Source organism: Lottia gigantea (genome assembly GCF_000327385.1).
Source record: "Lottia gigantea unplaced genomic scaffold LOTGIsca_59, whole genome shotgun sequence".
In the NCBI taxonomy this organism is placed as follows: Eukaryota; Metazoa; Mollusca; class Gastropoda; family Lottiidae; genus Lottia; species Lottia gigantea.
In genome coordinates, this window is record NW_008710013.1 from 303,312 (window position 1) to 375,400 (window position 72,089).

Below are 72,089 nucleotides of genomic sequence, written 5' to 3' on the forward strand. Positions count from 1 at the left end.
TGTATCGTCTGTATAATTCTTATATTGGGTTCCTGGGTATGTAGTTCCTCGGTATATTGATTCACTATCAGATTCCCTATTTAACATAGATCAATGTTTCATCATCGACCACTATGAAACATTAATGAGATATATATTAATTTTAAAAAAATGGAATTCAAATGTTCTATTTCAACTCACTGTGAGAAGTATAAATATGGAACAAAAACTGCTCGTGATATTTCTGATCGATTAAGTTATGAAACATCTATTTATAGCATCAAGATTCCAATTTGTTGGTGTGTACAAAAACAACTTTCCAAATACAACCATCATTTCTGATAGCTTTTTAGCCTGTGGTGCATATTGTTACAGCGACCGTTTCTGCACATACTTAGGGTTTTCAACGCAAACCGGTGAATGTAATCTCTATCACGGCGATAGTGATGATGCATCCGCACCAGCAATTATTGAAGATACGTTTTTATTCAAAGGTAACTTACCAACTTCTGGTAATTTTGGCTGGGATATTTGTTGCTGAAAGATACTGTCTTTCCTCGTTTGATTGATTAGCATAAGTTATAACAATTCTAATTAGCTAATTTAACTAATTTAAAAAAGATTTTTTTCGGATCAAAGATGACAAATGTAGTACCCTGCATATCTCTATTTAATCAGATTGTTACACATCAGAAACCTTGCATGTTGCCATTGCAAACATCTTCCTAAAGTCAAGTTAAAAGTAAAGGGATAGATTAGTGTTGGCTATACTAATTTGCACGAGTTGTTCTACTTTCGTGTGAAGGATGAATAATTTAATTCCCTTTCAATAACCATGTATATCAACTTTCAGCTAGTTGTGTAGACATTGCAGACCCAGACAATGGAATGATTGTCAATGGAACAGGAAGCGGTAACAGTAATGGTTCTGTTATAACATATACCTGTAATAATCTGTATAAAATACCACCTCATTTAAGTTCAACAATCACCTGTTCCGATCATTTCTGGTCACATCCATTAATGTGCATCCCAGGTATGTCTGTAGATATGTTAATTATTTTACTATTCTGGTCGCCAGCTATAAGTATGCACCAGTATATCGTTTGCCAAGTGATGAATGGACAGCAAATCATTTGAATTATTATAGTTATTCCTTTTCATAGTTCCTTGACCTATCTTACGACGACGTAGTAAATGTATTTTATTTGTAGACACGCCACCATGTCCAGATGGATGGGGTCAGTATTCATCAAGCTGTTATTGCTATAACAGTGATCTTCTTACTTGGAAGGACGCCAAGGCAAACTGTGAGAACTCCTATGGTTTTCTGGTAGAAATTGAAGATGAAGATGAAAACGAATATTTATCTAAACTGCTCGACTTTGACTATACTAATATGGCATGGACTGGGGGAATGGATAAGGGCCTGGTAAGAATTATAATCAGGAGTAATCATTTATCATTGTAGTAATTTTAAACTTTCGAGTTTGATATAACTTCTTTTTCGTCTCACTGCCGCGTATATGCGGCTCAACTTCAATTCTTTTCTCTGGTTCTACTCTTTTCTCTGGTTTTAAGAAATTCTGTAATTCTGATCTTAATGACATGATTCATGACGCTACCAAAGTAGTGATTGCTTGAAAGTTAATTGATGACATCAGTTATCCGTATCCAAGCCGAAACTTCTAGTAGGATCCTTTTAAACCTAAGAGTAATGGTAAGTAATGGTCAGTCCTACTTGTTGTACAAAATGTTGAATAAAAATGTTGAATGGATATTTTTTGTTGTTATAGGAAGGCTGGTATAGATGGAATAGATTTTATTATACTGAGATAAACTATACAAATTGGTTCTCAGGACAATTTTACAATAAGACTCTATCAGCTGAACCTAGTGGTGATGGTATCAATCAAACTGCTATAGATTGTATAGCACTCAGGAGGAAGTTCAAGGAATACGATGTTGGTGAACATTATTTTAGCGATGAAGACTGTGGGAATCTTCTACCATCAGTATGTGAAATAAAAGGTTTGAAGGTTTTAATATACATAGAAATGTCATAGAAATGTCCGCTTGAGATTGAACTCATCGGAAATTTCATTGCTAAAGTTTTCGTTAGATTTCCTAGTATAATATAACATGTACTATATAATGTAGCGCATTATCCACAGCATTGCTGACATATTTTATTTTTCCTGATATTTTTTTACTTTATGAAATATATTTGTCTCTACAGTTTTTAGTGTTGGATCAACTGGATGTACACCATATGGACAAGTCTCTTGTAATGGACTGGCCGAATGTATAGATGATTTATGTCAATGTACACCACCAGATCTTTATGCTAAAGTTGGTAGTAATGAAAAATTGAGTACATACTGTAAAAAGAGTAAGTGCTTTTTCCGATAGTTTAAATCGTATATCAAACATTGATATTGAGTATATCAGTATTGTGTCAAGTTGATAAATAATTGATATGTTCTTTTAATCACTACTTTTTAGTTCTACCGATTGGTTCTTATGGGTGTTTAGACAGAGATGATCTATGTTTAAATATATCTGTATGTTCTAATAGCAGATGCACCTGTCCTAATGGTTACTTTCAAAATGGTCAGGATAATAGCCGAGCTACAACTTGTGATGTTGGTAAGTAAAGGTACATCTGATTGGATGCGGTAACTTATACAAAGCGATAGACAACGATTTGACAAACTTTATTACAAAATGATGTTTTTGCGTAGCCCCCAGCATCTGACAATTGTTATTTGATTTGTAACAAAACAAAAGTATGTTTTTAAGGTTTATCTTTTATTAATCATTGTAGATTTGTTAATTGAAATAAGCATACTTTTTGCATGCCATTTTAGAGGAAGTGACGTGTCACGACCAATGGAGAGGTTTGGGTAATAAATGCTACAAGTTGTTTGATAATCAGATAGTTCCGGATTTAACACCTGACCAATGGTGTGTTATTCAGAAAGGTGTATTGGCCAGTGTTACCTCACAGGAACTTAATGATTTCTTCCAAGACATGAGGTAGTTAATGAAAAATAATGATTATGTATAAAATACATACATACATAAAACATTACCCTGTGTCAGTTAAAACCTGACGAATCAATTGAGTAAAGAGTGATACTTTACCCACATTCTTAATTAAAATACAAAAGAGAAACGCGTAACCAAATATTTAGTAAATTGCATGTCCAGAATAACTGAAGATATCAGTAATTTTTTTCAGTGACCGTACTGAGGTATGGTTGGGTCTTCACGGTTATTATGAGACATTAGTGTGGTCAGACGGTCAGTCCTTAGAGGCCACTAATTATAGCAATTGGAAGGCATCAGAAGATTTCTCGGCCATAGATGATGCATTGTTAGCAATGACTATTAATGGTGAATGGAGATTAGGAAAGTACAGTACTACAGGAATAACACAATACTATATCTGTGAACAATGGAAAGGTAAATTTACAACTTTGTATTCATTTTCAATGTCATTTACTTGATTTCATGAACATTTAAGGTGCAATGCTGAAAAGGTAATATTTGGTTTACGATATCAGCATACGCTGGAAGCGAACGTTAACCAAAGGTGATATTTGGCTGAAATGGAGATATAAAAACAGCTGGAGAAACCGACTGTTGTTGACTGGTTCTTTGTCCCTTGCATTTTGCACCAAACTTTCTTCGTTTAGCAGACCCGTACCCAGCCAAGTACTCTTATAAGAGAATTCTTTCTCGCCTTGAAAATTTTGAGAATTAAACGCCCGGAAACACGATTCCCTGACATTTCCTCGGTTTCCTGTCATTCCCTTACGAATTTGAGGCTCAGGTTTATTTGTCTCATAACAAAGTCTACCCTTGACCTAGAATTTACAATAGATTGTTCCAGTTTCATTTTAATCAAATTCAAAACTTTACAGGATGCGGAATACCACCATCAATCGCAAATGAAACTCGAGAGAACACAAATCAAAAGGTTTGGGATATTGGCACTGAATTCAGATATAAATGTGCAGAAAACTATGGTATTATGGGTGCAAGTACTGGAGTTATACGTTGTTTGAAAACTGAAAATGGTGGGGAATGGGAAGCACCGCCTTCATGTGCAGGTACAGAAATAAAATCAGCTTTAAATCGTAGAACGACGATGTTGAAAGCATAAAACTACCCATAATCGCACTTAAACTGTCTTTTACCCTAAATTTTCTCTCCCATGTCAATAAATTTTAAACACACTAGTTATACCCCTGTCAGTGTCTCGCTTTACATTAATGTTTATGTTTATGATTTTTTTTTTTAATCTGTGTTATTTCCGTTGATGTTGCTGATAGTTACTATTATTAAAAGTTGGTAAATAATCTAAATGTAGAGTCTTTGGCATTTATATCTGTTTTTCAGATTTAATTACAACCACATTCATAAGTGGTGCCTCTGACTTTGGTTTAGATATACATCCACAAATTGCAACTACTAATGTTAATAATTGTGCTTGGAACTGTCTATACACAGATTGCGTTGTCTTCAAATTCCAAACAGGATCTGGAATGTGTTTGCTATATTCAGATATATCGACTACTCAACTCCATGGCTACACCTCTATTTATCCTGTATCCACTACAGATTTTGTTTACACGAGAAACAGTAAGACTTTTTCAATTAATTAGAATTATTCAGAATCAGAATGTCATCTGGTTTTTGTGATATAATTTCAAACTTCCATTCGTTGAGTTGTACATGTATTTCGTAAAACGTATTTTGTCTGTAGCAAAAATTTAATTATTGTATCTTTCAGAATGTTGGCCAATACCATATGTACAGTATGCCTCACATCGTTATATCATGCAGGGGAATGAAGATTCGGTAGAATACACTTGTAGTTTAGATAGAGTCATACTACCACCACACAAATCTTTAATTCACTGTTTAGATAATGGACATTGGGAAGAACCTCCTGTTTGCACAAGTAGGTTTAATTCTTTAATCATTATCGAATTGCAGTTTGAGAGTCAAAATCAAATCAAACTGTATATTTTCATGAGAACTTTTCCAAATCTAGTTATATTAGGCAACGCTCGGTGGTTGGTCTAGAAATAGCTATTCATTGTATCTTATTTTACAAAATGTTTTTATTATTATTATTATTTAGATTTAAATAGATACGATTATTTATTTCAAGTGAGGGAATTCTCTCCAATTTTATTTGACCACTGAGACTGATAATTGGTATCAAAGCCCTTTTGTTTCTACTTCTCCCACTTTCCATTCTACTTCTCATTCACGTTCCTATCCACTCACTTTTTTGTCTTTTTCTAGCGTCTTCCCATCAACTGCTAACTCTTCATCATTACTTACTGTCCACCTCCCTTCTTCTCTTCCTATTCCTGCCCTTTTCCTGCCTTTTTCTCATCTCTCCCTCTCTTCTTCAGTCTGGCCTTCTTCTTCGTATCTCTGAACCTCTTTCGGACTGCCTCTTCCGGTCGAAAATTTGTAATAATGTTTCATGAAATTGATTCACTTCTTTTATGATAATTTAGGGAGATTTGAAGGAAATTCGAACATAAAGTCTCAAGATAGCAGAAAGAGGATTGTTGATGTGAATGCTATTTCCACTTGTCATCAATTATGTCTGAAAGAAACCACCTTTCGGTGTGTGGCAATATTATACATAAAAGGACATTGTTTTCTCTATGATGAGCGGAGTAATGATTTGCCAATAAACAGACTGACAGTAGAGATAAAGTATGGAGAGTATATGGAGTTACATGGTAAGATTTCTACTGCTAGTTTCTGATATAACTGATTTATACTGTATGTGTATTAAGTTATAAGATACTAGAAAGGAATAATAATATATGTATTTTTAAAAATTATATCTTGAATTTTATAGAGAGTGAATTAGATCGGTTCACCACTATTTACAATAGAGGATTAAATGGTGGTAGCTATTCTACAATGAATGGTGTCTCGGTAGAACAGTGTGCTCAAGATTGTCTCAATGATCGTACAGCAGACTGCGGCGCTTTTTCATTTAAAAATCCAGATACATGTTATTTGTATGATTCTACTCATTCTCAAACGACACCAGAATATAATATTTCTACCAACCTGTATCTACGAAATCCAGGTGAATATTACTATTCCATTAAGCTCTTCAGCTTAGAGGATCTTGTCGTGAAAATACTATGATTTATTAGCAACATTTGTATTAATTGGAATGTAGCAATATGCCGACAAATAACTGTCAAGTCATGTCTGCTATTGCAGTATTTTTAATTGGTCATCAAACAAGCGTAAAAATGGTAGTTTTCGAGAATGGTATCATATTACAATGTTCAAAATAGCCTATGTAATATATAAATCCGGAACATTTGCGCCAACGCATACAAAAGTTCATGTAACTAAACACGAAAGAAATTCAATTTGAGGCGTTTTGAGGTCTAATCAAATCACCAACTCATATTACTTTAATTGGGCACAAGCCCTTGATTTGATATGATATTTTTTTCAGAATGTCCTACACCAATCACCGATGAAGGCTGCAACTACACCTTTGTTTATAGAAGATATGAAAACAAAATCAGCCATGGAGATGTAATCGAATACACCTGCCTTGAACTTGAGCAGGACATTATTGGCTCACCAAACGCTACTTGTCAGCCTTCTGGACGATGGACGAGGCGCCCAATTTGTCGAAGTAAGCAATTCATATTTGAATGTATGTAGAGCACGTATGCATATACGATTGTACAATTCTAAAATAAAATAGATATAAAAGATGTTTAATGATCAATTTTAGAAAAGATCAACTTATGGATTGTGGATTGTTAAAAGCTTTCTACTGTGACTCATGCAACTTGGTTTCAAATACGAACGTTGAATTGTTGTAGGTGCATGTCCGGCTGGTTGGTATATGGAGAAAGGATTCTGTTATAAAGTGTTTACAACTACTAAAACCTTTTGGCAAGCTGTTGATTTATGCGTAAGTGAAAATAGCGCTTTATTAAGCCTGTTTAACCAAACCGAGATTGACTTTTTGAACAAAGTATGGTGAGTATATCTTTGAAACTTCTTGTCTGTTTGATTTAGTAGCACTTTCTGTTCAATTTAGTAGCACTTTTCTGTTTGATTTAGTAGCACTTTCTATTCGATTTAGTGACATTAGAAGTACTAATGAAAGCATCATTGGTTTTCAATTGATCAAGTTATTTTTCAGATAAAATTAATTACGTATAATACTAGCATTGTCAGTGGCATACGTTATTTAGCAAAATGTTATGTTAAGTTTTCAATTGAACTTGTTTGAATACAATTACCAACGTAAAGCAACTTAAAATCATTTTTACATAGGGACATTGAACGATTTCCACCTGAATTATGGATGGGTCTATACAGTAACCTTGGAGAATGGAAATGGATAGAACAACATGTTGGTAAACTAGAAGCTTTAGAACTAAATATAAATGCATCCACAGATTTGACTGGTGTTACAGTTGAGTTAAATACAGGAGTTTATAATAAAAGATCAGTTGGGCTAACATACGGTTATATTTGTAGAAAGGCTATACCTGGTAATTACTTCCTCTTGATATTATTATTTGTTTGTAAATCAGGTCACTGATGTCAAATATAAAGGTATATTTCTTAACAAAAGTACATTCTGCCAGATCGCATTGTTCTATCAATGTATAGTAGACTGTATCGTGGAATTCACATCAAATGAAAGTCCTGTAAGTTATACAAAGTTGACTTATTTTGTGGTAATATGAAACCTTAACCTTGAAATCATTAAAGTAATATTAAAATAGATTATCATAAAAGATGCATTCTGTAAGACAAGGTTTGTTACTTTCTTAAATATGGGATAGAGTAAAGTTGAAAGATAGTAGTGTATCATAATTTTCATTTAAGCGGTGGCGTGTCCAAGCGGTTGGAAAGAATTGAACAACAGGTGCTATAAATATGAAACACTTCAACTGACGTATGATCAAGCTCAATATCACTGTGCTGGTTATGGTTATTTAGCAAGCCCCCACTCTTCTCTGGATCTAGAAAAATTCAAATATATCAGGTTTGAAAATGATCGACATTTATTACACTCTTACAGCGATTTGAAATAGGTAGAGGCACAGGGGTGTTCTGGCTAAAATTGCGTCAGTGCTGGTCTATAATATTTTTAGGATTTTATTGTTTGTTTGCGACTTTTTTCGATTAGGTTTCAGTTAAAAGAAAGAAGGAAAAAATTGAAATATTACAGCTGATTCCATCGTATGAGGCATTTCGAGTTATGGCTGTATATCGTAATCCAGTGAAATGGGGACATAAGAAATAAGAATTCCATAGTTTGCTAACTCCCAGGGGAATTTACAAAATTACGAAAAACAATTTGAACCGAGGATTAATCACTGATATTGTGCAATTTCAGCGACTTCAGTGATGTTGATCTGTACCTTGGTATAAAAAGAAAAGCTAATAAAGATTGGGTTCATTCTGATGGTAGTAAATCAGACTTCCTGTATTATATTGGTACTGTGGATAATTCCAGTATAGATATGGGCGTAGAACAATGCCTAGTATTGAACAGCAACAATACCAAACCTGTTATTGATAACTGTACACAGCCTCGACCATTTATCTGTCAAACTCAAATAGGTATGTCTAAAGAGAGTCCAAAAACTTTTCACTTTCATGCTATGCAGAAGTTTGGTGTTTGTTATTATGCCACTTGGTGCACTTTTTTAGAAATTAAAGTACCATTATGTACCATTCTTTTGTTTTGAATTATCAATGCTATGTGACGGGGACAATCCTACTGTGCTGACATTACATGTTATATAAAATCAGGTTTACAATTTTAGATATGAAATATGAGATAACATCGTTTTATGTTATAGGTAGCTCATATTGATGGTATACATGTGAGGCAAATGGCACACGTACACATCAACTATAATTCCTGTGGATATTTCTGACCCTTTTGTCAGAATTTAATTTGTATGAATTTTTTTCTTAGGTAATGTTGGTGAACCTATAGACTACAGCGGTGTGCCCTGTACAACCCACGAGTTTTGTCAAATTGGTCATCCAGCTTATAGATGTGAAGGTTATATAGATGACGGAAAGGTTTATCCTCCGACTTGTAGACATAAAGGTAACTCGTCACTCTAAAAATCATAAAAATATTATTATGTATGCGAGTCCGTAAAAGTATTTCTTTTTATATCCTTAGTATTATTTCTTATTTCTATAGATTAGCCTATGTTTAATGAAATATTTATTGTGCGGCAATGAATAAAACTTTAGTATGAGAATTTTTCAACATTGCACTTCAGTTACTTCTGTTGCACTTTCTTAAACACTGACGAACCTAAGAAAGCATCAGTTTTGTGTCATCCAAACTGACCTATGGTTTTTTCCTGACTAATACGATCTATATTCATGAAAGACGTTTTACTTCCAGATTGTCCATCTCCTTGGCTATTCAGAAAGGGGAGATGTCATAAATTTAGTCCCAGAGAAATGTCGTATACAGCTGCAACAGCATATTGTACTAAGCTTGATGGTCGTATCATGGCAACAGATTCCCTACAGACACACTATAACTGGTTGGACCTTGCTTTTCAGTATGTATTTTGAAATTATGATAATGGAGATAAAATTATGTAGGAATCAAAAGACTATGATTTCGCATAATGAACAGCGCTTCTATTATTATGTAAGATCTTCTCAATTACGCTGTTTTATGAAACTTACTTGATGTTGTTAGTGGATGTTTCTGATGACGCTTTTGTAGTTTCGTATTTATTCATTTTATGACAAATGCTATTTTTCAGGCATTACGGACTTGATGAATCATTATTTTATGGGTATGACAACCTCACATCTTTATCTGCGGAATATCGATCTACAGACATCAGTATCAAAATCCCGCCACCTGTATGGAAATATTCTTCAATACCTACTCAGAGTTGTACCCTTCTTAATAAAAACATTTTCTGTCTGGGTGTTTGGATTTCTATCTCATGTTCTACTGTTTCACATTTTATTTGTGAAAAATCCATTCAGGATAATGAATTCGGTATGTTCTTACGATTATTCGTCACTACTTATGATAGACCTTATTTAGACACCGTCTTATATTAGTCTAGGTTTTGTAATTACGAATAAGTTATAATATATCGATTATGCTGTAAGGCAATCTTCAATGCTCCAAAAGTAAATTATATATGAGATTCGTTGATCTCGCAACATTATAAAAATAATTCAATTCCTAGTATATTTTATAAAGACGCACAAATTTCATTAGATTCTGATTAACTGATGATTAAAAGTACTTGTTTGTTACAGATTTGAATTATAGAGGGTGTTTTGTGACCATTTTGCCGGCCTGGATGCCCTGGCCAACCGTACCGGATGTTCGAGAACAAAAGATAACAGATACTTTAATGACAATAGAAGTCTGTCGAGATTATTGCTTCCAGAAAGAATTTAAATTTGCTGGATTAGAGGTAAAGTAATATTACATACAATATTGTAATATGCTTCACAATTTTGACTTGAAAATTGAACGAAATGAAATGAAGATTTACTTACCCCATTTCTGCACCGTATGACCAATTAGAAAAGTGAAACAAAAAGTTTTTGAAGACAGTAGCGAACGATTAACACAACTGTAGAGCCCACCTTATATTAATGTAATAAAATCAGAATTTAAAAATTGTCTGAATTATATTATTGGTAGTGCTTTGGAATGATTTGTACTATTTCGAATTGAACACATTAATTACAATAATGTAATTACAATATATAAAGATTATAATTCTAGGGTGGTAAAATATGTACATGTGGTAATACACTGGGTCATTATGGTCGTGATTTAGAATCTGCATGTGGTACAAATTGTTTAGGCAATAGTACTCAAATTTGTGGTGGAAGTGATAGCATGTCTGTTTATGTCACACAAGGTAAACTGGACTTAAAGAGATTATAACAATCTTTTTCAGATATGGGCATTTTTAAATGGATTGTAAAGGGTTTTGTAGTTTTTTTTATGTGTATCAAGTATGCTTAATTGAGTATCACTTCACTATCACAAAATGGCATTCGAGCCAAAAGCAATTTTTGAAATAGAATTACAGCACCCACAGTGGTCAAAAGTTAGCAGAATTTCTGTTTAACTTTTCTTTAATTTTTGATCTTCCATTTATTAACAGAATATCCATGTACACCATCTATGCCCAGAAATCCAAAAGATCCCAGATATTGTTACAGTTTTGGATCCTATTTGACTGAACAGCATAAGGCACAACATCAGTGTACTCTGCAAGGAGGAGATTTAGCTGTCATTGACGATAAAGAATTACAGCGGTTTATCTATCAGCAGTTTCTACTCGGAATACCATATAAGTAAGAATGATTTTAATAGTATATATCGATAGTAAATAACCAAATACCGGTAAGAGTATTTTGAACCAAACTGATATCAGAAGTGTGATTTGTATTTGTCTTTAAACCATGTTTACTTTCAGGACTTCATTTAAGGCAGTACATATTGGCTACTGGTCTGAATACGTAGAAGATCAAGTCTCACTGTACTCTACAACTGATAAACAAGAGATGCCATGGAGTAACTTTTTAACAGATTTTCGCCTTGTAAGTTGTTATGCATTTTTATACGCCCACATTATAATGTGGACGTCACCCATGTCCGTCGGTCCGTCTGTCCACAATTGGCTTGTGAACGCGATAGAGACTACAGTTTTCATCGGATTCGAATGAACGGTTTTTGAGTTATTGCCCTTGACTTAACCAATTTCTAATGATGATATCTTGGACGAGTTCGAATTTGGCTATCTTTCGATGAAGGTTTTTGAGTTATTGCCATTTGTTTGTCAACACAATAGAGAGTACAGTTTTCATCCGATTTAAATGAAATTTGGTATGATCATTTATAATGATGAAATCTTAGTGAAGATTGAATTTGACAATTTCTCGATAAACGGAATTTGAGTTATTGCCCTTGACTTAGTAAAAACGCATCAAAATTTGTTGGTAACAATTTAAGTCAGAATTTTAAAATAATGTGTGTTTGTTTAAATCAACAATATCTTGCACAGTTTAGAATTTTGGTATGATTTGACACAGATAGGTGACTGCCCTTGATATACTGAAAATGTACATATTGGCTATTGGCCTGAAAATGTATCAGGAAAGTGCTAGGCAACCACTTGTTAATAAAATCCGTACACTTCGAGTAACCAGTTCTGCTAACATTGGTAATCTTGTAACTTCATTCAGAATTGGCATGAGGTTCATTCTTAAATTTGTTACAATGGGTAGAACAGAGTTGATGGTCGTTTATTCTGACTTTTATGTCTATAAAACTGTACGCTTTGTTGAGAAACTTTTGTTTTACAGAATTCTAAGGACAAGGTGCATGATTGTGTCCGGTCTGGTCAAGATGGTTTTGGGGCCTGGTTACATAAATGTAAAGAAAATGCTTTCTATGTTTGTGAATATTTTGATAAACCAGTATTTGAGGGAAGCAAAGGTAATTCATTTCTTATATTCGATAAGGATGTTGGCCCAGATCTTACTAGCTGAGGTTATTTGGCGGTGGGTTCGTTTTGCCGCATCGCCCAACTTGCCGCATCGTGCCCACCTGCACAAAAACGACATGTAAAACGAAACTAAAGGTTTCTGATAAAATCCGGAATGGCCATTTTTTACATGAAACGAAATATTTTAATCTGTTATTATGTATAATTTGGACCTGTTAGGGAAATCGAAACTATAGTTTTATGGTAAATCTGGAATAAAATAAATACCAAGTGCAAACGATCAGAATCATAATACAAAATGCATAAATCCATAAAACGAAACAAGACAAGTGCAATAAATAATTTGGTAATAACTTGCAAGAGATATGTCCCTCTACTGCGTGCCAATAACGTCACCCTCGTGCTAGAAAAAATGGCAACTGAAATGTCTGAAAGTGAAAATCTTCTGAAGAGTAAATCAGAATTATCAAGCGAGGAAAAGTTTAAAATTCTCGTATTCGATGTGCTCTATAATTCGGCAGTGGCTAAACCCCCACTGGTTCCAGATAAGTCCTAGAATGTCCTGGTGGACAAGTTAGAAGCTGGGGTTGATTGGCTCCACACTACTAACTACAAAAATCGACGAACCTTCGATTGTGTAGAAAAAAGAAAAATTAGATAGTGGACCACAGCCATATACGCCCACCACGGCATGCGGATTGTAAATATTCAAGATTTTGGGGCAAGGGCAATAACTCTGCTTCTAACGGTCGAAAATAGCTCAAATTCGAACTTGATCTTCGTTTTATGAATATGTATACACATACCGAATTTCATTTGATTCCATCAAAAAATCTAGTTTTTAGAGTGTTTACGAGCAAATGTTGACTGACGGACGGACGGAGATGTGGGCGTATAAAAATCGATGCCGAACACCATATTAAAATATTTCGTTTCATGTGAAACAAATGGCCATTCCGGATTTTATCAGAAACCTTTAGTTTCGTTTTACAAGTCGTTTTTGTGCAGTTGGGCACGATGCGGCAAGTTGGGCAATGTGGCAAAACGAACCCATCGGTTATTTGGTAATCTGTAACATTGCTTGCCTTTACCATTAAGTAAGGAAAACCTAACTATTGCGTGATTCAATAAATATGGTTAATTAATTTACAGATCAAATTTTTAAATTGAATATTGGAACCAAGAAATCAGAACTGATTGAAAGTGGATTAATTAGAAACCAAGTGAATGAAGTATTTATTGTTGAAGAGAAGATTTACACCGATACTCTAGATTTTGGATGCATCAATAATAGAAACCGCTGCCCAGATGGTTTTACCTTGATGATGATGATTCAAATTAATAATTTTAGCAGTGGATACGTTGGCTTCCTGGCCACAGGCGATTGCTATTCCATCGATACATCTTCAGAAGCTGGATTGTGTATATTTCATGACGGCACTTTGGACAGTATAACAGTGGTCTATACCTACAATGATACTACCAAGGTTGCGAATGTGGACATCCCTAGAAAATCTACATATCACCAGCTTACTTTAGTTTTTGATAACCTGGACACCTTTTTGTATTTTGATGGTGTTTTTATAAACACGTTAACTAATAACTCAATGTTCATACCAATGACTAACTACAACATGCAGTATCGTGGTGTGCTAATTGGTGATTGGTTCAATGATAATCATTTTCAAGCTACTCCCCGAGCTACTGTTGCTGATATCATTTTTAAACCTAATGTAATGACATCGATGGAGCTACAGAATACATATGGTAGGTGAATAATCTATTACAAACTTGGATGCTAGATTATTAATAAGCATTTGTTTTGATTACATATACCCACACTTGTGGTGATGTCTTCATGACTACGAGTAAAATCCATTTTATATTGAAATCTGTTTTATCAATATAATAAATAATTTAATTGATGAATGACCAATTTTCGTTTTAAAATCTATTCTGAAATTTAATTTGATTATTTTACTATAGGTACCTTCGAGTTTGATGTCGCTGATAATGAAGAAGTGTGGATAAACAATGCCTTCAAACCAGTTGTTGGGTATAATATAAGAGTAAATCCTGGTGCGGTAAAACAAGGATTGGCATTTACAGATAGAAGCAGTATCACTTTCCTCAATGATTATAATAGAACCTGTCTGCATAACCTCACTTCGTGTTCTAATGCAACAATCTGGATGTTTTGGGTTCAACTTGAAGAAGGATTTTCCCACGATTACACGTTACTACAGAGCGGTGAAATTGACAATGGGATAAGTCTCTTGGTGAAGATTACCAATTCTTCGATTCTGGAAGCAAAAGTAAGAAAAGATGATGGAGAATTCATATTAAATCACCCATTAGATTTGCTGGATTGGACCCACGTTACTATTTACGCCAGTATATCAAATGTTCAGCTGTATGTGGACCATATTCCAGACATAACCTTAACAACTCCTAATGGTGATACAACTGGTTTTTCAGCATCAGATACAAAATATAGTCCACAGATACAGCTTGGTGAAGGTAAAGTAAATGTTTTGCGTCTTATTGAGAAATTTAGTTACAATTCTATGGTCAGCCGTGTATTGGTCTTTAAAGATGGGTATCCTCATTTTTTAGTGTCAAATTGTGAAAACTGTTTGATTAATTGCTGTTTCTGATGAATTATCATGTATTCTTAATCATATCATTACGTGGACATTTATGATTGGTTTAACGCTTAATTATATGCAATAATAAAGGAATGATATGATTAAGAATACAATGTAGTATTTTTCCAAGTCATTAGAACACATAAATGAAAATAAGGGACCCCATGCTTCAGTCAAAATGAAATTGAAATTTTAAGACATGGGACCACGATTCAGCGGATTGATGCGTCAGTGTGAGTGTGTATGGGTACATCGAAACTTATCGTATAACAACATACGTGTATTCCCAAATTGTAGGTAAATGTCCAATAGGTTGGCTGTTATACAATGCCTCATGTTATATGGTGAACACAACTTCAGCTGAAGTACACACACATCGTAAAGCTGCTCATGATGTAGGTGGTGAATTAGTTACTATTGATAGTTGGTTAGAGTATAATTGGTTGTCAAACTGGTTAAATACATCGTATAGAAATGATGCCGAGTAAGTTCTAAGTCTTAGCTTGATTATTTTCTCAAATGCTTCATAATTTCACTGTCGTCTTATCAGCAGAATAACAGCATATGCTTGGTGAATATAGTGTGCATATTTAGTGTCTGATCATTGCATGCATAAAAAAAAAACTGAAAGCACAATTATTAGTTCAAATTATAAATTGTTCACTGGTATATTTCAGGAATTTTCAAATGTCTGTTGATAAAACAATGTTGACTCACAATTTTAGGATGTTTTGGATTGGAGCTTATGATCGAAACAATGAAAAGCCAGCAGAATGGACTGACGGAACTGGGTTACTACATGTCTTTACACCAATTATTCCAAAAAATGCAAACTACGCAGCGTTCTTGTGTGATGAAAGTAACTGTTTTGTTAGTGGGATAGCAGTTAACGAAACAGCTGCTATATATGAACTTAATCTCAATCAAAAAGGTAGTTGTTTATTTCCCTTTGATTTCTGAAAAAAGCCCCCTAATGGTAATTCTATTTGGTGGGTTCTCTCACAGAACAACCATTGGTGGAAGTTGGAATTAGATATCCTTAAGTTTAAAGAAAGAAAGTCATCTATCAAAAGGTCCAAAGTTTAAGCTCATTTGGTTATGTCTTTATTTTGATACCAATTTAAATTGCAGTATTGCCACTGAACTTTAAGTGTCCAAAAGATATGCATCATTTCCAAGGCTCTTGTTACTACTTTTATTTGTCAACTGCTGCGTTCAATAGACAAACTGCCATGGAAAAATGCACAGAAAGGTTTGGTAAACTGGTAGACATTGATTCTCGAGAGGAATATGATTTTGTCAGCAAATTAATAAGAGGGTACGTCAACTTTTCTATAATACTATTTTACACCTTTTACATCGGTTACATGGGGAAAACGTTATTTATCATGATTTTCCTCAGTGGATACGTGCATATTCTGTATACATTCATTGTTTACTCCTTTGAAAACATTACCGATAAACACGAATCATTTCAGATTAACCGATCCAGCACCAACCCATATAGGACTTAGTAAACACGAGTTGATGAATGGTTCTCTTGAATATGTAAACAATGACTTGGTACCGGCTACATTCACAGCGTTCCAGGACACTACACTATATCACGATAAGAACTGTGTGGCATTATCTTGTCAGGATACAAGTTGTACTTATCTCAAAGAATCCTGTATCAGCGTACATGATAAAGCCCTCTGTGAGGTTACTGTCAGTAGGTTCCAATTGATTTTCTCTGGAAATCCACTTTACACTTCTTGAATGCTTGTTGAAACTTTGGTATTTGGTTTATGACTATTTTCTATGATTTTCCCCCTGAAAATGCAATCATTTTGTCCTAAACAACAAAATTCTTTAATCCTGAAGTCAGTTGAAATACACCAAAACAAGACACTACCCAAACATATACTATTTTTATGTGAAAAGAAATGGTTAAATCTCTGCACTTCGATTTAAAAAGAACTCCGACCCTGTAGTTTTGTACTTCATTCATTTATTAATCTACATATCTAGGTAATAACTGTGGCGCAGGCTATAGACTATGGAAAGATAAATGTGTGGGCGTTGTCCATGGTCCAGATGGGGATTTAGACCGTACAATATGTGGTGTATCTGGTACCAGACCTCTTCAATTTGAAAGTTTTCAAGATGTAGATGAGATTATCAACCTGTTTGCAGATGAGATAGACAGTAAGAACTGTTTTAATTTGTCGTTATTTAAGAACTGCGCTGATATACAAGTAGATCATAACCATTGTCACAGAAAGAAAAAATTAAAAATGAACGAAATTTTACATCGGCTAGGGTGCAGTGATGGAAATTGTGCCAAATCAGCAGCATTGGCTTTGTCTTTTTCGATTTTCAACAGTGAAGAAACCTTTTACGTGCACAGCCGATTCGGTTAAGTTACCGTTTCGACTATTAGGATTTGTAACCATTTTGGTTTGTTACCGTTTTAACTGATACCAGCCTGAAGCACACGAGGTTTCCTTTTAGTGTCCCAACCAAATGATATAAAGCATCGTGTTAACATTACATATATATTTTTTTTAAGTTTTTAATAACGGCATACTTCGTTATTTAACAGAAACTCAAACTTCTATGAGATGTAAATATTGACTACTTTTAATAAATATGTTCATATCTTTAAAATTCTGTAGAAAATGCTAAATGTTTAACTGACGCTCATAAAGCAGGAAACACATATGTTTGGAAGTCAACAAATACAATCACGTTCTTCGATCAAATGTCTGTAACTGGAATTGGAAGTGAAATTTGTTTACATTATAATGGTTTAAGGAAAGTTTCAAGTATTGATCACAATTGTGTTGTGTGTGAATACGGTAGGTGTTTTATGGTTCTCTTCAATACCAATTGACTTTTTGTATCGGGGGTGGTGGTCATTTCGTTGCATAGGACTATGCTTGTTTAGAGAAGATATAAGTAAAAATAAAGCTGTATGAAATTAATACTTTATATATAAAAATAAACTGAGATAAACATTTCTCATTGTTTTACTGAATTACGAAGGAATTCTCTGTGAGTTTCAAATGAAAGTTTCATATTTTTTTTTAATAATCGTAGCATGATTGTACTTTAATTCTATTTTTAGACCATGATGTAAAAGTTAATGTTGATGATGTTAGATTTAGTGCTGAAAACCTTATGGATTCAGACATCTTCAATCTTGGATATGATTTTGGTAAGTCAGTCTTAATGAAGATTAAAAAGAAAATGGAATCAAAAGCTTCAAAATTTAAATATTATTTTCAAGGTCTCTCACTATAAAAGTTTATAAATTTGTATATTGATTTTTATCGATCTTGTCAATTTTTATGTTTATATGTTAACCAGAGCATTTTTACTTTTCAGATACTATTGCAAAATGTCATCTTCCAATGGATACGATCGCACGTTTTTCTTTAATTGGTGAATGTACACTACGCTCCAATCATAGACAAATATCAACGTTGGTAGTTTCAGTTGCATTCGGTCTCAAGCCAATTAAAGTAGTAAATTACAGACGCAGACGAGATGTCGTTTCTTTTGGTAGAGGAATTAATCAACCTACAAACACACTTCAGTTCAGTTGTGTTCATAATACATTGAAATGTTATCACGGTTTGACGATATCCTTTTGGTTAGCAGTTACAAACAATACTAATATCACTATTCTGGATACCACATTAAATGGTAGAAATGGTATTACTATTACTTACAATCAACGGTAAGCAATTTTTAAAAGTAAACATGGTCGTAAATGAGGAATTTGGGACCACCTTGGGTGAACACACACTAGTTCTGGCCTAAATAATACAATATGATGTCGGAATCCATATACTAAACATCAAAATTTTGAACAATTCCTTTTTATTATTTTTTTCATTTCTTTTGTCGAATTCGGCATGAGCCCCATTCGCCTGTACGTAGAAATAGAATTAAATCATTAAACACTTCACTACCCATGAATCAGTGTTTTGAAACAACAATCCTATGTCTTAGTTGCCAACTGAATGCATAACGTAATGATCATGGTTAGTATGATCCTTTCAATTATTTCACGTTCGAAGCATATTTTTGCAGAAAAATAATGGTAGAGGTGTATGAACCTAACCATGTTTGGAGAACATGGTACTGGTATAGCTTAGTTGATTGGAGCTATGTTACTATGACATGGTATGAACCAGTAGGATTAAAGCTTTACATCAATACTAAACTGGTAGCATCATCAGAGTATCACGAACCAATCTTACCTTATCTCCACTATGTTCCAACATCTGAGAGATTCGTCCTCTTGTATTCAGAAGCAGATTCCGTTAGCTATATGACCGATTTATATGTAGATGAAGCTGTGTGGCCTGAAACCAAAATACGAAAACACTTTGGTGAGTGCAATCTAGGGGGGCAATTTAGCAAAGCACCTTGACAGACGATTAAACGTCGAGAACGGACTTTCATGGAGTATTTTAGATTCGAGATTATTTTTGTTAAAACACATGTTACATTTTTATTGCCGTTTTAGTTTAAACGTAGTCGGGTATGTTTTATGGCAAAACGTTGAACAAATACGTCCAAGTTAATTTTCTGGTTACGCTTCCTGTGGAAGGCAAGAAGAACAAGATTGCGCTGGCGAAGCTGAGTCATAGATCGTCGTTGTGGTGAGTCAACGCGAGTAAGAGTTGAAAAGCTGCTTGCACACACAGCGGTACTAGAACTGAATGTGGCAACGCTTGCAGCCAGTGCATATTATTTAAGGAAATCCAATTTCTGCTCGTATAGACTTTGAAGAACAAAATTGGAGTCCTGCTTTTCTGTATCACCTACAGCATGCTTCCAATCTGTGTAGCCTTCAGTGATGAATTTTTATGCACCCGCAGATGTATTGTGAAACACTTGACATGGAAATCAAAAAGGGGCGTCGCTTGACACTGAATACTCCAGCCATGAAATCGATCATACCAGCTGTTACTAAAATGGCGACCAGACTTCGCTGGAAATTTTATTCTCGGTTGCTTTGGACGTCTTCTTTTCCAATGTCACCTGGTACTCCTGTCGTTTCAGAGCATCTTGGTACTGCATCCGTTGTGTTTCCCGCTGTGGTTTTGATACCATTGTCAGTCGTAGTAGTGTCGGAACCATCAAGCAATTTGTCTTTTTTGATCAAATATGTATCCATTTTTCCTACGCTTGGTTGTTTGATTCATATGAATACAATTTAGGATAATATATGTCTATTAGTTAGTATTTATAATCAACCAATCAAATCTTTTGAATTTTGAGACGGGACAGATTACAATCCAGTATCAGACCAATAATTTTGTTACCAATGACGCTTTACTGCATACTTTTTATGATTTTGAACGAACTCAATTGTATCAAATTATCTATTCTTATGTAATTAAATTTAAAAAGCTATGATGTCTGGTTTCATCCTCAGCTAAGTATAAACATAAAGATATTTAAAAACAGTTCTTAAGTAGGTCTACAGATAGGAATACTTAGTATTTTGTTGGACCATTTCGCATAACGCAGCCCTGAAAGCCATAACCTTATTTTTCGTTACGTATAATCAAAATATAGCAGCTGACTGGTGCACTTACTCCACCATAAAATGCCTTACCAGAATGACCACTGTTTGCTATTCACTCAGACCCAGTTACCTCCCGCTCCTATTGACTCAGGAAAGAGAAAGGTTGTATTTTAAAAAAGTGACCGGTACATTTTTCTAGGGGGGGCAAGATTTGATTTAGGGGGGGCAAAGCCCCCCCCCCCCCCCCCCCCCCCCCCTTGGCTACGGGCCCGAGCTTAAGCCTGTAGGATCGCGATGATGGAAACTGAAACTGTGCCAACTAAAAATTAACAGCTACATAATTAGTATTGTAAAAAGGGAAAATACGCTCTGCTTAGGATTAAAACGATGCCACTCTTTGTTTTGTAGTTTCGTCCAAAGATGATGCACCTGTCCACATGATAACATTTGATGGTGAATGGAGTGAAGGAGATGTTGACATAAATGAACCTTTGCCAGATGCCTCAACAATACAGTGGCACAATCCTTTCTTTAAAAACGTATTGTATGTAAATAACACTAACTCATCACCAGTCTCTACGCAAAAACTTCTCCTGAGTGATTTTACACAATCAGGTAAATCATACTCCGTCACAATTGTTTTTTTTCTTTTACACAGGTACAGGTACATTTTGAGATTGGAGAACGGATTTTTATGACAAGATCACAATCAAATCCATGATCAAAAATCGAGATACTGTGGATACTTGGTTTTGTGGATGCTTCATGATTTAGTAGACCGTAAAACTCCATTCATTTCATTTCATTTCCTATGGTTTCAGATTTATGCAAAGAAGACTATACCTTGTCGTTGTGGATCAAATCAATGAATTTTGAAATTGACCAGATTATTGTCGAGTCGTGGACGAGCGGACCGGATGATATAAAATTTCTGTCATGGGGATTATATTCAAATCATGATGACTTTTCATTTGAGACTTTTATAAAGAAAGTGAAAATTGTGGTGAAGTTTAATTTAAACTATAAACAATGGTCTCATATAGTGGTTCATGTAAAACCAATACAGAACGACGTTTCACTACATGTTGATGGGCAAGAGGTACAAGGCAGCATTCAAAAGAACTATGTGTCATCTCATGTCTTAAAGAAGGTTCCGTATTCCTATCTGGAGATCGGGCGAAAGGGCGAATTCTATATAGATGATATTCAGTTTAGATATGGTATTAAAAATCCAAATGAAATGTATGGTAAGTCTTGTCTGCTTGGGTGTTAGGTTGAAAGTCTTGTACATTATATTCATTTTCAGTTAAATTCTTTATAATTCGCCATTGCGATCATGAATAATTAGTCGATTTTGTTGAAGTGTATTTATTTACATTAAATTCATATTTGATTTAGATTTATAATGGATTAGTATCTTCATGAGTTAGGGATACTTTCATGATTGGATTTTTGTTTGCAGATTTAAGATCTTGTAAAGATTACTTACAAATTCACAGAGGTTATTATGGAGTTCAGAATAAACTGATAAATGATGGAGCTGGAAATTTTAAAACATATACCTGTAACTTTGATACCTTGAAACCAGGTAATTGCTGTTTAGATAGAAAGATTTACCAAAACTAGTAGACTAGTACATATATTCAAGGCCCAAATGAAAATGGTGAACTGTGACCTTTAAAATTCTATTTAGCTTTGTGAACTTTTGAATCATATGCAATACATGCCGAGATATCTTATTTTCTTGATTGATTTCAGGATTAGATGGAATAGAATTTGACATGGAACCAGATATGTTTCCTAAACTCAATGGAATTGTCCTACAATCGACGTTACAGGTAACTTATGTTGATAGTATGGACGGTAGAGCTGTAAAATTACCGCATACAGGAATCACACTGCAGCAGCTGCCCACTGGATGTTTATCTGATTTCAAGAAGTGTAGATATGGATATTCAGTAGCCATGTGGCTATACCTGACCCAACCTTCTGCCAACCCACTTACACTGCATCAAATAACTAATGGACAATCTAAGTCAATTCAGGTGACGTGTAACTTTGATTTATCATGTGAAGCAATTGTAAGATATGGATATATCAAATGGGTTACCTCATTTAGTCTACCTGTCAAGAGATGGACGCATTTGTCTGTGACATGGAATAGGTATCAAGGAATCAAGCTATATGTTAATGCCGTTAATGTTGAGAAGTTTGGTATCACCAGCGTTAAAACTGTTGAGGACACTGAAGTTGTGGGAACCTCGACTGTGGTAGAGTTTGGAACAAGTGACATAGCAGCTAATGATTGGTGGATGGATGATATGGTACTAGTTGATCATGATTTATCAGAGGATAAAGTAAAGATGGTTTTTGGTAAGTACCGATATGATGTTTCCAAAATGCGATCCCACATATTACCATTTCTACCTATATGTGTAAAAAAAGGAATGCTTGGCAGCTATGTCCAGAATCTGAAAATTAAATGCAATTATTATTGTGTATAAACGACGTATGCCCGGCTGATAAAATTGTCTGTGAAATGTATCTTATAAATAGTTGATATATTTTTAGGTCAGTCCTCTGTATGCAAGGATGATTGGAAGTACAGTGATGAAAGTGGTCTCTGTTATAAAAGCTTCCCTCAGTTAGTACAATTTGGTGATGCAAAAGAAGTCTGTTCTGCTGAAGGTGCCTCTCTGCTTACTGAGGCAAGTCAAAAACTTCATGATTGGATTCAAGACAATATCACAAGAGCGGGTAAGTAGACTGAAATTGAAAAGGAAAGGCATAGCAATGTATCATTTATATACGCTGTATCATAATATCGAAACTCCTCTTGCGTTGCAGATAAAATCAACAGTAAGATATGGATAGGTGTGAAACAGTTTCAGTCCGATGGAAGGTACTACTGGTTGGATGGTACATTGGAGAACTATACCAGTATTGTAACATTACCGTCTAGTGGATTACCACATTGTGGTAGTTTTATTCCACCTAACTCGATTTTGACGGCTTCTCCATGTTCGGATCTAGCATCAGTGATTTGTCAATTAAAACCGTTCAGTAAGTTTTGTTGAGTAGTTTTACGCCACATATACTCCAAAATAGTGATCTGTAATCAAATTAAGTAAGCCATCCAAGTTTGATTTTGTATGCAATAACAAACAATCGTAAGCGTAACAAAGACAAAAATCATTTTAAAATGGTTCTTTCTATTACTGGTTACTCTACTATTTTCATTCAATTAATAATGATTCAAATTGTGCATCGTGTAAATTAATGAAATGAAATAACAGTTTAATTATGAATTTGAAATGATTTCATGTAAGATTTGATAAGTTATTTCAATTCACAAATATTTAGGTAGTTGATGGTTTGATCTATTTCAGATACACCATTGAAAGAGTTGTCAGCTGTAGCTAGTACACAATACCATAATTACACTACGATACAATCAACGATAGTATCTCCAGTGCCTGGCCTTATTGAAAAAGCTCTAAAATTTCCTAACAATCTAACTAACTACTTCATAGCTTATGAATGTTTCAATGATTTAGAACTATGTCATAACGGGTTTTCATTTATGGCCTGGTTGAGTCTCAAACCGGAAGGGTCTGCTGAAGAGACGATCATTTCGACTCAGGTGAACGACAGCGCACCAGGATTTACCTTAAGTGGTAGTACGGTTGATGGTGAATATGTGCTTCGTCTAACTGTCAAATTGTGTAATCGAGGGCATAATATAGACTTCTTTATCACAACTTTTGAATGGACGCATCTATATGTATCAATATATAAAGAAGAATTTAAGATATATCTCAATGGGCGTTTTTACCGTCATTCCAATATAACTATAACCAACCCCAGTGATTACTGTTTGGGTTTTGGAGAAGTAGCACCGATATCTCTGGGTAAAAGACCCGATGGTTCAAATCCAATGAATGGGATGATTGATGAAATCCACCTGTTTGAGCATAAGATGTTGAAGGAAGATATACTTTTAACTACAGGTCAGATACAAGATTTTTTAATTGACATTATGTACTAGTCGTACAGTTCCTTCCCTATATTTCACAATTACTTACGAAAACTATTATGGTTTAAACATATTATGTTCTTGGTTTTAAAATGGTAACAGTTATTTTTTTTATATTTTTCAGTAAACACTAATCTTCCCGTACGATTTGATCAGCGTTTTGAGAATCTTCAGTCATTCAGTCAAGCTGTTGATGCTGTAATAACTAAGGGTCATTTTGGCCATGCTGTGTACTTCAGTGGCTCTGCTGTATCTCATGTGGAACAAGAGGGGCAATTGGTTCTAGATTGTTTAGGATCGTTAGAGGTTTGCAGTAATGGTTTCACTACTGCTCTGTGGATTAAACTCGATGCAGACAAATCTGGCATAACCTTCGATGTGATGTCTATTATTAATGAGGAACAGGGTATCAGAATCTATCATGAAGCCGGACAAGGCTATAAAGTTGATATAAGAAATACAACTTTTGAATATCTGTTACCGTTTGACCTAGTACCACACATGTGGTCTTATGTTTTAGTAACGTGGCGAGACAATCATCCATATCTGTATGTAAATGGAATGTCGAAAGACACCATGACTATACAGCAACTTTCAAGTATAGACCATTCTACTATTGTCATTAGATTTGGACATAAACATGGTGGACTGCCCGGTGAAGAAGGATTTAAAGGTGCAGTTGATGATTTTACTTTCATGAGGTACTCTGTGACAGATGAAAGAGCATGGGACATGTACTGTAAGTATTACTATGCTACAACTCTTGAAGTACTTACACTGTATTGTTGATTTTTATACGCCCACGAGAAATGGGGGGGCGGGGGGGGGGGGGGGTATATTACCGTCACCCTTGTTCGCCCGTCCGTCCGTCCACAATTGCTCGTAAACACTCTAGAAGGCACAATTCTTGATGGATTTTGACAAAACTTGGCATGAGTGTTGTTATCACCCAAGGATAAACCCAATTGAAAATCAGACAAATCGGAAAATATTTAGTATGAGTTATGGCCCCTGTTCTTGAAAATGCGTTCAATTTTTATCTTGTTAACACTCTAGAAGGCACAATTCTTGGCAGATTTTGACGCAATTTAGTGTTTGTGTTAACACCAAGGATGAATCCTATCAAAAATAAAATAAATCGAAAAATGTTTCAGAGGAGTTATTGACCTCGTTCTTGAAAACACTTTCAAATTTTAGCCCTTAAACACTTAAAAGTCATGATGATTTTGACAAAACCTGGTTTTATTATTCAGTACTGTTCTGAAGGTTGAATATTTGCTATCTTGAGTTTTCATGAGCTAAAAAAATGAACACGTTTTTAAGAACAAGGGCAATAACTCATACTCAATATTATTCAGTATCGCCCCGAAGCGGTAAAAAGAAGTGTATTACTGAAGATTGAATATTTCATACTAGTAATTGTTACTGTACTGCCAATGTTTTTTTTTATTCAAAGTAAAAGCTGTCAGTGGGCGTATATAACCTTGCCTCGCAAGCTATCTTTAATTTTAATAGGAGATTGATAAGTATTCTGATGATATATCTCATAAGATACTACAAAATATTCCTTTTGTCTTTTAGGGAAGGTGCTGTTTGTAGAAAATCCTATCAAATGGGATTTTGAAACTGTGAATCCTGTGTACCTAGGAACACCCGGAATTGATGTTACCTGTACTGGTTTGTTTGGTAGTTGTATTCGAATAGATCATGGAAATAAATGGTTGAATCTTTCATCTGACTTCAGTGATAATTTCTGTTATCTGAGTGCCGATTCTTGTGTTCACGGCTTTACTATTAGTTTTATGTTTAAATTTGAAGAAGAGCGTGATTCGGATCAGACAATCTTTACCACAGGAGGAGATAATCCAGAAGGTCTTGGAGTGTATCTCAAGTTCGCTCCAAAGAATGAAAGTCTAGGATTCCGGAGATATTTTAACGCTGGGTTAAGAATGAGGAATGTTGAATATTCAGGATGGTTTAACATGGAATATAATGTCTGGGAGTCTATAGTGCTTACCTGGTATCCTAAATTCGGGTTCCGAGTATTTATTGGTGGTCTGTTGGTAGTAGAAGATAAAAATGGCACCGACAGAACCGCACCTTTAACAACATTAAAACAAGACTTGCTGATAGGAAAGCCTTCTGGTGGAGTAAATGACCAAGAAGGTGTATTTGAATTAGATGAGTTCAATATGTGGGATAAGGCATTAGAGAACAATATTCAGTCGGTTGAAGGTAATAGCGATTCATATCATCTTTCAGTTTAAGTTTTCCTTGCATCTTGGTTTTAGATTGATTATGACAGTTCATGATGGTAAAGGTACTATATTCTAATATTTTCTACTCCTTTATAGTTGAAGAATGGTTTCATTTTGTGCTAAAAACTGCAACATCAACAACATCAACCCATTTACCATTGATGTACCAAGAGGAATGTACAGATCGATGTAAAGAGGATTCCACCCACACTTGTGAAAGTTTTACATATTGTCCTCTACCAGTTAAAGGAGACTGTTATTTAAACCAACCGACAGATGTCAATATGTTAAACTCGACCAAAGACTGTGATACGTATGAAAAGCTTTCATTTGAACATAGAGGTAAAAACATATATTGCGAATCCATATACTGATCCCATTCTTATAATAGTTATTTTTATTGTTGTATAATGACAAATTAAAATCGTAATCTGATAGATTTATTACTCCATGTGGTTTTCCAAGTATAGAGGTCTATTTTATTATTTTGCTTTTGTTGCAGATTATGCCATTCCTGGTTGCTATGAGGCAGAATTTGTTCAATCAGGCATGTTGTCCAAGCTTTCAATTGAATGCCGACGTCAGTGTTATCCACATTTTAAATATTCTGGTATCAAAAATGGCTCTATCTGTTTATGTGGCCAGGACATTTCCTCTACGGCCAGTCTACCTGCTACGAACTGTAACATATCATGTAAACACCCAGAGGAGATGTGTGGAGGAAGCGACGCGATGTCAGTCTTCAGAACAACATTTGTGGAAGATTATGTGACCCCAAAAAACTCTCTCCTTGAATTTAACGTTACTCTGACTCCAGGCGAAGATCTTATTATTGGAGAAACTCTCATCCTTAATTACACAGTGAACAATGATACTTCTGCTGGGTATAAAATCGAAACATCATTTAACCTTTACCCGATCTTCACCAATGAACATTCCACATCTCTACATCTAAACCAGTCAGGAAGCGTTGATATCGTAGTGACGGCCATGAATGAAATCGGTCAAATAGAAAGTTATCACCAAGTTATGGTATCCGGTTATATTGAGGCTGTTCACTTCCCTACCAAGCTGTTAGGTTTTCCGGACCAAAATATAGATATCAATGTGACGATTGTTGGTGGGACACATGCCGAATGTTTCATGGACTTTGGTGATGGACAAAATCAAAGTATGTCCCAGTTCGAATCCAATGAGATGGTTATATTCACACACACTTACACTGATGATGCAATTTTCCCGCTCTTGGTTTCTTGTGAAAATAAAGTATCAGGGGCACAAAACTCTAGTGCTATTATAATACAAGAGGAGATAACTGGTTTAACATTATTTTGTAATAACGTATATCACTATCCGAACGACATTTCGATATCCTGGAATATTAGCTCTGGTTCTGTAGTATCATATAGCTTGTATATTGGAGGTCAAGAGGTTGCTAACATGTCCACATCTGCATGGGCTCTTATACCATTGTCTTCATACATTCGAACCGGAGAACACCAAGTTGAACTACATGCAAAGAATCTGGTATCGCAAATGATTATTAAAAGAAGTGTTAATATCGAAATTCCAATTACATATATCACTCTGACAACAGATGACCCCTATTTTGCAGTAGGAGAAAATGTTGAATTTAAAATCTACGTCCATGAAGGTTCAACAATAAATTTTACAATAAACTATATGGAGGGAACAGAGACACAAACTAGTGTGGCCGAAAATTGTTCCGATAAAAATTATTATTTTAACCATACATATAACACAATTGGCACTTATAACGTATCGGCTGTTGCATCCAATTTTATCAGTTTTGTAGAGAATTACACACAGGTCATTGTTCAAGATCCTGTACCTGATGTAACTGTAACAGTTCATAATATCACAGGGCCAGAAATATCGTTACAGGTTATTTTGAATATTCCTTTGACGAGCATCTTTCCCACTGATCCCACGTGTACCATTGATTTTGATGATGGTAATCCACCAGTTTCCTTCGAATGGCCTGAAAATCAGATGCAGAGTTACACGTACACTTACAACTATAAAACGGATGGGTTGTTTGAAGTTAATGTAACTGTATGGAACCTGGTTAGTAGTTTTAGCAAAACATATACAGTAATGGTTGGACAAGCTATTCACAATCTTCATGTAAACACTGATAGTACAAATGGTGTAATAGCAACTGATAACATTCTTACTGTCAATGCTGATGTTAATCTGGGATCATATATCACATATGTTTATGACTTTGGCGATGGGACCATTATCACACACGACTACTACCTTGCTTCTCCTAATGCCTTGGATATGTGTTCACATACTTACCATATTCCAGGAACATACCCGATAACTGTCCATGCTTGGAATTCCTTCACTAACATAACGGAGACTCTCATGATTGAGGTACAACAAGGTGTTGGGAAAATTGGAGTTTATTTCAAATCCCCAGTGAGGGTCAATAAAACTGCTGAGTTTATACTAGTCTTTGACAAACCACCAAGCAAAGCTTGCTCGGTATGGAGTTTTGGTGATGGATCACGACTGCTAGTCGGTGATGCAGAATGTCCAAATAATCCTGGTCATATTGGAATTGATTTCCAACCGGCAGATGGTGCTATCATCACAGTGAACCATGTTTATGCATCGAAAGCAGATTATAATCTGGACGTTATTACCAGTAACGATATTTCCTCTGACACTGCTTATTATTCTATATCAGTCAAACGCTTTAAGTGCATTCAACCAGACGTCTCAATTCTTGGATTTCCAAATGATATCAATCAAAGACTCAACATAGAAAAGCCACAAAAAATTGTTATTTTAGCAAATGTCATAACAGATTGTGATCCTCCTATAGGGGTTGTGTACATATGGACTATAGAAAAGATCGATCTTATAAGTAATACCGAAAATATAGAGGTAGATCCACCTGAAAGTGATTTTCCGTCTATGATACTTCCCGAGAACTACCTCAATTATGGTGTATACAAAGTGTCATTGACCGTTGCTTATATAAGTACATCAAATCTGAATAGTGCGAATCATTCTGTTTACTTTGAAATTGTACCAACAGACCTGGTGGTTAAGATAGAGGGTGATGACTATATTACAGCATCTCACAACAGTATTCTTCGTCTTGATGCTAGCAATTCTTATGATCCCGATTACGGACCAGGTGATATCCACTTTAAATGGTATTGTCGACTTTCTGCCGAAAATTTTAGTATTTCTAAATCGAAGCGGCCAAGTGATATAGTTGATACCAGTAGTCCAGGCTGTTTCGGTAATGGTGTCGGATTGATTGACGGTGCTGATAATTCAGTCATTTCGTTCCCAGCAAAAGCTTTTGCTCCGGACCAAGAGTATGTGTTTATGGTAGCTATATCTAAAGGCATTCGACTGACGTTCACACAACAGACTGTAAAAATAACAGATAAGGCATCGCATCATATTATTATGAGGTATATGTATTCTTGTTTTTATCATTATAGATAGTTGATAATACAGAGTAATTCGTTTATGTACGTCAAATGCCATCAAAAAAAGAAAACAGTAGTGTGTGGTTCATACACTAGGTTTTTAGCTTCAATAAACCTTGGAGCATAAGATGATAACTGATACAAATGTATAATAATGCCTTAAAAAGGTAACGTTTTAATCTTCAAATTACTTTGTAGCTGTGAGGATAATTGTGGTACAAAAACATCTAGAGATTTACCAGTCAGATTTAGAAGTAATTGTTTATCTTGTACCAATGAAGAGAAATTCCTGTTGTCATATTCCTGGCAGTTATTCTTGGTTCAACCGGACGGGTCTACATTGGAGCAATTGGATTTTGAAAACCACACAACCACCGGTAGGTTTAGATTTTAATTTCCGTTGACCAATAATTTTGATGTGTCCTAACTCTTCGAATGGCGATCTAAAAATATTTTACTTTTATGACAAAGCTAAGTAGATTCATTCATATTTCTAGATGTTGATAGTGCAAATTTAATGATAAAAAGTCATTACCTGATGCAAGGACAAAGTTACAGGTGAGATGTTTTCAATATTTTTTATGAACCTTTAACGCACTGTTTCAGCGCAAGCTCTATGCTTTATGCAATCGTTAGTATTATATGGGATATCTTGTAATATTGATCACATACAGGAGCAATTGAGTGTTAAAATGACAAAATACACTGAAGACATTTGTGCTTACAGATTGCGACTATCAGCTGGAAGAAACAGTATCACAGAAAGAAGCATAACAATCAATTATCCACCCTATAATGGAAACTGTATCAGTAATATCTTTGCAGGTAAATGCTTCAAAATTGCCAATCCATGCAGTATATCCCCTTACTATAGATAAATCAGGTATGACTGAAATCTAGGACTTTCTTTGTGACAGTGGTTGACGACAATATCTAATCTATAAAACATTAGTTTAGTTAAAGTACGAAGTTTGTACTTACGATCGGACTAAAAGTCGGTCTAATATGATATTTTTGTGATTTACAGGCGTTGGTTTTAGTTCAGGATTCAGTATAAGCTGCAGTGGTTGGCTGGACGAAGACGATAGACCACAAAGGAATCCAAAAATAGATAGCAACGGGAACAGCCTATTGACATATAAACTGTTATATCATGTTCTGGGATCCTATTCGGAACCTCATATTTTCTGTACAGTAATAGGAGGTAATATCTCTACACCACAATTTACGCTAAGACCAGGTCGACCAGAACATGGGTATCTTATTAATGTGTTGATATACATAGAAGATAAATACCAATCACATCAGGATTTTGTAGTTCAACTTAAGGTAAAGTATAAAACTGTTCTAATAAAATACAGACAAGTGTAAGGTACTGAATAAATCAATGAACGTCGTAATGGTATTAACATTTTAACATAAAAAAAATTGGAACAATAAAATTTAGATATATATTCCGTTTAAAAGCCTTCATTTGAATTGATATTATGCAAAACTTTTACATCACTTTAGTAAATACATCGCACACAGAAGTTTTTTAGTGGTTTATTTTTATTTACAGATTGTTCCCGATAAGAAGGATATTTTGGGGTTATATGTCGATAATGAATACCAGGATTTTGAAGCTAAGAAAGATATGACGGCGATATTATTGATGAATATGGGAATCACAGAAATGATTCATGAAGAGGTAACGCCTGTTATAGTAGTAAGTCAAGATATGACGTCTGTATTTAAAACGACCTTGTCTTGTAGTAATACATGTACCAAACAATTATTCTTCCAGAATCAGTAACACTGCCACAGTACATCATAGTGCGATTTTATTATGGTTCATGATAATTGCTTGAAATTCAATGTAATAATTAGTAATTTAATTAAATTGATATATATTTATGGCGCTGTTATGTAAATTGCATCAATGTTCCTTTAAACTTATGCTCTCTGCTTTTAAGGAAAAAGATCCAAACTCCACAAGAGACATCCCAAATGTAAGTAGGAATTCCCTTTTCAATAAGAAATCAAGTGGTCAGTTGCTACTGACAGCGACGCAGGCCAAATTAATGATAAAGTATCGAAGAATTCTGAAAAGGTCATATTATTGTAAAATTTATCGTCAATGCTTCAGTTGTTCGTTTGATCCGTTTGTTACAGGCTAAAGAACAGATCATACAACAAATATCAAACCATATTCACTTGGTACAAACACCAGAACAGATCGAATTATTAACAGATTTATTGTTACATATATCAGATGAACTTGGATCATTGACATATCATACACAGGTATGTATGCTTCTCAGTTTTGTCAGTTTTTTCGTTTTCTAAAGATGGGAATATTTTTTACCATACCCATGCTAATTATACACTTAATATCGCTGTATAACAATGCTCAGGGTAATTTTATCTTTTCCAGAAAATGTTAGAGAAAATATATTCGAACATCATACCAAAACTTGATCAAATATTTAATAATTCAAAAGACACGGCGCAGATTAACACAGTTGGTAAAGGTAAGACACTTAGATGCTGGCCTAGTGCTGCCCAATGTACTAGTAAAGTAGGCAAGTAACACATGTCTGTAATAATTGAGTGTTCAGTATGATACGATGTTATTTGTCTCGGGTTGGTCCACTCTTGAATTCAGTATTTGTGTTTAAAATGTTCTTATTTTTTCTTTGGTTTTGATATTATTAGTAAATTTATAATTTTGTATTGAGTATCGATTACATTGTATCTATCATCTATTTTCTTAGGAATAACAAAGGGCTATTTACAGCTACTAACAGCACAAAAATTACATACATCTTGCTTTACTGATTGTAACCAACAGAAGTACCTGGTAAGCTCATTTGACTATCATAGCAGGAATAGGGTAAGGTGACTTTATAGTTGAATTCAACCCACCTAATTTTTATTGTGCGGAAAATAAATATGTGTGTGAAATCATTCCCTTAACGTATTAATTGCGACATGATTTCACATTCAACGTCTGAGTATCTAATTACCCAATGGTTTTTGGTCTTGTTGTTACAGTCAGAGAAGATCCTAGCTGGGTATAAAGATCGTTATAAATTAATCTCTATGATACAATCTGGTAGTGTACCAGGAGAGGTCTCCCCAGCAATTCATATAGGAGATTACATCAACTATATAGTATCTAGACATGATGCTAATACCATTCCTGGTGCTAGACTTTTTATTGATGATAAACATCTAGCAACTATACCGTCTTCAGTCAATAACTATATAGATCTATCACAGTACTCTAATCTGGATATAGAGGTAATTAATGATTTTCCATTTTAACGTCAGCTTCAAGTATTGGACACATTCTTCTCATAAATTATGCATAGTAAATGGATAAATTATGAATTTAGATATCCTTAAATTAGATTCCCACGTTTAGTCATCGTTTATAACATGTAAGACTAATAATAACGGATTTCAAGTGGCAATTTAACATTCTTATGTAGTATGATATAGCCAAATTTCAGCTCTGTTGGGTGAAAACATATACAGTGGACTGTATATACCCCTTTAGTATCAAAGGTGTCACAAAGATATATGTTATTTTTACAGGTGGTTGAAGGAGTTCACTTGTTTTCTACAAAGAACGATGAACAAATCACTAGTCGCACTACCAGTCTGGTTATATATGGTGATGGTCAGGTATTGGACGTATTCGGTCTTTTAGAACCAGTTACAGTCAAATTAATCTTGGACCCAAAAGTCAGAGATACCGTTACATTAACAGAATTGTCAACAAATAACACTGAATCTTTGAAATATATTAAAGTTCAGCTTGGTGAACCGGAAATGGTAACCAATGTTGAGTTTATTCCTTCCTATGAATTTGGATTATTTGATTACTATATTAGTATTGACGGTCAACCAACGGAGACTAATCATGAACTGAAAGGAACTATAGGACCCAAATCGTGGATTCTTCGTTTAAATGTTAATATGTTTGATAATGGATTTGGCATTGATACCTACAAATACGGTGGTGTTATTGCTTATATTGGTATCAAACCTAGATTCAGTAAGTATATAAATCTTTGTTTCTCCTTTGCCCAATCGTACAATTTTAATTTGCCTATCGCATTGATTCGCTTATTTCGATTCTGATCGATATGATTCAGCTCACCATCTGTAAATTACTTCATTCGTTTTACTTTGTAGACACCAGTCAACATTCTTCTGATATTGATGTTAGAATTTATTCTGTCGGTTGTTATTACTGGAATATAAAGCATAATATTTGGTCCAAGAAGGGTGTACAGGTATGTAAAACGAACAGACATCACAGTGTGTTAAGCGTTATCAGATGAAGACTCATGGACAAAGATTTAGATTGTCTGATTGCTAATTTCCTGCTATTTTTCTAATGACATTTTTATTTTCTAGCAGCTTTGGCATCGCTGATCGTAGAGCAGAATCAATTTTCTTCTATTATAGCCTACATACTTCATCATTACCTTTTTTTCTAGCATAGTGACGGGACTAATGTAGATAGTGTGGAATGTCTTACCAATCATTTAACAGATTTTGGTGCCAGTTTCTTTGTACCACCAAATACTATTAACTTTTCTACAGTATTTGATAAATTTAAAGATATTGGTGATAATGCTGCTGTTTTAAGTGTGGTTATTACATTGATTGTCCTATATTTCATTATTGTCCTTGTTGTAAGAAGAGCTGATCGAAAGGATTTGATGAAGGTAAGATGTGGTTTTATCAATTCCATCACTATTACTTTATTGAACAACTTGCGAATTTTGGTTGGGCAATAAAGTTTCTTTAATTCCAACCAATACCTAAAAAAAACAAGATAAAACGATTGGTTTTCTGATGATTTTTGAATTCTATTTTTCAAGTGGAGTGTTGAGCCATTAAGTGATAATATAGATACAGATATTTACCATTACCAAGTGACAGTCTACACTGGTATCAGACGTAATGCTGGAACCAATTCCAATATTTTCATAGTTTTAGCAGGTTTTGACGATGAATCAGAGATAAGAGCTTTAAAAGATGTCAAGAACAGGGTAAGGTCATGTAAAAAATGAAAAAGAAATAGTTTTTTTTAATTGATAAGATAGTCATTGATGCTTTCAAAAACTCTATCGGAGTGAAACGGCTCTTGCTGAAAAGTTTAAGCTTCAAGGGATAGAAAGAATTTTAGTCGTTCAAACATATCAAAGGGGTGTATCTAATCATTCGAGTAGAATGAGATAAGGATTGGATGCAGACATGTGAACTCTTTATTTAACCTTATTTAGGAATTCTCAACCGGAAGTGTAAGTAGCTACCTAATGAGTGTTCCTAGATCACTTGGAGACTTGACCTATTTGAGAATATGGCATGACAGTACAGGAAAATCAAAGATGGTCGACTGGTTTTTAAATCTGGTTGTAGTGAAAGATATTCAAAATGGAGCAAGGTAAACTTGTACTTCGCAACCTCTATGATTATTAATACCTTCTTGATCATAAGATAAAATAGGACCCTGAATGTCATGCAAACGATAATGATCGTTGCAACTTTAGGGGAACAGCATTAATCAAAAGAAGGCAAGAATTTTCAGAAAATTTACCTGATGGGATAAAGTTATTTTTTAAGACTCTCAATTTGACATGGATTTCACAGATTGGACGAATAGTTTTAGAATTACGTGCAAACACGATGAAAACTACATAAAAGTGATCCTTGTTTTCATTTCAGCTACGTATTCCTCTGTGATAGATGGTTGTCGTTGACAAAAGATGATGGAAAGACTGAAAGATTTTTACCAGTTGCTTCTAAAGAAGATCTGCAAAACTTTGCCCATTTATTCTTCTTCAAAAGTCGCAAGGATATAACCGACGGTCACTTGTGGTTTTCGGTGGTAGCTAGACCAACCAGAAGTCCCTTTACAAGAGTTCAGCGTCTATCTTGTTGTTTGTCATTGTTATTCACTACTATGATAGCTAATGCTATGTGGTACCAAACCACAGACGGCCTTGATTACTCTCAGAATGCCAGTGTTGGACCATTTACATTCTCTGCTCAAGAACTCCTCATCAGTTTGTTCGGAAGCTTTATAGTAGTGCCTGTCAATATCCTAATTGTAACTCTGTTCAGAAAATCAGCACCCGCTAAAGAAAAGGAAGTTTCTTTGAAGATCCATCCCAAAGTCACAGTAAAAGATACTCTGGGCAAAGAAGATACCATTATATCAAACGCTAACGATAATCCGTTTGAAAGCTTAACCAATACAAAGAAGAGGTTTCAACTACCACACTGGTGTGTCTATGTAGCATGGTTTCTAGTATTGTTATCGGTGTTTGTTAGTGGATCCTTTACTGTACTGTATAGCCAGGAATGGGGTGCTGAACGATCAGGAATGTGGTTATCTGCATTTTTCTTGTCTTTTCTGGAATCCATCATCATTGTTCAACCTCTCAAGGTAAGGATTTGAAAACATATTTATGTAAAATCAGGTGATTTCCCATACAAGCTGTATTGGTAGGTTAAAAACATTATTGATTATGTATTAATGTTACTAAGTTATTTCTCTTTACCAGGTAATTACAGTAGCTATTGTGGTAGCTGTGATATTCAGATCTACCAGTGAATATGAGGATGATAAAGAAAGTGAACTGGAAGTTTATGATATTGTTAAGACTGGTAAACAGGGCACAATTGGTCCAGAAACTCCTGCTTATCCTAGTAAGATTTTTTATTAACATTAATTTGTCCTGTTTCCAGCAAACTTATTAACAGTCGTTAATATGTGCAAGAAAACAAAACTGTATATTGAAATTTGGATTTTATAACCCTCAAAATTGTTTTAAGATTGTGCGTCAATAATTCATGTGAGCTCATGTGAGTTACTTAATCTTTGTTTGTAATTTCAAGCTCATCGTAAACCATATACAGATAGAAATGTAGATGTTGAAAATCTGGAAAAAGTGAGGGAATATAGGAAGAAACAAAGTAGATTATTTGGCGTCTTTCAAGAGGTCGGTTTAATTTATATACAAGTGTCCACCATATGTCCAGGGATATAATGATATTTTTCATTTCCAAAAATAAAGCCTACTTCTTTTCAATTCAGAGACACACAAATTAATTTGCCACACATGAGGAGTAGTAAAATTGTGGGAATTAATATTGCATTCTTAAGGTTCTGCTCGACACTAATGTTTAAAAATGTTCAAGAGAAATCAGGCTATGTCGCTATATTGTATTTCAATATCATTTCAGATAATAGTATACAGTTTCTATGTTATCACCATTGCTATATTATGTTATGAAAGTAAAGATACCACAGGCTATGGTGAAGTTAATGGTATCCGAGACCTGTTCATAGAAGACCTGGATGCACCGAATGTTATTAAAGGTCATCGTGGATTGGAGGGGGTAAGAGAAAGCCATGTACATCTTGCTTTACTAAGTGGATTTTATCCAAGGAAAACACTTTCAGCATGCAAAATGAACGTTTGACAGATTTTTGCTATATTATCGTTCACAATAACAGTTTTTTTTGCCTTGTTGGTGGTTTGATTAAATTCCTTTCAGATATCAAGTTATGAGAATTTCTGGGAATGGTGTGATGAGAGGTTATTGCCCAATCTATACAGGAGAAATTACTATAATAAAGACGAAGTATCACCGAATCAGAAACTGTTACTTTCTGATGGAATACATTTTAGAGTTGGATTGCCCCAACTTAGACAAGCAAGAGTTAAAACAGGTACGCTATGCTTACTGGAGTCAGTTCTGAAACAGCTATCAAATCGGAAACCTCTTATCCATGTGAAATGGTAATGGTTGTCAATGTTAAATAATGTCGTTTGTCACAGCTCTTGAGTCTTACATAACCATTCGCGTGCATTATTATGTTGATGCTATCTCTTAGTTCTCTTCATTATTTGTTTATATCGAGCGATTGATTTATTGTAAAATGCTATTCTATTCTATTCAGATACATGTGACGTGAATGCACATCTTATACGAACTGTCAGCGACTGCTTAGATGACTATGAACTATCAACATACGATGATGTAAATTATGAAGTTGGGTGGAAAGATACATTCAAAAACACAACACTGGACAAAAAACCTTGGCAATATAAAGGAACATTGGAAGTCAATGGGTTCCCGATAGCTGGAGACCGAGCTACGTATGGAGGAGGTGGCTATACGGCTGTATTGGAGGATAACTTGGCGGAATCAGAGGACATTATTTTATATTTGAAATCTCAGAGATGGTTAGACAGACAAACCCGAGCAGTATTTGTGGAAGTCAATCTGTACAACCCAAGTGTAAATATGTTTACTGTAGTCAACATGATGTTAGAATTCCCACCAACTGGAAGTGTTTCAACAAAAGCATTCATCACACCAATAAGATTGTACCGCTATGTTGGTCCTTCGGCTATCTTTATAATATTACTGGATTTAGTATTTGTGGCGTTCACATTGTTTTATCTGATACAGCAATGTAAACTAATGAAGAAGATTGGTATGACATATTTCCAAGAATTCTGGAATTGTATTGAGTTCATGAATACTATATCTGCTATATTGTGTTGTGCTTTCTATGGCGTTCACTATCTGTTTACTGAAATGACACTCTCAGATTTCTATGATAATGCAGGTATGTTATTATTTATTAATTGTTTTTAATCTTGAGAAAAAACTTCAGATAAACACATTTAACCATTATGGATTGAATAAACGGAGGTGGTGAATCCATAAAAATCAAGACTGTTCCTAAACAGATTCTTAGAGTTTGAATTCAGTAATTAGACGAAGGTGGCTGTGCAATTAATACTCTGTTTCCACTCTGAATAAAATAATTGAACCATAAACTTTGTTTCATTGATTCTGGTGGCCGATGATGTACTAACATTAGCAGTATAACAATTACCAGTAAGACCTGTTGAATGATAGATCATGAATGATTAAACAAACTTCATATTTTCTTTTCAGCTCAGTTCGTTAACTTCCAGAGAATTGTATTGTGGGATGAAATATTCTGTTTTACTCAAGCCTTCTTGTTATTTTTCTCAATGTTGAAATTGCTACGACTAGTGAGATTCAATTCTAAAGTTACTCAGTTAGCGGGAACATTACGTAGATCTGTATGGCCAGTGTTCAACTTCTGTATAGTATTCACCATTATATTTGTTGCATTTGCTATATCTGGCTATATAGTATTTGGCTCCCAGAATGCTGAGTATTCTACACCCCTTACGACGATGCAAACACTGTTTTCAATGCTACTGATGAAAGTGAATATCGATCCACTTATTGCCACGGATCAGTTTATTGGTCCATTATATGTATTTATTTATATATTGATGGTTGTATTTATACTAATCAACATGTTTATGAGCATACTAAATGATACCTTCACGGCTGTGCGATGTGATAAAGCCTGTCTACCAGATGACCCGGCAATGGTGAATTTTATGATAAATGAATTCAAGAGATTAATTGGAGCTTCTGATACTTATGACTGTAAGTTCAAATTCTTATTGAATTTTACCATAGGTTCGATCACTATCACAGTAAATCCAAGAAATCAAATGCAAGGCGAGGAGCTCGGGTCCGTCTGCTTTCAAAGGACGGTACCATAACCTCGTTAATGTATATGATATTTATTGTGTTTTTGTACTCACCTTTAATTATTATGTTCAAAGTAATCATTCAGTAATCAAGAAGGGTTGGTCGAACTTAGGAGAACAAAAGAATGATGTAAATCTTTTAGATGCCTAATTAGCTATTGTTCTTTTACAGATAATAGATCAAAAGAAAATCAGAAGAAAACTGGTAGTAGAGAGGAATTGAAACTAGGGGAAACAACCCCGACCTATCAATTTCTTACATCCGTCTACACACATTTCAAATCAGAAAAGACTTACAAACCAAAATCAGAAGACTTATCAATCTAAATCAGATACCTTCTGATAAGGAATATCCAAATTTGATTTTTATGAACTAGTAGATTTATATAATTATAGCCTATAATTTTCACGTTATAGATACGAAATGTGAAATAGAGAGCATACATCGATACAGTTGTTCAATCAATACATTCCTGCCTTGTCCATTTTAGACGAGTTCATATATTATTATGAATGATGACATAAATAAGCTACATATTTCTGTGATGATAGAATATTGTGATATATAGCCTATATCTATTGAATTAAAAATTATTATGCAATGAAATCTGTATGATCTTAATACTGTTTTTGGCGAACATAGTCGGTAAGCTAGTCAAGGATAAGGTCCTACACGTTTATTTATCAAAAGGTATAAATTCTGTTGCCTTAAATTATTGGCACTACGTATTGTTTGAAGCAATACAGCAAATCAAGAAATAGCTCGATTTCAACCATCTTATGTGCTGTTCTACAACGCTACAATAAAACATAAATTGAGTAGCTCCACTCCTGCAGTCATGGTTATGAAACATCATTTGTTAGAATTATACCTATACCTCCAGTATCATGACGAATATTTTGAGTGGCTACAAATCGTCCAACGACTCTGGAGATACAGTAATGTCAGTAACATCAATTTATGAAAAGTGATTTGTGTTATTTTATAAGATCTTTAACCACTCTATCTTTTGTGCAAAATCCTATTTTAAAATGCAATCTCTATTTAAGATAATTAATGGAGAAAGTTTGTTTGTTAAATTGTAACAGACCACGGGGTAAAATGTAACATAACAATACAACACATGTACTCGTAAATATAGTGTATATTTTGGGGCTACCAGAAATACTTTATAGCGTTAAACAAGTACAATCTCAATTCCAAAAAAACAATTAAAGCTTACATTCTTTCCTGGTAGAAAAGATTACATTTAAAACATAAGATGATTTTTAAAAAGCAAAAACAGATTCGTCCGAGCAGTCACAATTGTGGCAAATGTATGAATTCACTCTGTTAGTGCAATGTTCGTGCGACCAGAGGTAACATTGAACACATTGTATCCACTTGCCACCTGTTTTTCTAATTGATTATACGTCTAGGCATACCTAAATACAGTTACAACTTACCTCACGAAGAATGTTACAATTAACTGCAGCGCACCTATATTCCTGCAGAACCACGATTGCCATCGGGCCTATGTGGTGTCGAAATATTTTGTTGGAAATTTCCAAAGAGGAGCGCGGAATGGATGCCCTTCCAGAGCCGTTCAGTTTTTCAAAAATTGTTCTTCCGCCGATGTCAACCCATCACCTTCACAGTCGCGTTCTTGTGCCATATGTCAACCCGGTTAATATTGGTGTTGGCAAGGCCTTAATTAGCCCCACCATTCAAACCGGGTCGTCCACAGAAACCATCGGATGATCGCTTGTTCTCACCGCGACCGATCACTATCTGCAAACGATGTTTTCAAGTCATCGGAAAAGGGATTCCACATCCTTGACCATGTACTGTGGCTTTCTGAGACATAAGAATTACGGCGAGAAACTTCTTCAGTGCGTCATTTCCAATTGTTCTCAACACATGTAATGTATATGACTCTCGTGGCAAGGTTAAAGAGGTTAAAGTTTCCAAATTTTATAATTGCCTTTATATTGTCTATAGATTTTCGTATCGAACAAAGTTGACTTGTTTGTAGAATTTGGTCTTCACTCAACATTTTATCCGTTTTCCAGCGTTTTTATTCATTTTCGGGCATAACTTCGAAGGGGGGCTATAAAATATGTTTCTCGATATTTATTTTTTGGACTGCCACATGAGTATTCTAAGACCATATAATCGTTTTCCCGTGAACTTTTTATGACCCTACGAATATTTCACCAGATGTGTGTTATGAATAGTGTAACAGTGTTCGATCACCGTCTCATCACAGAAGTGCCTTCCAATAATGGCTCGTTTCCCTTATCATAGATTTAACATGTTATGGACAAGATTTGAAAATATCTAAAATTTTATGTTTGATAAACATTTGCAGCAGACCTTGAATCTTTTGTTCGATGTGTGCTAATTTGTGGGCGGCACTGTTATGAAGAATTGTCAGGAAGGATAGTTCGTAAAAAGGCACCTGTGTAATCTGCAAAATAGGTCTGAGTGTTTCGGACTATAATTTATTGATATGCAATGTGTTGTGTAATATAGTGTCTATATTTCCTCTTGTTATTTCATACTCCCACAGCCCCATCGAGTATTCCATAGAAATTTAAAACGATTGTCAGATATTAATTGATTGATGAAATAACTGTCACTTCAGCTGGCGCAATTTTTCACTTTCGTTAAAACCAACTTTTCAGAATATAGCTATTATTGAAATTTTGAAAACCAAGAGTTGGTCCTTAGAACGGCTCGATATTTTTAGTTTAAATTTCCAGAGAAAGTAAGAGAGCCATTTCTCTACAATTTGGCGTACATTTTTTAGTTTTCTCACGAACCAAAATCATAGCGACATGGTTGTCTAATCAGTAATAGTGTTCACAGGTCACCGTCGAAATTTGTGTCTTCAAATCCATGTGTGACCTCAATTATCTGAGTTCGAATGTTAAATTATCTAGTCAATTTAAGTAATCTGTTATATATAGAAAAGACATAAATAGAAGTAGTGAGTAAAATTCCTAGTTTGGAGGGTTTTTTTAAAGGAATAATGTGATTTTCGTACATTTCTAGTAGCCTACTTCTGAAGACTATTTACATGTTTTCAAGACTAAAATCAACTCCCCAAAATGGTACACATATTACTTTAGGCCTAACAGTTTAAGTTAAATCCAACTTTCCGCACTTTCCAAACAAAAATCAGACTCCCTCTTTAACGAATTTCTGGAAAGGATTGAAGTTGGTTTATTTGTGGTCTGATAGTAGATATTATTGTAAGAGTTATTTGCATTTAAATAAACTCTCTTTTCAGTGAGTTAGGAATGCTCCAATGTTTACAATCTGAAATTGCACGTGTGGGTAATAGTAGGACTGCGGCTCTGAAGATCATTTTGATTGTGAAATTCAGTTCTAAATAAGATAAGTTAAAATGGCAGAATATGTCCAACAAAACATTGAAGATATGCTCCCTGAGCTTGAGCAATTAGAACGAGTTGGTTTATTCACAAAAGATGAAACTCGGTACGGCAAATATTCAATAAATCCAATCATTCAATCATCAATGTCAATGTTGTAGTCTAGTGAATTTGAATGTGAATTTGCAAAGAAGTGTAAATATCATATTTCTTAATTTGTTAAAATTGAAATGGTGGAGCAAACCTTTTTTTTTAGGGGGGGTGGGGGTGTTGGGAGTTGAGCAGGTTCATTTCTAGCTTCATGTTTCTATTCTTAGTACGGTAATAATTATTTGCAAAATATGGTTCAGAAACACAGTGGTAGTAGTGGTCTATCAGTTAGATCATCTGATCTGATTGATCTGAATCACATGATGATACAATAAAATGTGTCTTAATCAGAATTTTGTTTCACCAGTTCTCTTTATTTGTGACCTTGGCAGGAATTTTTATGAAGTTCTTCGTTCTATATACCAATTTGTCTGATTTACTCTATCATTCAGACAAATATTAAAGAAAAGACAAGGTTATGAATATAGATTAAGAAGACAAACAAAATGTAAAGAAGATTTTTTACAATATATTCAGGTAAATATTAATGATATCAGATTGGGTATGAGTTAGATTTGCTGTGAATTTACATCCATGAGTCTACAATTATTTTATTGTTGCTGATGCTATTTTTACCCATTGGTTTGAGACATTGAATACAGCAGGACCTATAGGACTAAATATTCATAGTACAGTCGAGTAACCTAATTTTGTGGAAACCTATTATTCGTGGATTTCTGGAAAGGATTAATAATTTACATGAGCGACCTTGTGCGACCTCCGCATTAGTTTGTTTTAATAAACATGGGTTTTCTGTACAATATCAGCTAGAAGAATGAATCCAGTAGTTTCAAGTAAGGTAAAATGTATTAATGTATACTTTGACAAATACAAAATGGCGGATTTCACTTATTACCAAACGTCACCATTGGCCGAATTTCCTTATAATCCCTAGCCGTAATCGGAATTCCGAGTGTCGTCTGCTAGAATGTAGTCCAACGAATGAAGTCACGTGATCAACTAGCGGATTCCGTGTCAGCAGAAAATTTCTATGGAACACAAAGTGGACCATATTCTTATGTTGTTTCAGTGACTTTTAGCAATAAAAGTTTTGTCAGTCACTATTTTTTTTTTAAATCGTGGTTCTTTGAAGGAATTGTCACTAGTTATAATGAATTGATATTAAAGATAAATACTAAGAGAAGTTAATTATACCACCCGGTATCCATACAATGTGTTTTTCTAGACTTATTTATAGATCAAACATTGTACACGAAAATAGGTGATGCATTCTGCCGCCGTTGCCGAGTTGGTTGTTCATGAAATATGGGTCAAAGTGAAGGATTCATACAGAAAATCAAATAAACCAATTTTGATTATTTTGTAGAATATCTGAGGAAACATCTAAGACATAAAAAAAAAATTTCGTTTTTAACTTTGACAAAATTCGGTGTTGAATCCTTAAATCCACGAAAATAGGTTACACCACTGTACTATTTCATAGTAAACCAAAAACAATCAGTACATAACAGATACTATACTTCTCGCCCATTGGGCAAGTTATTTTTTCTAATTTCAGATCAGAATCAGGACAGAAGAAAACCCAATATCAAGACCCTTAATCCTTAATAAAGGCCTGTACATTTGGGAGAATCAAACCCTCCCTTCCCCGAAATATAAATGAATAATACTATATATGATAATGCTGAATGATGATCCACATAACTCACTGTAAAACATTAAATACTCAAATATGATTGAAATTATTTTGTTTCAGTATGAGATAAACTGTTTATCTTTATTACACAAGAGAAGAGAAGTAAGTAAATGTTTTATTCTGGTGTGAATTTTATAAAGATGAATTTATTATTGAAATAAGTGTAACACCCTAGCACTGTTCTTTTCTATTCTAATGCTTACAGGTGCTATAAAATCAGTATCTTTAAAATATCTTTAAAACACTGTGGAAGAACAAAACATATAATTCCTTGGTCTAAATTACAATGTATATAAAATACTTATTGCAGAAAACTGGATATTCATTCAAACAGTTGAACATAGAAAATGTTATTAAAGATAGAATTCATAAATTATTTAGAGTAAGTTAGTTCATATTATTTTTACATTAGAACTCATTATGTCTCATCAAAATCTAGAACTGAGAACAGAGATGCTGCACTTCATAAAATAGTTCTAAAAGAAAAACAAGTAAAAGAAATTATCATGATTATACATATTCTCTTAAACCATAGTTCTGATTCTTGAGCAACTGTTTGATTGATCATCATGTTTAACATATTCCTATTCTTTTATTACAGATGGTTACTTACAGATTTCAGGTAAATACATTACAATAACTTTCCTTTTAACCTGCATCATGAGATGGTAAGATTATCGCATTACTAATATTTAAAGTCTATATTTGGCTCATTTCTTACAACTTGTTTTAAGAATTGAATATTTACTATTTGATATTTATTACGTGTTGATCTGAAAACTATGTGATTGTTTTTATAGGATGATATTAAACTATGGTTATCACATATTGCTTTCTGTGAGTCTAAGGTAGGTTACAATAAGTGCCTTCTGTTGGATAGTAACTTGTTACCTTTCAACTACCCTAATCAATAATATACTATTTACGATGCCTAGTTGACTGTGCTAGGTTGAAAGATTTCTGCTTTACATTTCCTATTCCTCAGACCACTTATTTTGCAGATATTTTTAGTAGTCAAAAAACAACTGTATATAAACAAATTATTGCAGATATGATTAGATATAAACCAATCGTGAATTGAAAAACATTACTTATTTGTTGTTCTGTTTATAGAAGTTGTCTCCCTTGTATTAATAACTTCATCATCTTGTAACTTTATAGGAAGATTCTGTGCGAGTTGGTAAAATATTCACAAGAATGTTACAAGTTCACAATAAAAAACCAGGTATAGCTTTCACTTGATCTAATAGAAAGCCCATGAAATGATTAAGGTTCATTAAAAACAAATCTATAAGTTTTAATTTAAATTCTTCAGGAAATTCTTTTTTTTAGTGAATCGAATCAATACATGTATAAATATGTCTATCAATTCATGTGGTCGTGTATTGACGGGGCATACTTGACAAACATTCATGTATCTATAACAAACTATCAAATTCCATGAAATGTTCCATCATTGAACAAAATGTGGCATGACTTTGTTTTTCAACAATAAATAAGTACATGATCTGAAAAAATACAGCTGTTGAGTGTTTAAATTGTGCCAACGCTTGACAATTCACTTTACATTTATATTCTAGAAATATGGATTCTTGCTGCTAAATGGGAGTTTGAACATAAAAATGCTGAAAACTCTAGATCGACTTTTCAGAGAGGTCTGAGGTTCAATCCTGATTCTAAACAACTGTTTTTAGAGGTAGTGGGAAGAATTATTTTTAAGTTTTTTTATCCTTTAGTGTTCATTTAACTAGTTTAAAAAGTAATACGAATGAATTATGTCAGTAATGTTAATAAGTTTGAATCAATGTATATCTTGTAATGTATAATAATGCTTTGTTTTTTAGTATTACAGAATGGAATTGCTGTATACAGATAAAGTAAGTTTTGTTTCAGTTATTTATTCTTTTTTAGACCTCAATAGTTATTTATTCTTTTTTAGACCTCAATAGTTATTTATTCTTTTTTAGACCTCAATAGTTATTATTCTTTTTTAGACCTCAATAGTTATTATTCTTTTTTAGATCTCAATAGTTATTTATTCTTTTTTAGACCTCAATAGTTATTATTCTTTTTTAGACCTCAATAGTTATTATTCTTTTTTAGACCTCAATAGTTATTTATTCTTTTTTAGACCTCAATAGTTATTTATTCTTTTTTAGACCTCAATAGTTATTTATTCTTTTTTAGATCTCAATAGTTATTATTCTTTTTTAGACCTCAATAGTTATTATTCTTTTTTAGACCTCAATAGTTATTATTCTTTTTTAGACCTCAATAGTTATTTATTCTTTTTTAGATCTCAATAGTTATTATTCTTTTTTAGACCTCAATAGTTATTATTCTTTTTTAGACCTCAATAGTTATTATTATTTTGCTTGAATTAAATTCCCAGTTAGCTGAAGCTGGTTGAGGAAAAAATTTCTTACAGAAACATTGAATTTAATGCTTAATTTCATTCGCTATATGTAATTAATGGTTTGATATTGTCTTAATTTGTTTCAGATACTAAAAAGGAAGAAAATTTTAGGACTAGATGATCCAGAGGTAAGATACAGGTCAAATGTGATTTATACAATATTGTTTACATCATATTTATACACCATTGTTTACATCATATTTATACACCATTGTTTACATCATATTTATACACCATTGTTTACATCATATTTATACACCATATTTATACACCATTGTTTACATCATAATTATGCACAAATGTTTATACCAACTGAGCACACTATTGTTTATTTGTGTATCAGTATGTGTCTGTAGTAAATTCCAACTAAGCCTACAACACAACAGTTAGAGAATATAATCATGAAGGAATATTTGATCTTTTTTAATAGGTATTGGGAACACAGAAAGATGCTATATTATCTGGTAAAGTAGCTATGGTTGTTTATAAACAGGCTAAAGAATCATTCCCTGGTAATTTGCCATTCACATATATTTTAATTACATTACATCTCAAGTAAATCTAAGTGCTTGTCTTATACTTTAACTTTATTGATGATATTTTTCTTATTAAACTTTTCTGTGATGTATAGTAATCTACTATACACTACTGTGTATGTGCTTTAGCTTGAATATGTATTTTTCTTCTCAATAAGATCTTTTCTTTATAGATGATGTAGACATGATTTTAAAGTTTATTGATATTTCCCGACTTTTTGATTTTACACAACAACAGCTTCAACAAATGTATACAGAGTAAGTAATTTCAATATTAGATCTCTTTTACAATGGCTGATTTTGCAGAGGTTCCAACACACACTTCAGTTCATTGTCTTGTAATAACTGCAAATTAATAAGACATAAAATGGAGCCCTTGGTATGCATCTAATTGAAGATTCTTAGGTAAATTTAAAAAAGAAACACTTCTATCATTGCTCATTTTATGTGATATGTCATTCTTAATTGAAATGTTAAGCTGCAATGTCTTATTGCTTACGAAGTAGAAAGTACCAAATTTAAGTTCACTAAAGTTGGTTATTTCCCTTTCACCCTTTATTACAGTTTAAAGACAGATTATGGTGATAGCACATTAACCTGGGATGCACTAGCTAAACAATGTATGCTGGATGAATCAGGTGAGATTAAAGAGCTGAAAATTGGATAAAAAAAGGGAATAAATGCCATTCTACTCTCCTATAGTCTGTAAAGCAAAGATCTCCAAAGCTCCTGTTATGTGATATTTATGGCTTAAATGTTGTATTTAGACTTGGATGTGAACTATGTGATGCAGCTGTGCATTTAGAATACTTATTTTTTCTTTACTTAACAACATTTTTAGAATATGAATTAACAGATTAGGTCAGATTTGATAAGAAAATGTATTTTACTTTGTGTTGAATACTCTTTGATTGCAACTATAGAAATTTGATATTTTAGGAAAACATCCCGATCAGACTAAAGAATTAAAAATGCACGAAGTTTACGAGCAGGCTTTAACAAAGATGAACACAAGTAAGCTAATATATATATATCACATTTTACATACATAGGGAAAGGGTTAACATAGATAAGTACATAAACACTTTATATACCATTCATTTATTTCCCCAAAAAACCCATATTTCCATTCATACATTTACCATTGCATTATTCAAAAAAAACTTAAACTATGTAGATATCAAACTGAAGCTCAGACTTAAAACATGATAACATGTGTCTGTACAATGATTCCGTAAAACTGCTCATGAAATGATGGAGGAGAGGAGAATCCCCCACAGTTGATGTCAAAAGGGGATTTTCCAAAGTTGGCACCTTGTCATCTGTCTGTAGCCACCCGCAAACTGAAAAAATCACCCACGATGCCATCTATTGTGTATACAGAGGTATTGAGTTTGAGTTTAGGACACATGCAAGCAGACATTCAGATTTGCTAGGGATTGGGAAAGGGTTTGCCGCGGTCTGATTTTTATTGTTTTTGCGTTTGCGTAAACATGTATTAGCAGCTTAATACAACATCTGACCTTGAGATTTAAAAAAAAAGAATATTCATGTATTTTCACATGCATAGATCAGATAGTATATGACTTAACCTATTAGTGATAAATACTTTTAAGTCAAGCAAATTTCTTGATTTACACAAATATCTGAATGAAAATTACAATAAAAGCATAGGGTCTAAAGTATAAATAGCTCCATTCATTTAAAATTGTGACAATTTGATGGTCAGTTGATCTGTACAATATGAATGAGGTCAAGTGCTGACCTATATATGATATTTAATTGTGTACAGACTGTATATATTGTAACTATTGACACACAAAATATCACTTGTATTTGGTATGAAAACAGTCTTATTTCAATTACCATGGTCATTATATAGACATTAGTGTGATTGAATATAATATGGAAGATTAATTTTCTTGTGTCTCCTTCTTTCTCATATTTTATCACAGAATCTTACTTTGAAATTTCACATCAGATGAACAAAACAGGTTTCTGTTAAACTTGATTCCTTTTCTCGTCTAAGAGTTACTTTGAAATACAAAATAAAGTAGTTAATACCAAACAGTTTATGCAATAAGACAGGCCCATATCCAGAGATGATAGTTCAGAGAGTAAAGGGGCAATGGTGTATGGTGTTGAGTTGCAGTAAAGGAATTGGTCACTTTTCAGAATTTTTTCAGGGAGGCAATCCATTTTTTTGGTTATCCTCCTATGGGCCTGCCGGTCTACAGACCTGCAATAAGAATTTATAGTTCTGATTCTAAACTGACTATAATTCATTTGGAATCAGTATATGTTGTTTTTATTGGTTTATTGATATGATTCACAATCAGCCAATAGTCATGTATTATGAATATTGAAACCTATCATAATATTGACCATATATTAGTCATTGGTCCACTAGTATTCTACTAAACATGTACTCTTGTTGACTTATATTGTTCAATACTAATAGCTAAAAACTTAATACTTGTACTTGTCTAATTGATCCTCTTTGTTAGTCCAATCCAACAGAAATAGGATCTTTATTTTTACTTATATATTGTCTTTTATTAGTTCTGGCTATATTTCTCCAGAGTTTGATTATTATTGTGGGCCTTTATTTCTTTAGCAAAATCTTACATATTATATGGTAATGACATCCTCTTCTTAAACAATTCTAAAAAATCATTCAAGGTTTAGTTTGAATTTTAGAATTTTAGGGAATTTTGTTGTTTCCAAAGGCACACAGTATCATCAGTGAGGTCTTGTTTAGCAGATTCTGTTCAAAACAGGAAGAGCTCTATATTGTTTTGAAGAATGCATCTGGCATCTGGTTTGACTGTACTTGAAGAAGAAATAATGACAGTAATAGCAGATCTGGTCTGTTACAGTGACTTTTCTTATCATCCTAACCATAATAACAGAACAGAATTCTGAAATGGACATGATAACCAATAAAACTGGAATATACTAGCTGGAAGTTACTAGTTACATATTAAATAGAATATTGTCCAGATAAGTATTAGTTGTTGATGAAAAGAGGTATTCTCATTTACTACATATAGTGTTAATGGATATTTTCACTCTAATGTTTCATTATGAACTGATATATTGAATGAGAAACAATTAATAAAGGTAGAGAGGTTTTTCTGATTACATTCACCATGATAAATGACCAACTAGATTGACTATAATCATGCTTCTTTAAACAAGAGATCTTGTGGAGCCAGTTGATAAAAGATCTCCATTCTTCATAGAAATAGAAAATGTTTCTCTGGGAAATGTCTATATTTTTAAGAATACGGGTCGTGTATACTTAAAGGATCTTAGTGCTGGAATGTCGTAAAAACAGTGTTAGAGGTCAAGACACTAGGATATTCTAGTGCGAAGATCATGGCTGGCCAGGAGTCTAATTTGATAATAAATATAAATTTCAAATCAATTCTAGTTATTGACCATTTAAGTATATTTAAGTTTAAAAATAAGGTAAATATATTATCTTTAGAAAGTGGCACAACCACCATTGCCACTAGATCAGACTAGCCTTAAAATGCATCCATTATCTTCTGATGTTTTGTGGTAAAAGATATTTTGATAAATAAAAATTCTCCTGGTAATAAAAATGGGTAGATAAACTGAAGTAATGTTTAGTTTAAATACTTTATTACAGCTCAAACTGTGCTACAGCTCTAATTTAAAAAGAAAGTAATAATGTCTCTGTTGATCAACCTAGATTTACCATGTCAAGATCTAGAATGAAATGATTGATTAAATTTTTTATTGACATTGTGTAAATTATCTTAAAGACTATTTCTGATTAGACTCTGCTATTTTTATCAGCTGTGATTTGATTGTGTCTATGAAAAGAATCAAAACTTTTTTAGGTCAGTGAGTTCTGATGTCAAAGCAGAGAAATAGTTCCTTGGATTTGTTCACTCTTTTGCTTTGAATATTAATGGATATGGGTTAGATAAATTACAACAGAAGTGTATAAACTGAAAAAGTGTACAAGCCCATGTTGCGTTCCTCAATCAGTTATTAAACTGATTAAAATATAACTAATTTGCCAAGACTTGTTATGGCATTTAATAGTCGATTATGATACAGATAGGCCTACCATGTCTGTCCATTTCTTGATGAAGTTTATCCGAATGATAGTCTTTGTACCAAAAAACGTGCAGAATTTCAGATATTGTTATAGTAAGAGATTTAAGAAATAAAAGACATTTTGTGTAGCTATGGGTTCTGAATACTATCATAGATTCAATGAGTAATGACTAATTTGCCAGTTAAACATGACTGTACTGATGTTGAATGTTTGTAACTAGATATTTACTGTAGTCTGTGATTGATTGGTAAAGGAACTCAAGGGTTATTTAGGGTCAATGTGATGATCAGTAACTCTGGTAAATTATACACTGTGTAAATAACATGGACTCAACCTTAATTAAATAACTACTGGAGAAATTAAACTGAATTAAATAGAAGAAATACAACTCTCTTAGACATACTGAATATTTACTGGGTAGTAATACTCTGATTCATGAAGTTCCATCCATTTTGGATGTGCTCTGAATCATGTTAGCCAGTCTGTATTTGTAAGATAGTTTTTTATTGTTCACCCATTTTATTACAAAGATATGACAAAGTGACATTATACAGGTTTCAATTGAAAACAAACTGTTTTCTCAGTGTCAAGAGTTGTTTAACTACTGAGAATATGGAAACAAGACCATCCTGCTATAGAATTAGCATTGACATTTTCTTGACCTCCCTGGACATTGTATCTATGTCTGCTATGTTTACTTCTATTCCACATGGAATATCCTGCATTTATCAGTCTTTTACACATTTAAAATGTTAATTAAGTCCTCCTGGACAACTAGTTATCATGACTCACACCATCTGTAAATTATTTAATTTCTGATGTGTTCCATTAACTGATGATCATGTCTCTTTTGAGTTGCACAATTTCCTCAGTCAAAAAATAATTAATTTGAGTTTGACAAAAACAATATTGTGGGTTTCTTTTTATGAAATTGGTTATTTCTAATGAATTAAGTAGATTTTATTGGAAATATTATCATCTCTTTACAATGAATTTAAAAAATCTAGTATTGAATATCAAAATATTTAAAATGGATCAGAATTGAAACAGATAGTGATTAGAATGATGATAATTTGTATGTGAATATGTTGTGATTATTGATACAATAATACATTTTCATATGGATACTTATAAACTTCTTACTGATTACTGATACAATATTTCCTATTTATTGTGAAAATTGAAAACTATCTGAGCTCTGCTGAAATAATTTTACTATTCCTAATATGTCTTCTACATAGGCACTAGTGAAAAGAAGAAACTAAAACTTTTACTCTACTTAAGATATAACAAATTAAACAAGATATTCTCTATTTTCACCTGTATGTAAAGACATATGCATCATGATTTAAACAGAACAATCTGGAATTCTACTCTACACTATTTGATTTAACAAGTATTTGAAGTATATGATGGTGTGTTATTGAATAGAGTTTATATTTTAACTAATGGTTGACAAGTACAAGAACAATGAATCAGACAAGAGCTAAAGTGCTATGACAGACTGCTAGCTGTTTAATTTACATGACTATTTCCACCATTATTCAAGATGTATTTTCGTACAAATGAACATGTTGATTGTTCACTGGTTTTATTTGAAATATGAATTGGTTAATTTTCCTCTCAAGGTTTTGTATTGTTCATCAAATTGTAAAAAAGGTCTAGATTCAGTCTGTCTGATAAAAAGACTTGATTCAGGGAGATGATTTGCTGTTTATAATTTTGAATTATATATATCAGCACTATTACTCTTGTGGTATCAAAATTGTTACTTATTCGGTTTGTAGTCAATCTGGCTCTTCCTTAAGAGAAACCTGATTTTATATAATATGTAAATGCTTCTTCACACCCTGTTGCAATTCTTATGCAGGTTGTTTTCCCTGTTTGTTTGTGCTTACTGTCTGACTAAGTACAACTTTATAGATTGACTGTTGATTTTCAGAAAATGAAAGGTTATAACAAGATAATTTGATTGAATGGCAGCCTTTTTAATGTCTATTTTGATTTATTTTATTGATGACTGACAAATAATGTAAGAATGGTTGTTGAGTAGGTCAGAACAAACAACTCTGTTATATGTTATTGGTACATACAATATTATTGAATTTCTCAAAGAAATAGTACCTTTTGACTTCATTTGATTACATCCACTAGAAATTATACATAACATTTTTGAGGTCTGTTGCTGATAATACTGTCTTGTCATTCCATATTTCATCCACTTATATCCCATGAGGGTTGATTGTAAGGTGAATAAATTGACCTCTTCTGATAATGGACGTGGAAGAAGGAACTGATGTTTCTCATGTTGCTTCTCTTTTTCATGAAGTAGTCAAATTAGACAAAAAGAGTATTGTATTCAAGTAAACAACACAGACTATTATTGTCCAATTAATTTTTTAAGTTTTTTAATTATAGATTTTAGAAATAGAATGTGTACTTATTAACATTTATTTTTAATCTTTTCAGTTTTGAGTTATTGTTTTGTACTGATAGTTGGACATCTTAATGTAGCATAAGTGATAAGGCCTTAAAACAATCATTGAACTCAAAATGTCTATTTCTTCATACATATATTTTATAAAGAAATATTAATGAAATCTGAAGTATAATTAAAGTTTATTGACAACAATAAGAAGGAATGTGTACTTTTTAACACTGATTGTAATAAGTAATAAATAATAATAAATTACTATATTATATTAGTCCTACTAATTGACTGGATTATTAGAAATAATATATTGATTATTAACCATCAAACCATATTGTTTAATGATGTGTGCCGTGTCTGTCTGGTATGCCTGTCCCACATTATTGCCCTAATTATATCACCTTGTATTGACGTGTAGATCTTTATTGTTATAATTCTATTAGATTTTGCTCAATGATGTCTATACTATTAGAGATGTCTGGTGGAATCATTTTATTCAAATAGAATTGTTCTTTAATCATTAAATTTCTGTTGAATATAATTCAATTGTTCATATATACCACCAACCATATGACATATGGAGTTCCAGTCAATAGTATTTAAGATTTTGTCATTATTACGGTCTGGTAAATTTGGTCTTCTTGTTCCAGATTGAAACCAAGAATGATATTGATGCTGATAAATTGCTTGTACCGAGTCATCGGATTTGCTTACAAAAATGTTGATGTTGTATAAGCGTACATGAAATGTGAAAAAGAAACAAACAACTATTTTTTAACAATTGGATTCTTTCTAGCAGCATGACCAAACCTCTACATTGATCTTTCCAGCTGTGCCACAATATCCTAATAATTCTATAGCAATATTTAGGGGTAGAGATAACATAAAATAATGGAACGCAATTTTATAGTATACCATGATTTTATTGTGTCCTGTTACAATATGCTCAGTTGTTTCATTTTCTTGTATGTTTTTTTCCAGAATAAAAATTTTAAGATACAACTCATTGTCACTGTCAATAGCCTATTTTGCTCTTCAAATTTTACATCCACTATTTCTCAGAAATTGTAGATTTGAAAAGTAAAGTTAACAAATCAAATATAAGAGAAGCCTGCTTCAAGCTATTTCAATCAAACTGATATTTAGTTAACAGTGAAAATTTAATCAATGTAAGTTTTATTTGATTTGAAAGTCTTAAAGCTGTCATGTTGATTTAGATTCTATAGAACATAACTAACAAACTCAGTCTAAATCATTAGTCGAAATTAAAAATCACATACAGATTAAAATAAAGAGAGCAGAAGTCATTATACTCTCACATTATAATGTGGTCGAAAGTTATCGTTCGTTCGTTTGTCTGTCTGTAATTGGCTTGTGAACTCAATAGAGACTACAGTTTTTAATGAAAATTGGTGTGATCATTTATATTGATGAGATCTTAGACAAGTTCAAATTTGACAATCTTTCTATGAACGGTTTTTGAGTTATTGCCCTTGACTTTTAAAAAAAAATGTTCAAAATTTGTTTGTGAACACAATAGAGACTATAGTATTCATCAGATTTAAATGGAATTTGGTGTGTTCATTAATAATGACTATTTTCGATCAACATAGTTATTGCCCTTGACCTAGTAAAAACAATTTATGTCAGAATTTTATTAAATTTTGTGTGTTTGATTAAATCAACAATATCTTGCACAAATAAGATTTTTGGTATGATTTGACACAGATTGGTGACCGCCCTTGATATACTGAAAATGTATCAGGAAAGTGGGCGTATCTTGCTAGGCAACCACATGTTTTAAAAGTTTCAAACATTTATGCCATATAGTTGTTGAAAATATATTATGAAATGAAATATTATTTGTTACAGCAAACATAATGTTGATATAATACATCCTAGTTTTCTTCATTGGTTGGGCTAATAAAGATAGGCAACTCCATGCAGTGTACATAGAGGAAATTTATGTTACAGCTTTATCCTAGTCTTTTCGATTTAGAACTGTAGAAGGATTTTTTGTTATAATCTCACATTGACTAGAAACTTTTAAAGTATTTTGTGTTGAATTGGGTATCATAAGCCAAGTTCTATCAGTGTTTATAAGGAAATGGAATTTAGTTTCTATATCTTGTAGACTGTTTTCTATTGATTATGATAAAAAATCTTATCTCAGTATGAAAAAAGTGTGGATGAAGAAAGATTCAGTTCTTCAGACAAGATTTGTTTGTTTAATGCAACAATAGTTGTGAGAGCTGAGTGATATTTACATATTGAGATCAATGTTAACACTTAGTTTTGTTTGATTTCTTCTAGTCAATTCTATGAATTATGTTTGATTTCTTGTTGTGTAGTTCTCAAGTATATTCATAGACAGACAATATTTGCCAGGATATAGTTGAATTCATTATTTATCTCTATGTCATATAAGATGACATGTATTTTTAAAGTTTGATAAGAATAATATTGACAGTTGTATCGGTCTTTATGGTATCTTGTTCATCCCTAATCAAACACTATAATAGCTTCAAAAGATGAACATTCCTTGTTAGTCATCAAAGAATAGTGTGCAACATAAGTTTACATAAAAAAATATTTAGTACATCTTTAAAGTATGTATTTAATGTACATATTGCATTCTTCTAATTGCCAATAAACATAAAGCTTTCTTTTATCTTGGACTAGTGAAAATATTATAACTCGTTTAGTTTTCATCTTTTATGGATGTAGTTACATGATTAATAATTAAAGTCAAAACTTATGCAGATTTGGAAATTTGAATTAGAATTAACTTGTTTTACCCCTCCAATATGCATGGCTAACTTGGACATGATCTATGATCTGTAGAAACTGTATTCCCTGTAAACTTAAAAGAATATCTTTCGCAACCTATGTCTCGGTGAAATATGTGTCAAGGAAGATTAAGTTGAGATTCACCTTGTAGAATATCTTGCTCATTATCCCCAAAAATACCTGCAACAATGTTTTGTCATCTCATCATTTCATCATCTCTTTTAGAGAGTCCAAACCACTTATCATGAATTTTTTATTTTACAATTTTTTGGTGAAGATTGTCTTTCAGCTAAGGATATTTTCCCACAATATATTACTGTTTGAATTAAAAATTAAAATAGCTGACATTCTTTAACAGATTAGAGTGACATAAACACTGTTTAAGTCATGGTGAATAGATTTCAATATTAATATCAATTTAAAGACCTTGAAAACTCACTTTATTTTATTCATTTTATAATGTTTTGACAGATTTTATTTCATCTTTTCATGATGGTTGTTGGTTGGTGTGACAAATCAGGAAAAAACTAAAATAAGCACATATCAAACCAATTCACAAGCAGAAATGATATATATAGTAAAGGCACAACCATTTTCCAGTAATATAGGTCTTGGGTACAGGTGTCACACGTTATTTAACAATCATCTACAACCTTCAACCTAGCTTCTGAATAGTCAACATGGGTTAATTGAAACATTGACAAGTTTCAGAAGCACATCTGCTGCCCACAAAAAAGGAAGTCTAATATCATCACTGATTTCATTTCCTTTCAATTTTATTTCATGTTTAATACAAAATCTTTTTCTGAGATAGCTTGTCAAATAAAAAGTATATATTTATCCATGATATTTTGCCAAGATTTCTGATTAATCCCCCTGTCTATTTGCAGTAACCACAGGTTCAAAAGTATCAAAGCTATGTTTTTTGATAGTGCCTTTTTGTTCTCAAGATAATGTGGGAATGTTTTTATATCTGAACATAGTTTAGTGTTGTGAACCTGAAAATAATCAATACAGAATGTTACGTTCAAAGTTACAATTTTATGACAATTTCTGTCCTAATCCTCTATAAACATTAACAAAATTAGGTCTATGCTGCCAATTCAATGTCTTCTTTTCAAATTCCTGTAAATTTTTTATAAAAGATAAACTGTCAAAGTTTTTTTTAGAATGATGTAGAACAATAGAGTAAAGAACAAATTTGAAATGGGCTGAATTTGCACTTTTCTACATAGGCTATTCAAAACCAAAACTGCTGACATCTGTTTTCTGCCAAGTGCAGTTAATGATCATAAGCTACACAAAATATCAGACTGAGAACAAAATGTTATAGTGATGAAGATCTAAATGATACTGTTTAAACTGTATCTAAAAAAATCTGCATTATTGTTAAAATGTATTATCAGTTATTCAATTGAATAAATTTTATATCCACATAGCTTAATGTTAAATGTGATGGATCTATAATTAGTTTTTATTGTGTTGGATATCTACCAATAAAATTGACAGTACTATAGAAGTAATTAATCTGATTGTAGATTTATTGATAAATTACACTGGATTCTCTTTATATCTTATATATTTACCTTAACAACATACACACTCTTTATCATTTCCCGCCCTAAAGCTACCTTTATTTGGCGGCAATTTTACTTCAAAGGTGTCCAAACTGACCACAGAATGTGTTTAACAAGCAAACTGTATTGGTTCACCTGATAAAATAACATCGACAGTTGGCTCAAATTTTACTTTAGCAATTAAAGAGGTATTGTGAAGTAAGACCCAATCAATAGAGATATTTACTCTAGATTGTATCTCTTCTATTCAATACATTGATTACAGTCATATTGTCTACATTATCTCCCTTTAAATACCTCTCTAATCAGGACATAGTGGTCACTTCAAAAGATTTCACTATTTATTATGTTAGCCTCACAACAATAGGTATAAAGTAATAAGAAAGTTTATATTGAGCTAACCTTCACTTCAACCTTTCTTGCTAAAAACCTGTTTTAAGGTTTAATTTTAGATCATAAAATTATTGTCATTAACTTTGTCTGCTTTGATGAGATTAAGGTATGAAAAGGAAAAAAATCCTGTAGACTGAAATTTTCTAAGAAATAATACTTTATAGGAATGTTGACTGACACAGACTGTCAGGAAGGTGTATATGACTATTAAACTAGTATCCGTTTTTAAGGGATATATTCATTAAATTATTCTCTTTTAGGATGTATTGAAGTTATTATGTATCAATAAAGAAATGAGAGTGTGAGTTATTGCAGCATTTTGGGCAAAATTTCTTTCGTAATTTAATACCATGCTGTTCTTTATGATTAGCTCACACAGAAACAAAACATAGAGATTTTATATAAAGACATTTCATATAAATAATTATATGTTCATGGAACACTTTGTCTGACTGTAGAACACCAACATAGACTATTTATATTATAAACTAAAGATTATATAAAATATTTCTAAATATATATATTATTGATTTAAATACATTAAACAAAGTATATCAAAGAAACAGTCAACATTGAACTTACAGTTAAAATGTTATCCTGAGTTCTATATGAAATACTGACGAGAAGTGCATTAACAGGAACTAGTTTGTATTAACTTATTCCTTATAAAGATATTATGCCAGATTACCTGCCCATTCCACATCTGATGTAAAAACTCTTGAATTAAAGTTGCAGGTCCTGATAACGTAAGTCAAACGAGGCACTTTAGACCTACCCCAACATTCATAACAATTGTATGTTTATATTCCCTATTCTATCTAAATACTTCAAAACTTTGTTTCTTTTCATTTTCAAAACAATAATTCTGTCTTCAGATCAATACATTGGTTTGAATAGAACTGCCTCTACTTTCAGATTTGTGAGCACTTCAAAGCAATCATGATATCTTTTGAAGTTTATATTAAACATTGTAGACTGGAATAATTAATAATTAAAATAGTTTTTTTAATGCTATTATGTCGTGAAGTTGAATAGTGCTGTTGATGAATAAGTAACTCTATTCCTTTCAATTTGTTGTTTTGACGTTATAACCCTATATAAATCCTCAATATATAATTATTTGTTATTATTTGAATTAAGAAAAATTTTAGTTCAGTATAGATTAAAGATAAAAAATACACTAGTTTTAAGATCTAACATTTGGTATTTCCTGATGAAAAATTGTAAATGAGAGATCTAAAAATATAAATTGTGAAAATTCTAACTTTATAGATGACTATAACTAGTTTTTATACGCCCACATGAAATGGGGGGCATATATTGCCGTTACCCATGTCCGTCCGTCCACAATTGCTTGTAAACACTCTACAAGACACAGTTCTTGACAAAACTTGGTATGAGTGTTCGTAATCACCCAAGGATGAACCCTATCGAAAATCAGAAGAATCGAAAAATATTTTGGTATGAGTTATTGCCCTTGTTCTTGAAAACCCGTTCAATTTTTAGCTTGTAAACACTCTAGAAGGGACAATTCTTAATGGATTGTGACGAAACTTGGTTATATTATTCAGTCCTGCGCTGAAGATATTCCTTCTAGGGTTTTCACGAGCTAAAAATTGAACACGTTTTCAAGAACAAGGGCAATAACTCATACTCAATATTATTCAGTATCGCCCTAAAAAGTTCAAAAAAAGTGTATGACAGAAGGTTGGATATTTCATACTGGTGATTGTTACTGTACTGCTAAATATTTTTATTCAAAATCAAAGCTGCCAGTGGGCGTATATTACCTTGCCTGGCAAGCTATCTTACTCATCAACACTGACATACATTGTATATGGTTTGTGACTTATGGATTATTCTTTCCTATGTTAAAAGATGGTAAATTGCTGGATAATGACCTAACTACAATATAATAGATTGATAATGAGAACTTGTTATTACATAGCTCACATCTTACATGACACAAATCTACATTTCATTCCTCTTTTCATGCTTTGTAATTAGGTTGAAATCTAGAAACTGATTGGTTTGTCTTGGTGAACAGACATTTAATATCACCAGACTGGATCATTAAAAGTCTTTGATAAGTATACTTAGGCTAAATTACCAAATTCATGGGGTGGACATTTCAGAATTACCAAAATATATTGTGTACTGCACAAATTAGCATGGCCAGGCTAAGTGCACAAGACTAGTCTTGATGTTATCTGTTCCAGAAAAAAAACCCCTGTAATTGTGAAAACAGCGTGCACCCTTCTTTAAAAAACAAAGTCACTTTCTTCACCTGACAAAATATCAAGAAATTATGGATGACATAGTTAACACATAGTTTGTAACCTTTTGAAATGATATTAAAGATTTTGACATCAAGGTGTTACAGTATAGAAATAATTATTCAATGTTCTGATATAATACCGTGGAAATTGTAATAAGTAGCTTGGACCATCTGTTTATCACTATTATAAAAAATAGTCATCACCATCATTTAATTCTTCAGCTGTCACTTACTCTCTATGACCTTCTCAACTAGACTCAGGTAGGCATGTGTCATTGACATTGTTAGTTGTGAAGTTTAATTTTCAAAGGAGTTAAACAGACTTTTCTTAAAGAATTTGAAGGTGTATGATGTGCAATTTTATTTCTCATTTACATGGTCGATAAAAATGATTTCCATATTTTGTTGCATGTATAATTGATCTTCTCACTCTTGGTCTCAAAATATTCCCCTTTCAACGAATCCTTGCAAATGAACCTTTGACTACCTTTCTATAGAACGATTTGTCATCTTGAGCCAGCCTGTATTTAGTGAAGATATTGAGTAACTGGACATGAAGTGGACACTGTTCACTGTCTTCTAACACCTTTATCTGATGACTGTTGTCAGGTTGTTATGAGATCATTGTCACACCTGAGTAGATATAACAATAATCTTTTTACCTGGCTGACCAGATATGACCTTTCTCAATGACCCCAGGACACTTTTCCAGGGCTTCCATTACTATCAACTTTGACCTGAACATAGTGATAGCTTAATTTTCTAGCATGTGATGTTTCTCTGATAGTGGTATAGTGGTTTTCTTTCAGATCATATTTTCCTTTTTTTCTTCACCTAATATTCTCTTCTGCAGCATAGGCCATTTTGTCTTCATATCTCTGTATGGATGAATTGATAATAGTAGTATCAACTGTCATAGGTTTCTGTGAATCTGAATACTTCTGTGATGAATAGAATGAAACTTTGTCTCTTCTGGATTCTCCTTATTTTGACTCATGTACCATTTGTTTGTGACATGCTGCCACATTGCACTTTAAATTTGGTATAGAACTTAAGAGCCATTAGGAGATACTTTTGACTTCCATTTAATGACAATCTGGAAATACAGATAAACATGGCTACCAGACTCTGCCAATCTGATAAGTTGCAGTGATGGCAGGAATTTGGGTATACAAAATCATATGTTCAATTCCCAACAAAGTCTATTTCTACAAATTTATTTGTTTTCTTAGTGCATAATCTTTTTTCCTTGTGTTCTTTTCTGTCTCAGTTGATCCAAAAGTGAAGCATTTCTCTCCTGTGATAAGGTATTTTATCCTCTTAGCTGACTTAGAATATTGACATTATTTTAGATATGTTGAATATGGTATGAAAAATTAGCGAAAATCCTTGATTTATGGCATAGGAAATCTACTTTGATTCTTTGCTTGAATGAACAAAGTGCATGTTATCTCTTTTTCCTTTCCCCTATGAATATGCAATTTTTCAGTTGATTAGATTTATACATGTTGAAATGATTTGGTGTCAATCTGTAGTTAGTACAACAATGCACAATTTGCTGAGAGGTTGTGATGTTAAATGAGATAACAAATCTTTTGTCTCATTTCATACTTTTTTTATTTTATTTTTTCTATAATGAAAAAAATTATCTGTATTTTAATATTGAAAGGTGTTTTTTAGACACCAAAACTATTGGAAGTCTATTTTTTTTTTATACGCCCACATGAAACGGGGGGCGTATATTGCCGTCACCCATGTCCGTCAGTCCGTCCACAATTGCTCGTAATACTCTACAAGACACAATTCTTGACGGATTTTAACGAAACTTGGCATGAGTGTTCGTAATCACCCAAGGATGAACCCTATTGAAAATGAGAAGAATTGAAAAATATTAAGTATGAGTTATTGCCCTTGTTCTTGAAAACGCGTTCAATTTTTAGCTTGTAAACACTCTAGAAGGCACAATTCTTGATGAATTTTGACGAAACTTGGCATGAGTGTTAGTTATCAACCAAGGATAAACCCTATCGAATATCAGAAAAATATTGAGTATGAGTTATTGCCCTTGTTCTTGAAAACGCTTTCAAATTTAGCTCTTAAACACTAAAAGGCATGATTCTTGCTGGATTTTGACAAAACTTGGTTTTATTATTCAGTCCCGCGCTGAATATTGAATATTTGCCTACTGGAGTTTTCACGAACTAAAAATTGAACACGTTTTCAAGAACAAGGGAAATAACTCATATTCAATATTATTCAGTATGGCCCTAAAGAGTTCAAAAGAAGTGTATGACTGAAGGTTGAATATTTCATACTGGTGATTGTTACTGTACTTCTAAATATTTTTATTTAAAATCGAAGCTGCCAGTGGGCGTATATTACATTGCCTGGCAAGCTATCTTAATATATTATAATACAACAGTGTCTCTAAATTTGAGGTCCAAAATTGGTAAATGTATTTCCCAAAGCTATCAAGACAGCCCATTGGGTATCTCTATCAGATTATTTCTTGGTACTTTAATTATTGGCTACAAAATGAATTACAAATATTTATTGTAAATTTGTATATGACATTTCAACTTAGTTTATAGTATGATATCCAAGACAGAGTATTGAGCAAATTTTACCCAACTTGACCCAAATCAGAATTGTTAAGAAGTTTTAGTGAAGGAGGTCCAATATTTATAAAAAACCGAAATATTTATTCATCATTTATCATGTTAAAAGAAGCTTTCAATAGTCATTTATCAGTCTAAGATGAGATTGATAGATTTCTAGTGGCTCCTCAACGCCTTTATCCTATACTTAATCAATCAGCTTAGGTTAATCTTCCTGCCCCTTTAATCCCTACCTAATCCTAGATCAATCACTTCCTTAATCTGTAACACTAATTTAAAAATAGTGTTTTATGTGTTTGATCCATACTGAATACTTTGACGCTTTTGGTCTAGCAAGCTTTTAATGGTATAAGGAACAGTATTGTAAATATTAATAGGTTATTGAGAATTACTGAGTATTTCAATGTTTGAATGGTTATTGCTAGGGGCAGAAGAGAATATTCTTTTGCCCAATCACATTAATTGAAGTCACTGATGATTTTTTACAACCGCTCACAAAGAGGATAGTTTTTAAGAGCGTAAGTCAATGAGCAGAATTTTTCTGATGATCATGTGGTCGGTACAAAATGCACAGGATGTGACAAGACAAGTGAATTAGTCAGCGAAAGGAATCGCCCGAGTAAAAATCAAACATATTTGTTGCCAGGTGTACAAAATCATCATTGAGGTACTTAAGCGAATTCTATGAATTTTAAAATTAGCTGCAGTCGGGAGTAAAAGTAGGCTTGTGTGCCCCCACAATTTTTGAATCTGCATAGATTGCATTCCTGAAAAGTGTGATAAGTCTAGGTTGATTTTAAGTAATATTCACTTTCTAATATATAACTGTAGAGTTAGATTATGCCATTGAATTTATTAAATGTAGACTATGTGGAATTGGAATATCTCTATATGATACTGTATTACGGATTCCATTATTTCCTAAAAAAACAAAATGCAAAATTGAGAAAAACTTAGTTGTTTAACCACTTGTATAAGAAAGGCCATTAAAAATGTGTCTTTGTTTTTACATAACATACATACAATCACTGAACATTTTTTGCTTCTGTTTTAAAATTTCTTTGTTTCCGTACAATACCATTGTATTGAGCAAATAAAAAGATAGAGAAAATCTATAGAGTTAGGAGTAAAATCATTGTTGAAATAAAGATAAGAGGAAATTTATGATGTGTGAATCCTGTACAATGCAATGTTACTCTTCAACCTTTAGTGGAGCAGTAAAAATTATAATTGCAACTTGAGAATTCGGATTAAGATAAACTTGAACTGTTTTATTTGTTTAAAAGTTTTAAGATAAAAGAAGGGTTTATTTATTTAAATGTAATAAATATATTATCAGATTTCTACAGTCAGTATTTTACTACCTCTTATTAAGACCCTTTCACCTACTGTCTGACTGATAATTTATATTAGAGATTAACATTATAGATTTTATTACCCACTTGTCACAGGTTTATTTTTGTTAAAAACTTATATATGTCTTTAATATAAATAATTCAAAGGAAACAGATTATGGATGATTTCACTTGACTAGTTTCGTTTGGAATCTGTTACAATATTCTTTCAATTTCTATTGCTTGTATAGAGCAAAGTTTAACAACTTGCATTCAAGAAGATTTCAGAGCTTTCCTTTTCAAAGTTATACAGGTGGTTACTCTAGTCCCATTTTATCTTCTTCAATTAGAGTATATAATCCATCCAAATTTATCTTAACCTGATTCTTACATTAGAAAAATATCATTGATTGACAAATATGAAATAAAAAATGAACTATTTCTTGAAACTCTACTGCCAGATTTTAATACACTAAACATATGTTCTATCTTATATATGATATTTATATATCTTCAAAATTAACATCAAATTTGAGTTGTTGCTATTATCATGGTATTCTATTAAGTGATGGAATTTTAACAAGCTTTCAATGATAAGTTATGTGTCTATAGATGTTATACAGGAATAACCATCATGTTATATCATTAGAAATCTCTTATCGCCTATTAATTACTGTAGCACTAATTACATCACAGCAGTCTGGTCTGGTTCCTAGATAGTCTAACATACTACTCACTGTGCTCTTCAGTTCAAATGATCTGTATTCACTATTACAATTCCTCTGTTATTCTTATTTTAAAAAAGGTTCTTGTGTGTGTTCTGCTTTTCTTATGATATGAACAATGTACTCACTGAAAAGTTAATGATCCTGTTATTTAAATCTGTCTGAACCATCTGCTATTATAATTGAAGTCATTGTAAGCGAATTAATCTTCAAAACATTTCCAAAAAATCATCTTCCAAATATCAAAATAGTAATAGAGTAGTACTAATTCAACTTCTCATTGTTGCTGTGCTCCATGTTGAACATAGTTTTTTGGTCCAGTTTGAACTACATGAACGCCTTATCATGTATATACATGGGGTGGCTCAGGAAGTACCTGTACTCTAACCTAGAGGTACTTGTTTGGATTTTATCATGGGAAGGTTTTATAGTGTTGATATGGGGCTCTGTAGCACAATCAGTTGATTTTTGGTTCTTTACATTATGCATAGTTATATAAGTCATCTCTAGTTGACCCAGCAGAAGAATCCTGTAGAAGTCAATGCCAATGTTTGGCCAAAGAGTGTTATGAACTTTAATTGTTGTCCTGTAAAATATAGTTGTCTCTTTTTATCTAAAACATTGACAGGATTGAACCCCAGACCTCCAGGTTAGCAAACCAGTGTCTAACCTGACTGAGCAGCTGCCTTTATACCAGCAAATGAAGATGATAATTAAAATGGAGGATCATTAATTCCTGTACAATGTATTGTTATTTTTTTTATATAAAAATATGATGCTCTGTTATAGTGTTAAACTGTGTTAAGAATGTAGAAGAAAATTGTTCTGTCATTAATCATGAAATAGAGATATATAATATAATATTTTAACTACCAGATGGTTATTGAATAATGTGATGTTACCACTGATCTTTTTGTCTTACCTGATTACTTTATAATTACCACATCTATTATATAGCTTACATAATATTCTCTTATAACATTCTTTTTACTACCCTTTGTTTCTAACTAAAAGTTCTTCTTAAATCTGGCAGTTTGCTTTAGTGATATTCTTTATATTGACAGTGATCAGAACTCTTGTCTTGAAATATTTTAATTGGTACTCAAGATTAAACCTTCCTGGGAAAAATGATATCATACGAAAATTATGTTGTAAGCATACATGTATCATTTATCTGCAAATTATCAATTATCAAGACCAAGGTACATGTACATTGAATGAAAATTACCTCTTGATAATTTGTTGTTAATTGTTTTGCTCAGTGACATTATTATCAGTCTGTTCTTTATAGAAATATCAAAATAAAACATGATAGTTTGTACATCACAGTAGAAATATTGTTAAATTATTATCACCTCATTTACACAATACCACCAACAAGTTTTTCTCATATTATTTTACTTGTATAATTTGAAAATGACATGTTTAGATTGAATTAGGTAAAATGAAATGAGAAGAAAATAATAAAAAGAACTGTTTATTTCTTGAAGGCTTTAACCAATAAATAATACTGACACATTGGTCTTAACTTTTGACATTTCACACATTTCTTTTACCCCAAGGTTTAACTTCATCAAAAACATTCTTTTACCTGTTAATTATAATTACTCATTAATTATCATTACTTAACGAGTTTTAGATATATCTACAGATATAATGAAGGGGTTATTGTTTAATAATGATTTATAAGATTAGCACATCTAATCGATATATTAAATATTGACCTGTCATTCACTAGACCAACTGGAGTGAAATTTACCAAAGCCTGAAGGTCCAATGTGAAATGTATTGTTTTTAACCAGGCACCTGAATGAAAGTATATAGTAATGACAGTTTAAGTCTGATTATAATGAATGGGTTGTAAACTATTAGATTATCAATATGTGTCAAATTATGATTTAACAGTTTATTTCACTCTTACACAAAAAAAAACATTCACAATGAATTCTCTTTTTAACCTGTAAATTAGAAATTTTTGATTAGAATTATTAGTTTTGGATCTTTTTAATGTCCTAACTGTAGAGAGTATTTTGAATAATAGTATTCCTCTCCCTTTGTTAATATTCACCACTACTATAAATCTTCACTACTTTAGTATGAAATAGGTTGTAAACACAAAATATAATTGAAATGATGAAAGGACATGCTATTTTAGTATTCAGACTGTCAATTTTTAGTTCAAGTCAAATGAGTGCTGGCCTTTATTTTTAAAAAAAAAGTTTTGCAGAAATCAGATAATAATTTATTCAAATTTCATTTGTTTATATTTTCAGGTTTATGAACATTTTATAAATCTTCAAAATACAGTTAACAGGTTGAGCAACTTTTGGCATTGAAAAACATAATCTTTTGACTTGACAATTGAGAAAGCTAGACTATATTATTGTGGAGATTGTCTGTTACTAGTTCAATAAGTCCCCTGTTTGATATAAAGAAAGGACTTGTAGGGTTAATAGGTGTGTAGAATTATTTAACCTGCACAATATTTGTATAAGTTTAAGTTATTAAAAATAAATGCTATGAAAATAGAAGTCGGATCTTGTATTGACTCAGTATTGAATGTTGACTAGTATTTGACTATATTAATATTGATATATGAATGTGAATGAAGTCTGAAAAACTTATATCATGAATGTAATTTGAACTGAATCACTTTACCTTCAACATTATATTGTCCTACCAAACTCTACACACTATATTTAGTGACAAGAATTTGAATTACAGGTCAAAGATGAAATTAGAAACAATTTGGCATCATATTTGTAATATCATAATTTAATTGCTGGGTCAATTTAAGTCTGAACAATGGATGAGAAATGCAGTCATGCTGAATTGTTCACATGCATAAATGAGAATAAATAAAATAAACATTTACTTTGGAATTAACATATAAATTTAATATATGATTGTATCTGTTTCAACCAAATGTTGAAAATGACAAAAGTTTCATTTTTATCTGAATATTATGGAGGTAATTGTTGGTTCACAACTAAATTTAGATATTTCCTTATTGATTTCAGGTAAATCTAGTTTTGTGCTTGCCTTTTTCTGTCTATCTCTCTTAAAGAAATCTTTATCGTATTCACATGATAATGATATAAAATATCTTTTTACTATTTTCAAGTCTTTCAACCATCAAATCGACTTTTCCTCCAGACTAATTTGAAAAATATTATAAAATGATAGATTTAGTTTGTATTGAGATTCGAAGATCAATTTATGTTAGTTTTTCATCTTCAAACTGGCATTGATTTGTCTATTTCCAGTAAAACTGGTGATTTGAATGAGAAATGAGTTATTGAAAGATTCTAATGGTATAAATTTGACATGTATATGACTATTGGAAGGATGTTAGAATTTGTTGTTAGACTGGTGTTTTGTAGATAAATCACAAATGGTTAGGGACTATTTCAATTGATTGTAAGACATTACATCATTTTATCTATATGTATAAAGTCATGAATGCAATCAGAATTCACTGTCATTTGCAATTTGATAGATATTTGGAAAACAGTGGTAAAAAGGCCATATTTGGCAAAAACCACTAAAAAATCAGACTACAGACTATTGAATATATTGAATCAGATAACTGGTCTCAGTAGACGTATAAATTCACATCGGAATATTCCTTTTATAACCTCTAATATACAATTTTATTATCAATAGATTCAATTCCTCAATTGATACTAGCTAACCTTCTTATCTCTGAACAATGTCTTCAGATATGGTCAGACTGGAAACGAGATTCTCTATGACCACCTTTAAAATAGAATTTTCTCTGACTCTCCATTATATTATATTCAATTCAAATATATCTTTCGTAAAAAAAACTTAAAAAGTTAAATATTTAAAGAAGTATTATTGTTATATCATTGTGCATAGAAATGGAAAAAATACATCATAGGCAGAGATGTTAAAACATCATTTGCAAACCACATGGAGATATTAAGTAAAAAGAAAAGTGTAGGAAGTAGAGGAGTAGATATAAGAATCAATAAAATGACAAGATAATTGTAATATATAAGCTTACTATTGTTAGAATTAATTCCTGTGAAATTGATGAGAATGTGGTCTATATTTCTATATTGATTGACTTCAGTGAAGGAGATTCAATCTGTGGTTTTCTCTGTACCAATTTCTGATTATCTCTTATCCTATATCTATCATTGTCTACTTCACTTTTATAATTTGTCACAATTTAATTTCTCATCATTTCCAATATGTTGACATTATCATTTCTCTACAAGTTACTGTGAATCACCAATAGTTTGAATTTGATTTTCTTAGAAAGTCATTATGACTTTTTAGCTGTGTATGTTATTCTTAGTGGATATCTTTGGTCAAATTGGACTGTTGCATGGAAATTCACACTTTTTTTTACAATGCCTGCCACTCCTATTGAAGAAGTTCTTAATCCAGAAGGTCAATCAGCAGTTCCTGAATTACGTAGTACATGACCTTACCATACCATTCAATCTCAATAGTAAAACTATTTATTTGGGTATGTGAAGCCCAGACCCTTTGTTAATTTGAATTGGTTCTAAATTGTATAATATATATTTGAAATTCCACTATAACATGGATTGAATATAAATATCAGTCTTATCTCTTAGCCTCATATTTACTATCTTACACATCACAAATTATTCCTGTAGCAACAATCGATCTGCAATTCTCTTGTCTCTTTTTACAGATTGCTCTTTTGTTAGTGAGAGAATTTTAATCTAAAAATTTTACCTCTGTTCTATTTTCATCTCCTGGGATTTCATTCCTCAACCCTGATTTGTATGTATTTTAATAATTCATATAGTCATTCAGTGTCTTCTTGTTGATAAAACCATATTTTAATATTGCTTCCATTTTCTCCAGTTCCCAGTCTTTACATCAATATCTTCACTCTTTCATATTAACAATTCATGATTTAGAGGAACATGTTTTTGTTTTCTTGAATTATATTTTATATTAATGAATTGTAATCATATTTTGTCCTCTTGAATATTTAAACTTGTGCAATACTAGTATTTTGTTGAAATATTGAAATGAATTATACATAAAAACTAGGTTGATGACAAATTATTTTATTTGCAAACTTAATAATTAGTCCTTTCCCTTGGTTTCAAGTCAAAAATTTAGACTAGTATCTGCAATGATAGAACAGTTGATAACTATTTAACAAATTATGCACCTTTTGGGTTGTATTTTGGTAAATTCAACAAAATGTTTTAGTTTTCAAAGAAATTGACTAAAGAAAAAGTCTAGGTGTATTTTGACTTCAGAGAAGAATGAAATAAACTGCTGTAGTATTAAGTATCAATACTATTAATGATGAACTTGACAAGTTTCATGTTAAAATGTAAAATTCTGAGAAAGTAATTAGTTGATGCTGATATTTTGTCTGTAAATCAATTGAAAGTTTGAGACAACTGTCTCCATTTTCTTTTAACTTCTGAATCAATCACATTGTTGTAATCATGAAATAAAAAAAAAACGTAAGACAATAGTCTGTACAACCAGATTGATTTCAAAGTAGAAAATGAAGTTACCAGGAACTCAAGCCAACTTCAGATACTAACTAGTAAATACTGCTCACTATTTGT

At 32.7% G+C, this 72,089-nt stretch overlaps 4 protein-coding genes across 4 annotated transcripts; all 4 read left to right on the top strand.

Annotated features, from left to right (window-relative positions):
• Positions 1–1,204: 1,204 nt before the first annotated feature.
• Positions 1,205–1,450, top strand: LOTGIDRAFT_127856 (hypothetical protein; the record flags this gene model as incomplete). Its single annotated transcript, XM_009063606.1, has 1 exon — positions 1,205–1,450. A coding segment is annotated over one exon (246 nt), but the record flags the coding sequence as incomplete, so codon positions are not given.
• A 5,424-nt stretch (positions 1,451–6,874) lies between these two features.
• LOTGIDRAFT_84995 (hypothetical protein) lies at positions 6,875–23,665 on the top strand (the record flags this gene model as incomplete). Its single annotated transcript, XM_009063593.1, has 2 exons — positions 6,875–7,035; positions 23,581–23,665. Coding segments are annotated over 2 exons (246 nt in total), but the record flags the coding sequence as incomplete, so codon positions are not given.
• Positions 23,666–31,185: 7,520 nt separating this feature from the next.
• Positions 31,186–40,440, top strand: LOTGIDRAFT_166533 (hypothetical protein; the record flags this gene model as incomplete). Its single annotated transcript, XM_009063607.1, has 21 exons — positions 31,186–31,318; positions 31,521–31,822; positions 32,055–32,201; positions 32,449–32,484; positions 32,648–32,779; positions 32,910–33,006; positions 33,250–33,335; positions 33,530–33,778; positions 34,076–34,538; positions 34,679–34,779; positions 34,987–35,217; positions 35,374–35,544; positions 35,779–35,939; positions 36,221–36,944; positions 37,063–37,207; positions 37,397–37,500; positions 37,745–37,900; positions 38,060–38,234; positions 38,466–39,140; positions 39,476–40,006; positions 40,286–40,440. 21 exons carry the CDS (start codon positions 31,186–31,188, stop codon positions 40,438–40,440), a joined length of 4,974 nt encoding a protein of 1,657 aa, XP_009061855.1.
• Positions 40,441–43,435: 2,995 nt separating this feature from the next.
• Positions 43,436–54,865, top strand: LOTGIDRAFT_235075 (hypothetical protein; the record flags this gene model as incomplete). The annotated part of the gene is made up of 15 exons (XM_009063608.1): positions 43,436–43,597; positions 44,034–44,118; positions 45,359–45,400; positions 45,609–45,680; positions 45,900–45,920; positions 46,099–46,146; positions 46,460–46,523; positions 46,879–46,994; positions 47,143–47,175; positions 47,801–47,842; positions 48,145–48,226; positions 48,424–48,508; positions 48,815–48,888; positions 49,190–49,264; positions 54,816–54,865. Exons 1-15 carry the CDS (start codon positions 43,506–43,508, stop codon positions 54,863–54,865), a joined length of 981 nt encoding a protein of 326 aa, XP_009061856.1. The 5' UTR covers positions 43,436–43,505.
• Positions 54,866–72,089: the final 17,224 nt, after the last annotated feature.